Source organism: Pyrgilauda ruficollis, unplaced genomic scaffold, assembly GCF_017590135.1.
Source record: "Pyrgilauda ruficollis isolate IOZ18807 unplaced genomic scaffold, ASM1759013v1 scaffold16, whole genome shotgun sequence".
Lineage (NCBI taxonomy): Eukaryota > Metazoa > Chordata > Aves > Passeriformes > Passeridae > Pyrgilauda > Pyrgilauda ruficollis.
The window spans coordinates 13,926,648-13,995,641 of NW_024514764.1; the positions used below are offsets into that span (position 1 = coordinate 13,926,648).

At 51.0% G+C, this 68,994-nt stretch overlaps 3 protein-coding genes across 6 annotated transcripts in view; 1 reads left to right on the top strand and 2 right to left on the bottom strand.

Annotated features, from left to right (window-relative positions):
* Positions 1 to 15,416, bottom strand: part of ABCA3 (ATP binding cassette subfamily A member 3) — a 31,981-nt gene extending 16,565 nt beyond the window's left edge. Inside the window, exons 1-10 of the mRNA XM_041462255.1 lie at positions 15,362 to 15,416; positions 10,384 to 10,482; positions 7,276 to 7,540; positions 6,532 to 6,659; positions 6,273 to 6,438; positions 4,064 to 4,323; positions 3,271 to 3,387; positions 2,630 to 2,750; positions 1,604 to 1,777; positions 818 to 999 (exon numbers count right to left, since the gene is read on the bottom strand). Of these exons, the coding sequence (XP_041318189.1) occupies positions 818 to 999; positions 1,604 to 1,777; positions 2,630 to 2,750; positions 3,271 to 3,387; positions 4,064 to 4,323; positions 6,273 to 6,438; positions 6,532 to 6,659; positions 7,276 to 7,540; positions 10,384 to 10,437 (1,467 nt within the window). The 5' untranslated portion in view covers positions 10,438 to 10,482; positions 15,362 to 15,416. The remainder of the gene's footprint in view (positions 1 to 817; positions 1,000 to 1,603; positions 1,778 to 2,629; positions 2,751 to 3,270; positions 3,388 to 4,063; positions 4,324 to 6,272; positions 6,439 to 6,531; positions 6,660 to 7,275; positions 7,541 to 10,383; positions 10,483 to 15,361) is intronic.
* Positions 15,417 to 22,979: 7,563 nt separating this feature from the next.
* On the top strand, positions 22,980 to 31,663 carry VRK3 (VRK serine/threonine kinase 3). 3 transcript variants are annotated; one of them, XM_041462437.1, is made up of 12 exons: positions 22,980 to 23,110; positions 23,185 to 23,528; positions 24,952 to 25,024; positions 26,636 to 26,747; positions 27,465 to 27,544; positions 28,007 to 28,109; positions 28,453 to 28,545; positions 28,734 to 28,866; positions 29,619 to 29,739; positions 30,034 to 30,092; positions 30,658 to 30,807; positions 31,360 to 31,663. In XM_041462437.1, the coding sequence occupies exons 1-11, from the start codon at positions 23,010 to 23,012 to the stop codon at positions 30,804 to 30,806; spliced, it is 1,368 nt and encodes a 455-aa protein (XP_041318371.1). In that variant the 5' UTR covers positions 22,980 to 23,009; the 3' UTR covers position 30,807; positions 31,360 to 31,663. The 3 variants fall into 3 exon arrangements, with proteins under 3 accessions (XP_041318371.1, XP_041318372.1, XP_041318373.1); XM_041462438.1 differs by having other exon boundaries at positions 26,681 to 26,747; XM_041462439.1 differs by having other exon boundaries at positions 24,952 to 25,004; positions 26,681 to 26,747; positions 27,460 to 27,544.
* Positions 31,664 to 31,897: 234 nt separating this feature from the next.
* CCNF (cyclin F) lies at positions 31,898 to 44,205 on the bottom strand. Of its 2 annotated transcripts, XM_041462436.1 has the most exons (18): positions 44,013 to 44,205; positions 42,428 to 42,582; positions 41,903 to 42,009; positions 41,118 to 41,185; positions 40,466 to 40,659; positions 40,068 to 40,121; positions 39,425 to 39,529; positions 38,795 to 38,872; positions 38,254 to 38,405; positions 37,345 to 37,509; positions 36,358 to 36,481; positions 35,831 to 36,011; positions 34,829 to 34,916; positions 34,389 to 34,488; positions 33,975 to 34,105; positions 33,622 to 33,791; positions 33,456 to 33,543; positions 32,851 to 33,076 (listed from the first exon to the last, which is right to left on the bottom strand). In XM_041462436.1, the coding sequence occupies exons 1-18, from the start codon at positions 44,023 to 44,025 to the stop codon at positions 32,998 to 33,000; spliced, it is 2,052 nt and encodes a 683-aa protein (XP_041318370.1). In that variant the 5' UTR covers positions 44,026 to 44,205; the 3' UTR covers positions 32,851 to 32,997. The 2 variants fall into 2 exon arrangements, with proteins under 2 accessions (XP_041318369.1, XP_041318370.1); XM_041462435.1 differs by lacking the exon at positions 33,456 to 33,543 and having other exon boundaries at positions 31,898 to 33,076.
* Positions 44,206 to 68,994: the final 24,789 nt, after the last annotated feature.

Genomic DNA, 68,994 nt, shown 5'->3' on the forward strand with positions numbered 1-68,994 from the left:
ATGATCACCCCCTCCAAAACCCCTGAGAAACACTAAATACAGCCTGGGGTCCAGCTGCTGCAGTTACAGCCCCTTTGACATGGCTCTCTAGGAATGAAACTGAATGTTTGGGACCTTAAATCCCAGGGGGACTCCCAGGACTCAATAACTCCTGGATGCAAAATCAGCTTTTGTCAATTGCTGCATCTCTGTTTCCTTGGTCTGACTGCAAGAGGGAGTGAGATGCTGGAGTGAAACCACTCTGGGATGAGGAATTTGGAAGGGAGAAGGAAAAGCCTCTCTATCAAATAACAAAGGATCCATCTCCAGTATCCAAACACAACATATTCTCTCTGCAGCCATGTAGCCGCAGTGCCCTCAGCAGCTGCAGCTGCTGAGGGTGACGCCAAGTGTTTGGCTTGGCAGAGTGAGGGTGGCTCAGCTGATGCGGCAACAGTTGTCACCCATCCCTGGCACACGGTGGCTGGCAGCGGGACACAGGTCACCCATGCCCACCTGCATGGCAGTGCTCAGGGGTGTCAAATAGCTGGATCTGGTTGCTCCCACCTGGGGCTTCTCTCCAATACCTTTGCTTGGGCCTGGAGACATTTAGGAACACCCTGCATGCCAGGAAGTGCTGGGAGAGAGCTTTAAAGCCAAGACAACCTTCATCTACAGGTGCATCAGCCTTTAGTGAGGACATGCTGCAGGCCCTGTGATTTTGGAGGCCAGATGGTGCCACCCTCGTCCATCAGACTGGCCTACTGCACAGCACAGAAGTGGTGACTGTCCCAGGTGATGCACCTCAAGCCCAGGGAGGGGTGTAAGCAGTGCTCACCGTGAGGAAGAAGTACCAGGGCTGTGGCACACCGTACTCCCCGGGGAACACGGCCTCCACGTACCAGGCCACCACGCCATACAGCACCGAGTCCAGGAGCAGCATCCCCAGCACCTGGGCCAAGGTGAAGTTGTCATCCACGCTGACAGGCTTCATGAGGTCCCTCCACTGGATGCCAGTCCCTGCAAGGCACACGGGACACTGCTACCTCTGCATCCCCAGAAGGACCATCTTCTCTAGGACTGGCAGAGAGCAGCCCCTCTGCCAGCTCACTGCTCTCTAACCAGGAGCACCTGCACAGCTCTATGAATCCTCTGCAGATGGAGGGAAAAGAGGCACTTACCCCTCGAGGCTCCCCACCCCACCATGTTCCTTCCATGGCATTCTCTGCCACTGGCTGGGAAGAAACGATCCATTCTCCAGCATCACCCCTCCAATCACTACAGCCACTGAGCTACTGCCATGCCTAGTAAATGCATGGCTCTGCATGGAAGCAACAACAGACTCTTTTAAATTAAAGATATATATTGTGAAGGAGGAAATGCAATGGTTCCCATCCATTAGAACAGAATTCCTCTGGCAATTAAAGTGAGGATGGCACTTTGCACAGCCCAGGGGCACAGGCACAACTTCGGAGAGTCCTGGTACAGGAGCAAGCAGCTGTATTAAGAAGGAAATTGCTTCTTCTCTCCAATGTCTCCCCACCAAGCCAGTCCCACCCCACAACAAAATCAGGCTGACAGGAAGGGAATGCTCCTCTCCCCAGGAGCAGATGGCCCTGCTCACCTTTCCCTTCAAACATGCCGATGAGTTGCGCCCCCATGGCCATGGCCACGTTGGAGATGAGGCAGGATGCCAGCTTCTGGCTGTGGGACATCAGGTCATAGCGGGGCGAGATGAAGAAGTAGGGGATGTAGGAGAAGAAGTAGAGGAAGCCTCCAGCAGCAGCTGCGACGTTTGCTGCCAGCACAGGGAAAAACGAGAGGGGAAAAAGTCAGGGTGATGCCACCCAGCACTCCTCACCAGCTTCCCATCCAGGGATGTTCCAGATTTGTGGACAAAGCATGATTATATGGGGGCAGGACAAGGACATGCCCACATCCCACAGCAAGGCAGGAACCTGACCCCAACCCCAACCCCATAGTGGGCAGCTGCAGAAGCCTTCTGCCTACCCCAGAGCAGAATCTGGGGTCAAGCCAGCCAGATGAGGCCCTAAGACAGGAGCTGGTCATAGTACCAGGGAATGGTCTGGGTTGGAAGGGACATTAAAGACCACCCTGTCCCACCCCCTGCCATGGGAAGGACACCTTCCACTATTCCAGTTTGCTCCAAACCCCATCCAACCTGGCCTGGAACACTGCCAGGGATCCAGGGGCAGCCACAGCTGCTCTGGGCACCCTGTGCCAGGGCCTCCCCACCCTCACAGGGAACAATTCCTTCCCAATATCCCATCCAGCCCTGCCCTCTGGCAGTAGGAAGCCATTCCCTGTGTCCTGTCCCTCCATCCCTTGTCCCTGTGTCCTGTCCCTCCATGCCTTGTCCCCAGTCCCTCTCCAGCTCTCCTGCAGCCCCTTTAAGCCGTGGAAGAGGCTCTGAGGTGTCCCTGGAGCCTTCAACTCTCCAGGTGAGCACCCCCAGCTATGCCAGCCTGGCTCCAGAGCAGAGGGGCTCCAGCCCTCGGACCTGCTCTGGTTTGGGAAGCAAAAGTACCCACATCCCTTTCCACACACTGTGTTGAAAATGCAGCCAAAGGGAAGAATTGCACAAGTCAAAGTGGTCAGTAACAAAAGGAGGCAGCACAGGGAGACTCACCTCGTGAGAAGAAGGTGCTCACCATGAAGTTGAAGGAGATGGAGGAGATGGAGAAGATGGCGAGGAAGGTGAACACCAGGGTGGGGTCACTGTTGGTGAGCACCGCTCCCTGTTCGCTCACCTGCCAAGAAAATCTTGTGAAGCCCAGAGCTGCTGGAGCCAGCTGCAGCTTTAGCAGAACAGACCTGATGTTCTCCAAGTGCTGGAGACAAACTCAGATGGGTGAGGACACCCAGAAACTCTAAGACCACTCCAGAGGGAGGAAATACAGATTGCCCTTGTGCGATGCAGGGTCTAAGGGCCAGGGGACACCCTGGCCAACACCCAGACAGCCCCCTCCTGCTTCCCCTGCTGTGGACACATGTGGAGGGGAGAGCTCAAGGCCCTCCAGCTGCTGGGGGAGCAGGGTGGTCCTGCTCTGCATGCAGTGTCCCTGGAGCTCCAATCCCCACCTCCCTCTGCAGGGAGTCACCCCTGTCATGGATGCAACTGTGGGGCAGCACTGCCCACTTCAGCCTGGGAAACCCAGACTCCAGTCTTTGGAGGAGCCCTGGGACACCAGGACAGTCCCATGGCAGAGTGGCCCTGCTATCCCTCTCCCTTGCCAGCACAGAGTTCGTGGCCTAGGGACAGACGCTCACCTTGACACAGAAGAGCACGGTGACGAAGAACACAGACACCAGGAGGAAGAGGAAGAACATGAGGAACCAGGCGCTCCAGTGCAACCAGTTGCTGAGGCCCATCATGTGCATGTACTCCTGTGGGAGTTCATGGTGTGACCCACAGCTGCACCCACACTCCCTGGGCATAGCCAGGGCAAGGCACAGCTGGCTTTGCCTTGTGGCACAAGCAAAGAGGTGGCAGCCCCGGTACCACCAGAGTGGTCCTGCACAGCCACCAGCATAGCATGGCTCCACCTCCCCAAACAAGGGCTGCCACCACTGCAGGAGTTCCCAGAGAGCTGAGCTGAGCCCAAACCCAGAGCAGAGTGCCAGTGGTGCTACCGGGGCCACCCAGCACAGGGCACGACAGCCAACGCCTGGAGGAAGCCAAGCCCTGCTGTTGTAACCATGTGGCCGAGCTCCAGCCGCCCCCACAGCACACAAACAATGGGTTTCTACATGCAAAAGGCAAAAACCTTCCTTCAAACAGGCTGAACTCTTGAATCCACAAACTCTGGAACCCAGACATGTTGCCCTCTCTCCCAGCTCAGGAGAAACACCATCCCTGTGGTCCAGCACCCTGGGTTGCACTGCAAGCAGAGCCCAGCCTCCCCATGGCAGCAGGATTAGCAACATTCTTCCCTGGGGCTTGCTAATCCGCTGCCATCCCCCCCTCACTGGCTCTACACCCAGCAGGGATTTTGTTCCTAATCTAAAGACATCATCCATTGGGAAAAGCTGCAGAGGGAGGGGAGCACATCCCATCTCTCACCTTCAGCTTCTTCTCCTTCTCGTGAACAACGGCACGGACGATGTTGAGTGAGGTGTAGGTGAAGCTGAGCATGAGCAGCAGGGGCAGCTGGTTCTGGATGGCCAGGAGGAAGAGGTCGTTGACGTAGGCCGGGAAGGGGAAGCGCTGCACCACCACGGTGATGTTCTCCAGCAGGCTGGCAGAGCTGGCACCGGCGTGGTACTGCATGATGGCCCTGTCCACTGCATGCTGCACCGCCAGGAATCCTTCCCGGAGATAACCTGCACAGCAAGAACCACACTGGGAATAGAGGGGGCTGGAGTTTGGAGGGAAGGATTGCATGGGAAGAGGAACAGGAACTAAAACTGGAGTGCAGAGGAAAAGCAATATAACCATCACTGTGACACAGGGGACTGGGGAAGGATCGATACCACAGCAAATTCATGGAATCGCTGGTTTGGCTCAGAAGGGACCTTAAAGCTTATCTTGCTCCACATCTTGCCATGGTCAGAGTAACCTTCCACTAGACCAAACCAGGATCTTGCATAACCATCATTTGGAAGGAGCTGCCAGGAAAACTCTGTTCATGGTTCCTGTCTTGCAGTATGGCTGTGACTTTGTAATGGGGAGATTCTCTGTCATCATCAACCACCACAAGTCACTGAGCTTGTGTTTCTCCCCTTTTTCTTTGTAAACCAGAAGAATAAACAATACTACACAGGTTGCAGTGAGAAAAAGTATATCCTGTGACTCACACGTCTGGCTTAAACTTTTGTGCATTAGAAAACTGCAAATATTTTAATTTCCCAACAGCATCTCCCAAGTGGGAAGGGACCCACAAGGATCATGAGTCCAACTCCTGGCCCTGCACAGACACCCCAACAATCCCACCCTGGGCATCCCTGGCAGCGCTGTCCAAGCACTCCTGGAGCTCTGGCAGCCTCGGGGCTGTGCCCATTCCCTGGGGAGCCTGGGCAGTGCCAGCACCCTCTGGGGGAAGAGCTTTTTCCTAATATCCAATCTAAACCTCTCTTGACACAGCTTTAGATAACAAAATAAACTTAAAATAGTTTCTTTTTAAGTAGAATTGCTGCCAAATGTTACCTGAACAGGAACTTAAATTCTCTTACAAAACCCCAAATGAACATTTTGAAAGTCAGTCAGTTAAAATGATCCACAGAGAGAGAAGATAACAGAGGAATTATGAGATTGGGAACTTTGTTTGATATTAACTTATGTACTGAGCAAACACTCTGGGGCTCTGCTTCATTTACACATTCTGAGCAAAACCTGTTTGCCCACTTCCTTGCCCTCACTCTCCCTGGACACTGCAATCGAATACACAGGGAGAAATCCCAATGAGGGAAATATTCCCTTTGCCACCGGAGGAGGAGCTCCCAAAAATCCAGTCCTAAGCCAGCACCAGCTCCAACAATGGCCCTGCTGGCTCATGCTCTGCCAGTGGTTTGGCTGCCCTTAAACACCGCAAACCATAGAACTGCTCTATTTACTTTTCAAGTACTTAAGCAGTACAATAAACACGGGGCAGTTTGGATAGCGATATAAAGTTTCCATTAAACATTGAAATGGGAAAAAAATTAAATTTTAAAATGATTCATGCACATTAAAATTTATTCTTATCCAACCCTGCTCAGCCGAGTTGCCCACAGGATAAAATTTAAATAAAGGATTGCTATAACGAATATAACAAAATTGCAAATATAGTTTAATTAAATCTAAGTAATAAATAATAATTCGACAAAATAAAGACATATTAAGATACAAATAAGAATTGACTATCTATAATTAATATATTAACAAATATTAAGAAGCTCTATATTAAATAATTAATATTTTAATATTAATTTTTAAATGTGTCATTTTTTTTTGAATTGTTTATATACGCACAAAACTGAATATAAACATCTATAGAAAAGCATAACCATTTAACTATTTATATATTCATAAAGATTTATATGTAAATTTTAACATTTTAATATATATATTTAATTGCTTGTATTTATATAAAATAAATATATGCTTATAACAAACAAATATTTAATTGTTCGCCTTATACAGATATAAATTTAATGCTGATATAAATAAAAACCAATACTTCATTATAATTAACTGAATTTAATAATTTCTTTTAAATGAACCTATTTCTTAAAGAGCTGAGAGCCTGCCAGGTGCTGTAGGAAGGTGACCCCACATCCTGGGCCGTGCTCACCTGGTGTGCCCCCATCAGCAAACTTGGCCTCGCGGGGCCCGGGCAGCTGGAAGAGCGGGAAGAGGTAACTGGTGTGCCAGTCCCGGTCCAGGTTGGGGTTCAGCCCCGTCTGCTCGCTCCGCGGGGCATTCCTCGGGCTGTACTTGAAGCGCAGCTCATACTCCACCTGCAGGGAAGTTCAGAGGTGGGTGGGACAGATGGCGGTGACACCAGGGTGACACCTGGGTGGGGGATGCTGTCCCACCTTCCCCGGGCTCACCTGGAGGGGCAGCGGGGCCGAGCTGTGCGGGAAGCGGTGCCGGAACACGACGGCGGCCAGGACGCTGCCCGAGCGGTTGTCCAGCCTGACGTACTCCTCGAAGTCCCGCTCCGAGGGGAAGCCCTGGGCTGTGGAGGAGAAACAGGGAGATGCAGGAATAGGGCACAGCAGGCACTGCTGCTCGGCCATCCCCAGGAGCATCGCTGGGCCCAGGACAGGAGGGATGTGCTGTGCCTGCTGTCAGACACGGGGGAATTACACAGGATGCTGCCCCGTATCCTGGGCATGCAGACATTCCTCCTCCTTGAGAGCAGGAGTCAGCTTTCCCACAGAAAATCCTAACAGCTTGGAACACCAAGTGCTAAAATTTTCTGTGCCAAAAGATTTCCAAAAATACTCTTTCACAGGGAAGCGCTGCCACCTTCTTTAACTGTTTTAGGGTGATATTTTTCTAGATGGAAACTGCAATAAAAAGAGACCAAAAAGCAATCCCATATCCTGTCATTTTACTGAAAAAACCCAAAACCCATCAAACTGTAGCCTTGAAGTTCAGAAAAAAATGGTGTTCCAGGAGCATGAGGATTCAGAATCAGTCGCAGAATGGCTTGGGCTGGAAGGGACATGAAAGACCATCCAGTTCCAAGACCCTGCCATGGTCAGGGACACCTTCCACTGGACTAGGCTGCCCAGAGTAAAGATCCCACCCGTTTCTGGGGTGGAAGGGGTAGCCCCAGCCCTGCTCACCTCTGATGTTGATGGGCAGAGCTCTCTCCACCGCCTCGGCGATGCTCCGGACAGCGCTGCTGTTGGAGGGGACATAGGCCAGCTCCCAGGGGTTGCTGGCATGCTGGGAGGAGAAGAAGCTGGGCAGGTCATCCACAGACTGGGTGGGGTACAGGGTGGCGTTGGGGTGGCTGACGGAGTGCACGTGGTGCCGCAGCGCGATCAGAATGGCGGCGAAGAGCAGCGGCAGGCACACCTCGATCAGCGTCACCAGGATCTGCCGCTTCTGCAGGCCAGGGGGACAATTACAAACAGGGGGTAAGGATATAAAATATATTATGTACCTATATATTGCACAGACATCTAGATATCTACCAGAGGTATGTACCTATACACAGATACTTACCCATATATAGTACACTCTCTCATGAGATAAAAAAGAAGATGCAAACACTGAAGGTAGATGAGCACAGTCACAAGGTTCAGGGCATGAGAACACCAAGGAGCAATAGCATTCTTGCATTCCACAAGGTTTCACAACCTGGGTTTTTCCAGAGGCCAGGAATGACACTGTGCTGGTTCCCACATCCTTCAGGACGCCCCAGCCAAGGAGTCCCCTATCCTAAGCACTGCTCCAGCTCAAACCAGCCTCCACCAGAGCCTTCCTCACCACCTGCGTTGAATGACCGTGGCTTGTGGTTTGCTCCTTCCCTGTGCCCTGGTGGATCCAGGCTTGTGATTTGTTCCTTCCCTGTGCCCTGGGGCTCTGCCACGTGCAGCAACACTGCCTGAACCAGCAACTTTTCCTCCTGGAGCCGAGTTGCTTCAGGCAGCTGGACATGGGACCTGCATCCCAGGACGGGGCCCAGCAGAGCCTCTGGCTACAGGACTACAGCATGGCAAGCACACCCATGGGCATACCCAAGCCACTACTGCACTACACACAGTGGCTCTTTCTTTTTTTTAATTGAGATTCAAGAAGCTGGAGTATGAACTCAAGCCCTGCACTCTGGACCTTCATCCATCAATTCCCCCAGGGCTATCTCTCCTGCACAATGCCTCCTAGCTAGTAACACCCCCATCAACACAGGTTCATTAGCATCCAACCCAGATCAATCAGCATTTCAAACTGGTGTCCCAGGGGAACTGTGGTCATCTGAGCAACCTGGTCTAGTGGAAGATGTCTCTGCCCATGGCAGGGCAGTGGGATGGATGGTCCCTTTCTATCCAAACCATTTTGGAATTCTATGATTTTCTCCTACAAACCGAGCTGCCTTCACCCCAGGCCAGGCTCAAGAGCAACAGAGCACACTCAGCCTCAGCCACAGCAGTGACAGCTCAGAGATGTCCCTGGCCACAGGGGTTCATGGCTGCTCAGAGCATGTGCCTGGAGCAGAAGCAGCAGAATTAACCTTTTCTGAGGCCTCTGGCTAATTTGGGCTTCACAAGACATGGGGATTTTGCACCCTCTCCCTTTGCCAGGCTGGAAAGAGGAGCACCAAGTGCTTAAGTCTCACAACTTTGCTGTCTTAGCAACTGCTGTCTTAGCAACTGCAACTGCAAAGGTTCAGGTGGGCAGAGTCTCCAGTGGGGCAGGTAGGGAGCCCTGAGCGCAGCCTGGACATCCTGGGAAGAGAGAAGCCCTGCAGGAGCCAGGGTGAATGGGATCTGGGACAGTTTGTAAGGGGACTACCATTACCTTGGCTCTCAGCGCCCACTGTCAAAGCCCAAAACACCTCTTGGGGCTTCCCCTGGGAGGAACAGTCTGCTCCAGCCACAACCAGCCCCAGCAGCATAGGCAGGAGGCAGAAGCTTTGGGCAGGCAGGGAAAAAGGAGCTTTCCCAATGCCACGCTCATAAAAGTGAACGCTGCAGATGTCTGATGGATTTATAATGCAGCCCTGGCAGCCCAGCTGCCTCCCACTGATTTACTATCACACTAAAGCTCTCCCTGTCTCCTGGGCTGCCTTCAGAACAGCTCTGCCTCCCTGAACTCACAGGCTCACACACATTCACCAGCTCTGCAGCAGAAGTCATTCAAGCACTGTATTCCAGAGGTGACAGGGATAACTCATCCACAATCACCACCTCTGCCTGGCCCAAGCAGCTCTGGAGAGCCACATGTGCCAGCATCTGTCCTCTCAGCGGGCTGGGGGTGACTTGGGAGCTCTGTTTCTTTATCAGGAACAGGACTTCTGGCTGTATCCCGGCACAGTAGACCTGAGTCAGCTTGTGGCCTTGGAAAACACACTGGGATGTGTCCCCAGCCTGGAGCACACCCAGAAAACAACGCTCTTCCCCTGCAGAAGGGAGGGGGGATGCTCCTGGCTGCAAATCAGCCCTGCTGCCAGTCCCTTTAGTCCCCTCGAGCCCAGTTCCCTGTTCTGTGCCTGCAGGAAGGCCGGGTGCAGCCAGCACTTCCCTCTTCCTTTGGTTTATTTTTACAGCAACACTGTGCTGAGCTGCAGGCGGGTAACTGAAAGCGTAAAGCCAGGCTGCAGCCATCCCTACTCCCTCCTCTTCCCCCACACTCTGCCAGGGCTGGCTCCAGGTCCCAGCAGAGCCACAGAATCCACCCAGGAACACTTAAAGGGGCTGTGGTCTGGGCCAGCACCAGGTGGGACCTGCTGGCCCTGAGGTCCCCAAATCCCTCAGTACCATCCAGCTGCCATGATGGGAGGTGGGCTGGCAGTGGTTTAATATTTTTAAGACCCCTAAAAGCTGCTCCTGAGAGTGGTAGAAAACAATGGAGGAAAAGAACCCCAGGGCTCCAGTGGGTTGTGAAGGCACCAGGACTTCCAGAGGAGACTATGCAATGAGACAGCTCAAAAACCCCCACTGTCACAGGATGGGGTGTGGGTTACCCGGTCCCAGGAGGAGAGAGCTGAGCTCATTGCCAGAGGGCAGGCAGGAGAGGCTGGGGACAAAGAAACTGAGTACAGAGCACAGCCCATAAGGTCACACAGTGCAGCACAAAAGACACCATGTGCACAAATAACCCAGTTTTCCTTCTAGAGATGCCCTGTGTCCACGAGGGAGCTTTCCTGAAGAAGCCAGAGGCTGGGCAAGCTCTGATGTACCCCCATTTAGCGGTGCCAGAAGCAATCCCCGGGTGCAGTGCCAGCCTACCTGCAGGATGTAGTTCTTCCAGAGCAGCAGCCTAAACTGCCTGAGCACAACCATCCTCCCATCAGAAGGGGCCCAACACCACCAATGCTCCACAGGACCCTGGAGGAGAGAGAGGAGAGAGCCGTGAGTGCCAGCTGGTGGAGGCGGGCAGCAGGAGGGGAGCATCCCACAGGCCACACAGCCCAGGGCAGCTCTCTGCTCCCAGCCTAGAGCCACAGCAGCTGGCTTGACCCCAAAAATAACCATTGTGCTCCCTCTCCTAAGAGTAAGAGCCCCTGATTCCCGGCATGGCTGTTCCCAGAGATGGAAGCTGCTGTTTCAGTACCCGGGTCCTTCCCAGCAGCAGGCAGCAACAGCTTTCCTCAAGCTGCAGGAGCACAGGGTTACAGAACCACAAACACCCGCCCCAGGAAGGCTGTCAAACTCCTGGCAACCTATTATTTTGGGATGGGTGGAGATTCTAAGTTGTGCCTCCACCTCCTGCCGTGTGAAGGGTTGGTTCTGCAACACTGGGTGCTTTCCCAGCAGAAACTCTGCTGGGAGAGGCAAGGATGAGAAAAGGGCAAGGGAAGCACAAGGGAAGGTCGGTGCTTGAGAATGATCCCCCGCTGCCTCCTCCCCCTCTCGGGAAGCATCCGCCATCCCTTCACGTTGTTTGTGTCTCCATTTGCAGTGGCATTTCCTGATGAAGCACTGCTATCCCACCAGGACACTGGCTGGGATTTTGGGCTTGCAGAGCAGCACAGAGAAGGAAGGGACAGCCCTGGCACCAGCAGAGGTTTCTGCCCGCACTGCCGGTCTCTGGGCAGACCCCACCAAGCAGTGCCAGCCTCCGAGCATGGCAAATCCTGACAGGATCACAGTGGGCAGCTGCAGGGGTCAGCTCCAAACCTGTGCTCCAAAGCCTGGCAGCACTGAAAGCTGCCACGGGGACACGGATGGACACATAACCCATGAGCAATGCCCCGGCAGATGCTCCACAGCACGTTCTCCAGCCCTGGTTGGGATGGTATCAGCTCTGTGGACGCAGCTGGCACCCAGCAAGCTCAGCAGGGGTTTCAGGGTGCCCCAGTGAGAGGAGGGGAGGTTGCTGACCCAGCCTGCCAACCTCGGCTCCCGGGCTGGTGAATGCACACAGCGAACACAGCTCCAGTGGCAACAGAGCTGCAGCAACAGCAACCTGAGACACACGCAGGGCATAGCAACAACACCCACCTGCCTCACCTGCTCTCTGCCACCAGCTCCTCGAGCTCTCCAGGAGCCTTGGCACACACCTTACAGCCCCAACCCTAAACCCAGGAGCCTTCTCCTGCCCTGGCACACACCTTCCAGCCCCAACCCTAAACCCAGGAGCCTTCTCCTGCCCTGGCACACACCTTTCCAGGCTCAACCCTAAACCAGGAGCCTTCTCCTGGCTTTGCAAACACCTTCCCAACCCCAATGCTAAACTCAGATGTGTTCTCAGAGCACAAAAAACCCACCAGCTCTTTGCCACTTCATGCACAGAAGACAGATTCCCACAACAGCAGGGACACCTGTGTTCAAGGATCTTTCTCCAGGCAGGAAAAACCAGAAGAGATCTTATGCTTCAGCCCCAAAAAGTCCATCAGAGCCCCCGTCCAGAGCAAGCAGGAAAGGAATAGCAATGGGGACTTGGCAAAGGCACCTTCAAGCGCCTCACCAAGTGCCATGTCTCCAGCTGACGTCTGGTCCACATGTGGCCAAGCAGAACAGTCCAGGCTGTGCCACAGGATCGCTCAGCAGGCCCCCGGGCCCACACACACACCACACAGCAGCATCTGAAGCGCCCCCAAATAAGCCCCCCACTCCCAAGCAGAAACCTTTGCCATGCGCCCCCTTGAACAAATGTAGAGCAAACCAAGGGAATCAAAGTTGAGGCTCACTTTGAAGAGGATGAATGCTGCAGGTCAGGCAGGAGCAGCTGCTGCCCTCACAGAGATCCCAAATCCCGCTCGCCCTGCCGCACCCTCGAACTCAAGCTGCCCCCCCGACCGCCCTCACGGTCTTACAGCTGCTGCTGGGAAAATGTCAAGCAGCTCTTGGGTAACACAAACACTATATAAAGACTGAAAACTCCATTATTGCCAAGAAATATTTTCCAAGTTTTTAAGTGTTCCAAGAAAACTCGTTCTGGACCTTTCGCTTGCTGGAGATGAGAGGAGGAAGAAGCTAAGTTACAAAAGTTCTTAGTGGATTTGAGAGCAAAAATGGTTTTCCAGGCTCTGGTATCCAAAGCACGATTTTCTTTCCAACCCAAGAGAGAAAAGCTGTTTTGGGAGGTTCTCCCTGGATCAGCCCTGAGATGTCCATGATCAGAGGCATCTCAGGCAGGGCCCAGGTCCATGTCTGGGCTCATCTTTGGCAGTAAGGGAGGGCTGAGTGCCACAGGTGGATGATCACCTTGGAGGCAACAAGGTGCCTTGCTGGGCAGCACATTGGGTTGTCCCCTCCAGAGACGCGCTTCCACCTGACCTCAAGCACTACAAGATAAGACTGAATTTCCCACCAAGAGGCAGGGCCAAAGATCTGGGAGGAGAGAGAGGTGACCACCATTAGCTTCTGGGAGAGCAACCCAGTTCCTCTCCCTGCTCTCTGCATCTGACCACAGCAGGAGGAAGGGTCTCCTGAATCCGTGAGTGTGGACACACCCTGGCCATCCTCAGGGAGGTCAGTGAGGTCAGGGAGGTCAGTGAGGAAGGAGACACTCCTGCCTGCCAACAGCCTGCATGAGTGGATATGAGACTGGTCCTCACCACCTGGTCCCCACCAGCCCCCGTCGCAGTCAAGCTGTGCCAGATAACGTGGTGGCACCAGCTGCCAGCCTGGACCAGAGCTGTTCTGCCAGTGGATTTAGATGAGGACAGGCTGCGGATCGGCAGGGATCAAGGCCACAGCATCCCACTTCCTGACCCACTTCCACACGGCCTCGTCGCCGGGAGGTGGCTGTGCCCGGCCACTGCCTCAGCGGAAAGGGCCGAGCAAAGGCCACGTGCTCCCGGGAGCTTGCAGTTATTTTAGAGCACACAGCGCATTTCTGCTCTTCTGATGTCCCGTTCCCATAGAAACCAGCCCTGCAAATGGCAGACGTTGCCTTTTTTAATATAAATCCGGCGTTTCTTCCTGCTGGTTGACAGAGACACCGTGTCACCCCTACAAGATGAGCTGCCAGGTGCCTGCACCTCCGCAGCTGTGCCGGGGTGGTGGCATCACACACCTGGCAAGGGCTGTCAGTTGCTGGGTACTTTCCACACTGTCAGTGAGCAGGAAATTCCTCTCTGCTCCCCACAGTGTCTGTGCTGGAAATTAATCAGCCATAGCAGGGCAAGGAATTTTATGGCCACTGTTTACAGGAAGAGCGAGTGATTTCCGAGGCGGGTGCGTCCAGAAAGCCCCAGGTCCTGCAAAGGGCAACCAGGGCCAGCAGCCACCAGACCAGCCATGAGTGTTCAGTGACACACAGCTCTCGTTGCTGGGGTGTTCTCACCTTCTCAGTGTTCACAGAGATCTGAGAGTCACAATAGAGCGAGACCATAAAAACCTCACCTTGGTTGTGCAAACAGTAATAAAACTTTCTAAGAGGCTGTAAGGCTGGTGGGGTGCTGGGTGCTGCAGGGACCAGTGACCTCACAGCCCTCTACAAACCCAACACCCAGTCTCTGACAGATATGTGAGTATGGGTTTGACCCAGACAGGAACTTCAGGCCTTGAAATAAAGAAGAAATCTGAGGCTGGATCCTGTTTGCAGAATGAGGGGTTGGCTTGTGCCCAGCTGCTACCCTGCAGTGGGAGTGGGTTGGTGGGCATAGGGAATCTGACGGGCTCCATGGTTGCATCTGTAACTGCCTTTGTGCTGGGGCAGCAGCAGGAGAGGGGGGATAAAACTGCTGCAAGAGCTGGTCAACCCCTTTGTCTTAAAAACATCACTGGTTTGCCATTGCTCATAAAATGACAAACTCTGCAAACTCACTGGCCTCATGAATTTAGCAAGAACAAGGTCTGGAGCCCAACACATGGGTTTCTCATAGACCCTGCTCCTGCCCTACAGTTCTCAGTGGCAGGGCAGGATAGGCCACCCAGGCAGCTGCGAGCAGAGGACAGGGAGATCCCTTCTGCTTCTACTTGGTTATAAATATTTCCAGGGATAGGGATGCCACCATCATCCTGGGCAGCCTGTTCCAGTGTCTGACCACTCTTTCCATGGAGAAATTTTCCCAATATCTAACCTAAACTTGCCATGGCACAACCTGAAGCTGTTTTCTCTTGTTCCATCACTTGTTCCCATGGAGCAGAGTCCGACCCCCACCCGGCTGCACCCTCCTGCCAGGGAGTTGTGGACTAAGAAGATCTCTCCTGAGCCTCCTTTTCTTCAGGCTGAGCCCCCCAAGCTGCTCCTCATTAGACTTGTGCTCCAAACCCTTCCCCAGATCCGTTCCTTTCCCTCGACACGCTCCAGATCAAGATCTGTCTTGGCGTAAGAGACTTTCTCATACCGAGCCAGGGCCACGGGGCGGAGAGGGGCCGGCAGATGCCCCCTCGGTCCCCGCAGCGCCGTGTGCGTTCCCCGGCAGGGAGGGGTGGCCGGAGCTCCCCCGGGATGCCGGCGGTTCCCAGCCAGGCGCAGCCCCCCGAGCGCGGCCGAGCATCCCCGGCGGAGCCCGCGCGGCGCCGCCTCCATCCGCCGCAGCCTACGGGGGACGCGACCCGCGCAGGAGCCACCGCCGGCAACGAGCCCGAGCCGCGCCGGAGCGCGGAGGCGGCAGCGGAAGGAGCCGGCCAAGGGCCCCGGCGCTGCCGCAGCTCCGGGCGGGGCCGCCCCGCCGAGTGGACATGAGGCCGCGGCTCCACGCATCCCCCGTCCGGCCCGACGCCCCGCTACTGCTACCATCACCCCCCGATGCTCGTCACCCACGCCATGCTGGCGCCGGTTCCGACACCCATCGCCCCCGCGCTCACTCACCGGGCCGGGCGGCTCCGGCTGCGGCTCCGGTTCCGTCCGGCCCCGCCCGCGCCCACCGCGGGACCGCGGCAGCGCGCACGCGCCAGAGGCGGGACCGGAGGGGGGCGGGACCGGAGAAGGTGAGGAAGGGAGAGTGTGTGTACGTACACACGCGCACACACACGTGTGCCACTGTTTGCGGTCATTTATGTGTGTGCCATCCTGTGTGTGCGTGGCACGTGTGTAGTACTGGGAACCTGTGAGGTGTGTGTGTGCCCACATCCCTCTGGGTGTGAACTCTCAGTGTGTGCCCACACCCCGCTGGGCATTACATGCACCGGTGTGTGTGTGCGCAGGGCGTTGTGCACCTGTGCGTGCCCCAGGCATTGCACGCGTGCCAGGTGGGTGTGACTGTGGCTGTGTGTGCACCCATGCCAGTGTGAGTGCACACCTGGGTGTTCCACAGCTGTGTGCACATGCACTGGGCGTTGCACGTGTGCCAGGTGTGGGACACAACACAAATTCACATTGCCCACTTGGACGCCCGAGTGTCCAAGCGGCCATGTGTATAGGGCTGTGTGTGTGTATGTGTGTAGGGGCTCTGTGTGCGTGTGTAGGGGCTCTGTGTGTGTGTATTTGTGTGTGTAGGGTGCTGTGGGAGGGGGGGGGAATCTCTGTGTGTGTGCAAGGGGTCCCGTGTGTACGTGATAGGAGCTCACAGGCACTCTGTGGGGGGCAGTGGCTGTGAGCAGCCGTGGTGGTTCCCGGTGCGGGGTCAGTCCGTCCCTGCATGGGCATGGTCAGTCTGCCGTGTCCGTCTGTCCGTCCACCCCGCTCCCGAACAGCAGCACTCCACACCGGGCCCTGCCCTGGTTTTTGGAAGCAGGTGCCAGCTCCCGTGCGTGGGAATGCGGCACTCCCGGGCCACTCCAGGGGTCAGGTGGAATGCTCCAGATAAGGATGAAAGTGCCGGCGGTGGTCACATTTGCTGGTGTCTCTCTGCCCTGCCCGTCCTGCCCCCTGGCTGCCAAGTTGGCAGGAGAAGGTGCTGCTGCTGAGAACACCAAAGCGGGGAAAGTTTGCACAGTGTGGGCAGAGGGAGGAGGAAGAGAAGGGTGGGGAAAGGGGACTGCGGTAGGGACAAAGGACAGTCATGGCTTGAGGCAGCTCTACTGAACAAGGGACACGGGGTAGCTTGGGTGCTGTGACTGCTGGGGCGGATTTGGGGTGCCCCAGTGAACCCAACCCGCCCCAGGCTATCACAGGCAGGAAGCAGGGCAGCCCCCAGCCACTGCCTTTTTCCACATGATAAAGAGAAGGAATTCAGCTATCAGAACAGGCTGCTGAGAGAAGTGTGGAGTCCCTGGAAGTGTTCAAAAATCATGTAGATGTGGCACTTGGGGACATGTTTTAGTGGTGGCCTTGGCAGTGCTGGAGGAACAGGTGGACTTGATCTTAAAGAGCTTTTTCAACCTAAATGATTCTGTAATTCTATGATTCTATAATTTTTGGTGTCTCCATGTAGCTGAATGCTACAGTGATGGCTTTGACTATGACTGCTTTGGAAACTGTGCTCTGATCTTGGGGATTTGTAGCCACTTTCTGGACCCTGGCTGGCCTTGGGAGAGGAGGAAATTAACTGAGAACCAGGGCAAGGGTGAAGGTGTCTGGGTATGGGAGCAGGAATCAGCAGCATTGGTGTTAAGATGAGGCCAAACAGAGAGTGGCACTCGTGACTGCACTGCTGGGACCCCCTGAGCTGGGAGACCCCACTCTCCACCTTGGTTCCTTTGATCCTGGTGATGGCCAAAGCTGAATTTTGGCTCCCCAAGGCACCTGGAGCAAGTTACAGCTGTGGTCTGGCCACAGATGGGGTGCTTACAGTTGAAGTTCTGACTGTCTGGCGTGTGCCCAGATCCCATCTCCTGCTGGGCTGCACTGGGAGAGGCCTGGACCCAGCGCCCATCTTCAGAGCTGCAGCTGGGAGCCCTGGTCCTGCCCTCCCCCAGCTGGTTCCACAGACACCAGAGGAACTGAAGCTGTCTCCATGGGTGACTGAGCAGCCACCAGACCACAGCAAAGCTTCCCTGCTCACACTCACGTCCTTAGCAGCACACAGCAAAGCTCATTACAGTGCCCAGAGGCAGGAAGGAGCTGCCTGGCTCAGAGTTGTTATCCCTCAGCAGGGCCACACGGGTGTTTTGAGATGATGCAGGCTGGCCAGGCATGGGGATGGTATGTGCCTTCCCTCCAAGCATGGCCTGCCTGAGGACTCGTCCTCTCCCTGTTTGCTTTCCCCCATTGTGTGTCACCCTTCTGCATGGCATCCTGCTGTGGCCACCTCAGGAATGGTGTGGTCTTGCCCAGCATCTTCATCATTACGGGGCCACTGGCCCTGTCTCAGGTGATGCCAGCAGCCAGCTGAGTAGTCACAGGTAACTGTGGGCCTGGGGAGGATCTGGGACAGTCATTGCCTGCAGTGACACGCCAGAGCCTAATGCCAGCCTGGGCTGAGCCACCTGTCCACACCCCTACTCAAGCCTGGGTTTGATCCTCCCCAATTACAGCTGCCTCAGTTCTCCCCGTGACCTTCTCTGTTGCCTCACGCAGTGCCTCTCCGTGCCTGCCTTTGAAGGAAGCGGAGCCATTAGATCAAAACAAAAATCTTGCCAAAGAAAGTATTTACAGGCTCCTCATGGCGCCTAGAACAGAAGACAGGAGATGTTGCAATAAGGTGCAGTGGCATTGCAGTGACTCAGCTCACACCCAGGGCTGGGAGTGTGCAGGAGACTCAGCAGGAACATGGGAGAAACCCAGAAAAAGACAGGATCAGGCAGCAGGGACAGCAGGGATTAGGCAGTGGGGAAGCACTTGCCTGGGGGATGTCCCTGTCTGACCTCTCACATGAGCCCTTGGAAGGAAGAACCAGCCCCTGTGCCAAACTTGTCAACCCTGCTCCTACTGCTGGCACCTGTGACCCTGAGATCACAGCTCAAGGTGTTCTCCGCCACCTTTCCTTGTTGGCTGTTGTCACCCCCATTTCCCATGGTGTTATTCCCAAGGGGCAGCCAGAGGGGCCATCCTGTCAGCAGCAGTGGGGAGGTCCATCCTGCTGTTTCAGACCATCTGGGTTCAGAAAACCCCAGCCCTGCTCACCCCATACATGGTTTCAGGGCTTAACTTGTGTTAAAAGCGCTGGCTGGCTTATGAAATCATTTTATCTCTGTCCATCAAGGACCTTCCCTTCCCTGTCCAAACAACACCCAAAATGCAGGACAGGTTGGGGGGAGGGTGTGTGTCAGTGAGTGCCCAGGGCAGCCATGCCAGCGTGGGCCTGGCACAGGGTGCTCTGGCTCCTCATCTCTCAGCCAGCAGCCAAATGCTGATGTTGGGAAGAAGAACTTGGTTAAGTAATTCCTCTTTCAGTTCCTCTGCTATCCTCATGGCCCTGCCACCCTGGGCAGTATCCAGGCAGGGATTCACTGCCACTGTCCTTGTGTGACCACATCTGCATTGCTCCTTGCCCTCCATCCCAGCATCCTGCTGCTCCCTGTGTGGGAGGAAGGAGCGTGAGCAGGGCACACACCCCATGATGCCCAGTGACACCTTCCTCCAGAGCAGCTGGTGGCTCAGGGACATGCAGCAAGGGCTTCCCTGGACACATCCCAGGAGTTGTGGTGCAAGGAAAGACACACCGACTTCTGTTGAGAGCGTTTTCCATCTTGTCCTCATTTCTTCCCATCCTTAACTTTGCTGCAGTGCTGCATGGTGCAGCCCTGAGACTGGCACTTTTACCCTGGAGTGTCATTGCCCAGGAGTAAAATGCCAGGATGGTGGTTCCGATTAAAGAGGATGAGTGGATCCAACACTTTCTCTTGGTGCCCCCAGACTTGCCAAGGACCAGATGTCTTGGGCTTCTTTTCCCCAAGGGTGGGGCCCCTATTCCCTTTCACCCCAAGGCATGCCAGCTTGCAGCCCCCCAGTCTTGGCTGCCAGGTTGGAGTCTCTTGGTGTATCGCTTTGCCCTTTAAGTGCTGAGAAGATGCACAGCAAAACAGACTCCCCTCGGAGTGCTCAGACACAGGAAAATCTCCATGGGCTGGGAAGGATGACACAGGAGGAGGCTTTCCAGAATGCCTGCTGCTCTTCCCAATCCCTCTTCTCCTCAAGTGTGATTTCCCTGGCAGTTCTCTGCAGGGAGCTGGCACAGTCTCTATCCACACCAGTCTCCAGCAAAATGTCCCCAGGGTGTCCCTGTGTCCCTGCTGGGGGTTACAGAGCTCCAGGCCCTTGACAGACCCCGGAGCACCACCAGCATGGAGGAGACATGGCTGGGAATTTCAGCAACCATTGCTCCTCTGTGCCTGGGTGAGCCTCCCGCTGTGGTGGGAGCTGAAGAGGCAGCATGGAGAGGCCATGGACACATGGGCATCTGCCTGCACTGCCCTAAGGCAGCCTGGTTGTCCCTTCAGCCCAGAGAGGCAGCTGCTGTCCCCAGGGCCAATTCCCATGGGTGTGCCAACAGCCAAGACCTCTTAAAGCTGCTGGATTGGACCTGACAATTTGGAGCTGAAAGGGTTCCAAGGCCTTTCCCAGGACTCTAGCATGGCTTCTCAAGAGGCATCACTTCAGGATCCAAGAGGTGTGTAAATGAAAAGGAACAGCCTCATTTCATTAAGAGGTTGAAGAACTGGCAGCTTTGGGCATGCTGTCAAGCTCAAAGATCTCTGCCAGCACCTAAATCCGATAAGTCATGTGTTTGGGCTGCTGGCAGTGTGCTGGGAAGCCAAGGGTGAGATAAGGGAGATATAACTGAGCTGGCACAAAGGAAACTCCTGCAGGGGGGAGACAAGGATCTTTCTGTTGCCACCCCAGCTGTCTGCACTTTCCCAGAGGGCACAGCAGCACAGACTTGCAGTTGGACTCAATGATCCTTGTGGGTCCCTTTCAACTCAGATATTCTGTGACTCTGTCAGACCATCCTCAACACGCAAAGGCCACAGGAAGACAGGTTTTTTCCTAAAAATGTATACTTTTCCCTCTTCCGAGAACAAGGGAGAGTTAAAAATTCACCTAACCCACTGCTTTCGAGGAAGCTGGAATAGGGCAGGCAATGCTGTAGGTTGCTGAGTATGGGGGTAAATTTCAGCTTACAAGAGAAATTTCAGTTTTCAAGAGAAACTTGGGGGATAGAGGGAGCATCTCCATGACAGATGAGCTCTGGTTAAAGGAGAACAAAACTGGGGTGCAAACCCTTGGAATGAAACCCTGGGAGGGGTTTTAAATAACGGCTAATGGGTGAGATGGGCGGGCAGTGCAACAGGGAATTATCCAGAGGTAAATCCTTCCCTGTAAGGGTGGTGAGGCCCTGGCACCTCACCCAAGGACTTGAGAGCTGGAAAATTCAAAGAACCGAAGGTGACCTCGAGATCTGCTCTGTCCTGCTCTCCAGAGGCTCTCCAGGAGCCAGAGCCCTCTGCAGCCCAAAATCCAGATTGGTTTTCAATGCTGGAGGTAGGAAAGAGAGAGCAAATTCCTGCTGAGACCAGGCAAAAGGTGCAGTGCTGCAGACACAATCCCCTATGGAGTGACTGCAGGCACCCACATTGCCCTGTTGATGCCAATTATCAGTTATGAAATGGAGAAATTTGTTAATTATTTCCCTTTTCACCTATTTATTATGGGTTTCTTTTTTATTGCTAATTATTACTTTCAATACCGCACTAAGTAGGATAGAAGTTTCTCTGATGCTGGCTTGGTGGCTCTTGAAATATATCTTAAAGAATTGCCTTTTCCCACTATTTTCTGTCTGCCTTTCCCTATCACTCTGTTTTCTGTTTTTCTTGTGTTTTTGGGGTCTGACTTTTTAAAGCACCCTGTATTTCTGTTTACTGCATGGATTCTTCTCTCCCCAAATTGAATGTAATCAGGTCGTGATCACTGTTCCCTAGGCAACCACCAATGAAATGATAGAGCAATGACCAAGAATTAACAGCTTAAGTTTAAAAAAATTAAAATGGTAATTGGAAGACTTCATAAATGTGCTGAACTAAGGCATTCCTGGCTGAGCCACTGGTTACTATGGAGGGCTTGGGGACAATGATCTTGGTTCAGGAATTAGGGGAAGCTAAACACCACCCACCAGCCTGTTAAGGTAAATTCAAGCAAATCTGGTAAAGGGCTGCTTATTTTCTGTCAAAATTCTGAGGGTATGCTTTGGTTAACAAAGGAATTGAGGGTGTACCTGGATAGGATATGGACAGAGCTGGAACTGAAGTGGTTGTGCAGGGGGCTGGCAGTGAGATGAGGCAATTCAATGTTCTGCTGCTGCCTGTAATGCCAGGGGAAATAACAGAGTGATTGTGGAGTGCAGTGTCCTGATGGCCATGGTGGGCAGGAATGGAAGAAACGCTCCAGCCTGCCCTGTCGTTCCTGACAGTGTCCAGGTGCTTCAAAAAAATCTCAGCAACCAGCCGCAGAAACCAATACAAGCGCATGCCAAGCTTCCCAGAGTCATTTGGCAGAGTTCTGGCTTTGCTGGGACTTTTTGTGTGCTTAGTGAATATCAGGAACACGTCCTGGCGTTTGGAGCAATTGAGAAAGGGCGACCAGCCCGTGGCAGACTGAGGTCTGTGCAGGACACCCTGAGATGCTTCTTCCAAGTCCTGCTGCCCCATGATGGGCTCAGTCAGCGGGTTCATACCCCAGGGGTTATTTCATGCTGCCTTCCACCACTGCTCCACCTTCCACCATTGGCACACAGAGCTCACTCCTACTTCACGCTAAGCTTTTGTGGGAGCAGCTGCTCCACTCAGCTCTTCGTGAAATGAGCAGTTGCCTTCCAGGTCTGCTTTGCTCCTGCTCGTGCCCAGTGGCTGGTGTTCCATGGCTCACTGGGATGGACTCTGAAAAACATCTTTACATGTGAGATGTTCTGTGGGACAAGAACCAGGTCCCTACTGCCCCCACCTCACCCGCTACCCCTTGCTGTGGGGGCTCAGGGGCCAGGCACCTTCTCCAGGCAAACCCTGGCCTCAGCCCACCTGATGGGAAAGGTTGAAGTCCACCTACACCTCTTTTATGGAAACGGTGCCTGCTTGAGGTGTAGGATGTACACAAGGGATGGGATACACAGGTGCATACACTGAATACACAGCCCTGTGCCACACATTAACTCCTGCACTCGTTAACCTGTGAGCGCCTGTTCCGCAGTCCCAGGGTCCTTTCTGAGCAGTTCTCTGGTGTCTTTTACGAAGTAATGTGAAAACACTCGGTCCCAGAAGCGCTGGGAGCACAGCCTGAGGGGATCCCGAGGCTCGCCGGCCCACCGGGGCGGCCTCACCACCCGTGTCCCTGCCCGGCCGGGCCACGGGAGCCCACGGGCTGCGGGATCGTCGTGAGCCCCGGTGCCCCCTCACATCCCCGGTATTCCCTCACAAGTGCGGTGTTCCCTCAGAAGCCCGCGTGTCCCCTCAGAAGTCCCCGTGTCCCCTCAGATCCCCGGTGTTCGCTCCCAGTCCCCGTATCCCTTCAGATGCCAATGTCCCCTGAGGCCCCCGATCGTCTACGGCAGCTCCGCTGTCCCGCCCGGCCGAGGCGCGGCCCGGCGGGCGCCTGCGCCGTGGCGGTGGTGGCGCGGCGGGCGGGCCCGGGCTGCTGCGGCGGGGCCATGTCGGGCAGGAGGGTGCGCGGGCGGCGCGGGACGGGGGCAGGGACACGGACACAGACACCGGACCGGCCACGGGCGGAGCTGTCCGGCGGCTCCCCTAGGTGCTGGGGGCGGCGGGAGCGGGGCGGTGGTAGCGGCGCGGCGGACGGGCTCTGACGCTGTCCGTGTCCCGCAGGCCCGACCGGTTCTGCCCTCAGTGCGGGCTCGCCGTGGAGCCCGCGTTCCGCTTCTGCCCGGCTTGCGGCGGGAGGCTGCCCGCGCCGCCCGAGGAGCACACCGAGCTCGCAGCGCGGGCCCCCAGCCCGCCGCCGGCCCCGAGCCCGCCGCCGGCCCCCAGCCCCGCCACCTCCCCCTCCCTACGGGCGGCCGCGGCCCGGCTGGGGCCCCGCTCGCCCCGCAAGCCCCGGCCCGGCCCGGCCGCGCCGCTCCCGGCGGACACGGTGCTGACGGACCAGGGCGGGCGGCAGTGGAGGCTGGTGCGGCTGCTGGAACAGGGCGGCTGCGGGCTGGTGTACGAAGGTACTGTGGGGCCCGCGGCGGGCAGAGGGAACCGGGGAGAGAGGGGCGGGGGTCCCCGGCTCTGGCTTCGGTGACAGCTGTCGGGACATCCCGAAACCCCCAGAGGCCGCGGAGTGGGTGACACTGCGGTGTCGCCGGGCTGGCGGTGACCCGCAGGCTTGCAGGATCCGTCATTCATACAATATTCTGAGCTGGAAGAGATCCACAAGTACTCGGGAGTCCAGCTCCTGGCCCTGCACAGACACCCCAACAATCCCACCCTGGGCATCCCTGGCAGCGCTGTCCAAACACTCCTGGAGCTCTGGCAGCCTCGGGGCTGTGCCCATTCCCTGGGGAGCCTGGGCAGTGCTCAGGAACCTTTTCCTGATATCCAGCCTAAACCTGCCCTGGCACAGCTCCAGCTGTTCCTCACTGGGCATCTGCTTGTCAGCCACTCTGCCACCAGCATAATACCAAGCAGAGGCCACGCTGCTCTGTTATTATGGAATGTCCGTTGGGGCCACACTTCCTCTTTCTGTTCTTTTAGGTCCAAAAACTATTTGCTGGCACGGTACAGGAGTTCTTGTGCTGTAGTTGGTGTCAGTACCCACTAAATGTCAATTCTCAGCGTGTTTTGGGGCCAAAGAAAGCAACCACACCACACAGGCTGCTTCTCAGCCATTTAGTAAATGCTGATCTTTTCAGTCTAGTTGTAAACTTCCAAAGGGGAGTTTTTGATCTTCTCTCATTAATTTGGAAACTGTTCAGGAGGAATTTTTTCCGTTACTGAGTTTGCCTGATTTGGTTTTACTTTCTTTTTTATTATTCAAGCTGTTGCATAACAAAGTATGAGCATCCATCTATGTTTAAAAAAAAATGTGATAAAAAGGAAAACCAATAGTGGAGAGTGCTTTCATAGATGTCAGTTTTAGGTGATGAGCAACAGGTGACCTGTGGATAGCACTTGCTCTAAGAGCATGAGAAGAGGAACTGCCCTGAGCCAAGTCATGGGTGCAAATCCTTTTGGAGAAGGGAAACCACATACAACATCCATACAGAGCAGAGGGACTTGGCGTCCCTTACAGATTTATCAAACCATGGAGTGAGCTGGAGGGAGTGCTCAGCAAATGAATTTGGGGATGCCTTTGAGATTCTACTAATGATCTATTCTTTACATACCCCTCAAAGCCCCCCCATACTGTAGCCCTGCCCAGATGCTTCTGTGACTTAAGCAGAACTGCACTGCATGTCAGGGTGCTGAGCTCCTGGAGCAAGGTAAGAATTATTTTGTAGTGATCTGGGAAGGCGCTGTCACAGAGGATGCTTTGCAAAGCTCAAGGGAAAGAAGCAGAGGATGAGTTAATCCAGCTGCACAGGCTGCCTTTAATGATGCACAACCTCTTTTCCATGCTCCTGTAACCACATCTGTTCCATCCTTCCACAGCGCAGTCAGCATCTGGAACCTCTCCTCAAAAGCAAAGCTACTCCCTCAAACTTGTGAGTTTTGATCTGTTTGGGTAAGGAATAGTGCATAGAGTACTGTGTCCTGACCTGTTTGGCTGAGAGTATATGAGGAATTGGGAGAGAGCTGTCAGAGAGGCCCCTGCTAACTTAGGAGATGGATCTAACCTCCTGAGGGTGTTGTGCTGGGATTTCAGTTGGCTTTTCTGCTAAAGGTATGAAGAAAATGGATATGAGAATTAAAAAACCCCCAAAGCCTTAATCATAGAAGGCTGCTGCTTTGATTGACCAGGCTCAGGAACCTGCAGAACCGAACTTGGTGGTATGAGGTAGAGATCTTGATTTGGGAATGTCAGACCAACTTTTCTCCTCTGTGGCAGGCGTGCACACACCCTGCTGAAGTCTGGGGAAACTGGAGAGGTTGGAATTTGGTGCTGTGCTGAGGCAGTGTGAGAGCCAGCATGGAGACACTATGTAAAGCCAGAGCGCACTTTGAATTCAAATAGGAATTATAGTTGGAGTTCCAAGCCAGCTTTCCAGGTGCTTGTCAATATCTTGGGTTCTCCAGAAATGTGTTATTTCCAGTAACGGCTGTTCTGTCGTGGAAATTCAGTCGATTGATGTTCAGTGGCTCACGAACCAGAGCTGAAAGACTGTGTTCTTGTCTACTGTGGCTCTTGGGGATTGCTGGTCTGTAGGAGGGCCAGTGCTGACTGATGGCTTTGTGGGGCTCTTGCATGCACTTGGGTAATCCCTCTGCCTTTGTCAGAGGAGACATGTAAGAGGATGGAGAAGGAATACAGTGTGGATGAGAAAAATCTGCTAAGTGCCACAAAACTAGAACCAGTTGGTGGGAAACTGTAATCACTTCTGTAGGCAACACTCCCAACTTCTCTGGTTTTCTTTTGGCTGCTTGGTGGTCTGCTCAGCACTGTGGAGTGTGATATGGCACATGAGAACATTTTGGCTTTGGGGTCTGATGACCCACATGGGCTCACAGGCAAGATGCAGAGTGAAATACCCTCTGGGACACAGTCTGTTGTCTGCAGCCTGGTGTTCCTCCAGCTATCTTTGATACCAGTTTTGTATCAAACCAGGTAGAATAACACTACTGCTTTCTCCCATGCAGGACAGCAACTGTCCTGAGTTAGTGTTGAATAGCTAGTGTGTGTAGGCAAACACAGACATTCTGAGTGGGAACTGTGTGCAGTTGAGGTCACTTGATGACAGCAATACCTCACATGTTACTAATACAGACTTTCCTGTCTCACTTTCTGACAGCTGGAATAAATGTTACAGCTCTCTGTAGAGACTTGTGTGTTTGTAGAAATGCCCTCATCCCTGCTGTGGCTAAGAAGGTCACCCTTGGCTCCCATTAACGTAACAGCTGTGGGACCAGAGCTGTCTTCATGGTGTGCCTGGGCTGCACTGCCTGACTATTGTTAACCCTCAGGCAGCTGTAAATGGGCTGCTGGAAAGTCCCAACCTGAGATGGCCCCTCTCCTATTCTGTGCTGATAGTCAGAGTTGATGTGGTTGTTAGGGGCAGCATTAAATAGGGAACCAGGACACCTGAGCTCTGCTCTCAGCTCTGTTAGTTGATCTTTGCTTTCTTTAAAGTGAGTAGTTAAGGTCTTATAGCAATCTTACCCAAGTTTCCCTTTCCAGCAGGATGTGTGTGGCTGAAGTAACGCTCCTCCCTGTTCCCTTTAGGATGCCAAAGATGGGAGGATCTACAATGAACAGAATTTCTTCCAGCGAGCTGCAAAAGCAGGCACAGGTTGGTGCTTCTTATGAGGGCAAGGACTGAGGATAACTGGCATTTCCCTCTCATCAGTTATGTGAATCTCTTGGAAGGCCAAGCTAGGATAAATTAATCCCCTGCTTGGTTAGTGCCAGAGTGCTGAGGAGTTCGGTCATTGCCAGTTCTCCCAGCAGTCTGTGTGCTGTAGGACAGTACAGTGTGAGCACAGCTTTCTTGTGCTCCTCACTGTGTCTGGGAGCTGTCCAGCCCTGCAGCCTGTCTCACCTTGGCTCACTCTCCTGTCCCTCTTCCATGGATGGTTCTATCAGCAGCTCTCTGGTATCAACTCCATTGATCTCACAACTTGAGCAAGAACAAAGCTGCCCAGAGAATGTAGGCAGGAGGGATGGAAGAATTTATGTCAAATCTACACTTCTGGGAGAAGTGTAAAAATCCCTCACCCTCTCTCTCTCTCCCCTCTACTTGTTTTACCCAGCCCTGTAGAAATCCCATGCCATAGCCTGCTCTGATATTCCCAGAGTCTTCCCTGCTCCATTCTTGCTCTACAGTGCTATATTCATTGACATGCCAATGCACACATCAGACTGGAATTTTGGGGACAGAGTCAGGATGAGAGGCCACTGTCAGCTCTCCAGGGCAGAGCAGACCTTCAGAGGAGGAGCATCCCTAACTCCTTCCTCCTGGAGCTCCTCAGCAGCCTCTGCTGCACTGTCCTCTTCTCTTGTAGTGCAGAAGTGGAAGAAGTGGCATTCCGTGCCGCTGCTGGGCATCCCCAACTGTGTTGGCTTTGGACTGCATGCAGACAGCTACAGGTGAGGTGACTGAGCTCTTGGGCTGTCTGAGCATCTCTGGCTTTCCCTCTCCTCTGCCTGCTGTCCACTAGTCCTTTTGTCTTTGCTCCCTGGGCTCCTGACCTTATGCACTGCTCCTATCATGTCTTAAATGGTTTGCCTCTCATTACTTTGTTTCCTTCAGTCCTTATGTTGCTGGTGAAGTTACTGCTTTTGCTGCTGCTGCCCTTCAGGCTGGGGACACCTTATTTTGGTCCTTGACACAACACAGAGGGGAGGGAGATTCAGGCTGTGTGTCTGCAACACATGATGAGCACACCTGTCTCCTTTATAAGAAGTTTTCTCTCATCAAAAATCAAGGAAGTGTTTGCCCAGGTCAGCTTGGAGTTGAAGTGGGGTCCAGTGGATCACTTGGCAAGTGTCTGTTTCAGGGTCTCCAAACCAGGTAGGTACTGCCATGTGCAAAGCCCTTTTCTCCTGCAGGTTTTTGGTGTTCTCTGATTTGGGGCGATCTCTTCAGTCTGTCCTGAGCGATGGCCTGCACCTGCTGAGGGAGAAGGCAGCTTTTCAGATTGCAATTCGTGTGGTATGTGGAGAACCAATCCTTCCCAAGGGACTTTTTCAGAAAAGACTTCTAACTTCCTTCTGGATCTCCCAGAAGTGTTTTAAAGCTGCTCCAGGGGCTTGGGTGGGGTCTCCAAACTTGCTGTAAACTTCAGTAGCATCTTTTGAGCACTGTGTCACTTTGAAGGAATTTGGGATAAGAAGAATGAGAAAAACTTGACCTTTGAACTTGAAGGCTGTGAGATAGTGTGTTTTTAGTGCTCATCCACATGGCTGCAGGGAGCTGGGGAAGGTCCAGCTCAGTGATAGCCAGGGTGCTGCAGGAGCCTGCATGGATCTGATATGCTCCCCCTGTTTATTCCCAGCTAGACTGCCTGGAGTACATTCATGAGAATGAGTATGTGCATGGGGACATCACTGCTGAGAACATCTATTTGAACCCAGCAGACCTCACACAGGTAGGGAGCAGGAGCAGTGCTGCCAGGGAAGGGCACTGAAGGTGGGATTGTGACTTGGGATAAGGCAGCCTCCAGGTCCCTGCCTTAGGCAGGGCAGCAGAGCAGGCTGGACAGTGCTCAAGCAGGAGCTGTGGGGCAGCCCTGGGGGCTGCTCTGCACTCAGGTGGGTGCTGTGTGCTGCCCTGCAGGTGACCCTCGCTGGCTACGGCTTCGCGTTCCGCTACTGCCCCGGGGGAAAGCACGTGGCTCGGCGCGAGGGCAGCAGAACCCCTCACGAGGGCACCGTGGAATTCATCAGCCTGGACAGCCACAAGGGCACAGGTTTGTGGGTTTGACACATGATGGGGCTGCTCCTGTGGTGGTGCTCCCTGGAGCTCAGGCTCTGTGCTGGCATTGCTGGCACTGCTGCTTTCCAGGCATTCACATGCACTAGGAACCAGGTTCCTCTTTGGGCTGTTCACTCCTGCCTCCTGATGGCTGCTGTGTTGGGACTTGCCAGGTCATTCAGTGATTGCAGCAGGGATGTTCCTGCTCCATCTGGAGCCTTGGCTGCTGCAGGCGTGTGGGGAATAGAAAACAGAGCCCTTCGTGCTGGCTTAGCAGGGATCTGTTTCAAGCCAGACTGGATCCCTGCCCAAAACAGACTTGCAGCAGGCTCTGCTCTGACCTTGAAGCAATGAGAGCTGGAAAGGCATAGAATCATAGAAGCACTTTTGTTGGAAAAGACCTTTAAGATCATTGAGTCCAGCTGTAAACCCAGCACTGCCAAGGTCACCACTAACCCAAGTTTCCAAGTGCCACATCTACATGGCTTCTAAATCCCTCCAGGGATGGAGACTCCACACTATCCTGGGCAGCCTGTATCAAATTCTGTCCTTCTCCTGGTTGGGATGTGACTGCTCTTTCACAGTGTTCAGGAAATCTTCCTTGAGATGCTGGGAGGTGATTCCTGAACTATGTTAGCAAGCTCCCAGGAGTATTGATACCCCAGAGCACACCCTCATGAAGCTCCTGAATTTCTTTACTTCTGCCCCTTCATGAGTGACGTGTGAATGTCTCGTGTTTCCCATCAGGACCATCTCGACGGAGTGACTTGGAATCTCTGGGCTACTGTCTTCTGAAATGGCTCTGTGGCATTTTGCCTTGGTCTGATGAGCTGGACAAAATAAAAGCTGTGGTGGAACAGAAAGAAAGGTAGGAGAAATCATCTATTCTTCTGGGAAATGCTCAGCAGAAAGCAGTGATGGGGGTTTGTGACTGAAATCCTCAGGTCACAATACACTGTTGGGATGTGGTAAATCCCACAGCCAAGTCTAAGCCTGGTCACAGGGTGTTTGGTGAACCCCAAGGTCTGCTTCATCCAGAACACAGCCAGCTGAATTCAGACTTTTGGGGATTTTTTTTTTGTCCCTGTTGTCACAGCCAGGTGCTCAGGTGCCTGGCTCCATTGCTTCTCCTTCTGACAGGATTCTGTGCTGACTATTCCAGGTACAGAAAGGATGTGAGATGCCTTCTCCAACTATGCTTCAGGCAGAGATCCATTCCAGGTATGGGCTTGCTCTCAGTGGCAATGAGACTCAGGGATGGAGGATTGATTGTACTTGAAGCCAGAACTTCCTCTGTGCTGGAGTGCTGGTCCAGAATGGCTTCCAGTGGTGATGTTGACCAAGCATTGCATGAACTGCCTGGCAGGCTGGGAACAAATCCCTTGTTTTCTGTACAGAAGAATGAGGGCTGCTTTCCATGATCTGCCTTCATGAACCTTGCTGAAGAGTCAGCTGTGCTGGTGGGTTTAGAAATGAAATATCTGGGGCTAGAAGACACTTCCCATCCCATTTTGTTGCCCAGAGAAGCTGTGGCTGTCCCATGCCTGAAAAGTGTTCAGGGGGTGGAAGAAGATGGGCTTCAAGGTCCCTTCCAACCCAAACCACTTGGTGATTCTATTTTATTGTATAATTCAGTCATTCTTTGAGCTTTGTATTAGCCTTGGTTTTCCTCTCTGCAGCTGCCTGGGGCGGGGTGGGTGAGCTGGCTGCAGGACAAGCAGCCTGAAATGGCCATTTGGCAGCTGGAGTTTGTGTGCTGCTCCAATACGAGTCCCTTTCCTTGCAGATGCCCTGGAGAACTACCTGGAGCAGGTGATGGCACTGGAGTATGAGGAGAAGCCTGACTACACAGCCCTGCGGCAGCTCTTTGGGAAGCCACTGGAAAAGATGAAAGCTTCAGCTTACGACTCCGTGGATGTCCGAGTGGTGCCCTGAGGTGAGTGCTGGCACCTCCTGTGTGTGCTCTGTGCTGCCACAGGCAGGTGAGGACAGAGCAGGCTGGGCTGTGACATCTCAGCAGCTGAAACCAACCTGCTCCTCCTGACATGTCACTGCCTATTGAAACCAGTCCAGTGCTACACAAAGCCAGGCTTAGCCTGTGTTTCCTCAAGTTTTTCTGGAGATACTTGTCTATGAAGGGATACGAGGGTTAATAAAGCAAATGCTGAATGGGCTGTGGGGTTGCAGACTCAAGCCATCTGGTAATTTTATCTTTTTTTAAGTCTGAAGTGCTAGCTTGTAGTTTTTGCTTTTCTCTCTCAGAAAGCAGCCTGTAGTTCTGGTTTTAGTGCCCAGGTGCTATTTTAGTCATGAGGCACCTCAAAGAGTGAGGCTTCATACAGAGCCAGATCTCATTTTAGTGCAGGGCTGCATCAGCCAAGGCTCTGCATCCAGCAACAGCAGCACAAAGTCAGCTCTTCAGCTAATTTCCTCCTCCTGGGAAGGAATTAAACTAATTCATCTTCCCCTTTTCTGCTTTTTTTTTCAGATCAAGGAAGAGTTCAGAGCTTTCTGCAGTGAGGCCTTTCCCAGATATATTTTCACTTTTACCAGTTTTAGAATGACAGGTTTTTATAAGAGTTTTCTTCCCACGTTAATGTGACCCAGTGCTGAAGTTTGAGCTGCTGCTGTACCAAATTAATGTGAAAAGACTCCTGCATGGGAGATCAGGGGAAGCAGTAGCTGGAGAACTGGAGTGGAGCCACTGTGAGCCAGGAAAACTAAATCAGGGATTTTCTCTTTTGAATGAGAGTGGCAGTACATGGTTTTGTAATAAACTTTGTGGACAAGTACCCAAGGCTGCTGTTCTTTATTTGGCAGATTCAAGGCCTTTCTGGAGCTGCTGTAGGGTTGTGAGGGTGATTTGAGCCCTGAGCTCCTTGTGAGATTTGTGTAAATAGCCTTCAGGCAGCGCCACTGCAACCTAACCATCAGAAAACTCAGCTCAGAGCTAAACCCTGACCTCATCCCAGCAGTTCTCCAGGCCTCAGGCCAGGGAATGAGGGAAAGGAAAACCAGGATCCATCTCTACTAACAAAACAATTTTATAAAAAAAACAGTCAATAAACACTCACTACACTGTGTGTAGCTGAACAGTTGCCAATGCCACAATAAATTCTAAACAGTCCTGGAGTCCAGTTCCAGTGTTAGCTTCAGTGACATCTTTTTGAAGTGTTGTACCTTGGTATTCCAATTCCTATGTGTTAAGGCACAGAAGGATTTTTCAGGTAAGGAAAACATGGCAACAAGAGAAGAGACAAATGGAGTTTAAACCATGTGAGAGGTAGGTGAGAGAGCAGCTCAGACCTGCAGTGAGCCTTCATTTACCTCTGGGGTTTTTAATAAAAACCTTGTGTCAGTGCAGCAAATGCCATAGACAAGAAGAGGGGAGCTGAGAGAGACCTGGACAGAGTAAAAAGGCAGCACAACCTCAAAATAGGTCTTTCAAGTGGAAGATTCAAGCATAGTGTTACATTCAGAAACTTGAGAACCAATGTAAATTCATTTCATTCATAGTGCCAGGCCTCAGAGAAAGCAAGGGACAGGACAGTTCTATTTTCACTAATAGGGATGATAAAACTGGGCTATGAATTTCACAGAGAGAGCAGAACCTTAGCAGAGAATCAGTCAATAGGGGATACATAAAAAGGCAGCTGTGAATGGAGGAAATAGCCCAGCTGTACAAGATAAACAAGGTTCAAGAGAAGGTATTTTGGAGGTATTTACAATTATTCACTATCATCCCTGTATGACTGCAACAGAAATACAGTTTCTAGAAATCCTGGTAAAGTTAAAAGCATTAAGAAATCAGAGGCTTAAGAAGGCCAAGTTCAGCCTTTCTTCAGTGTGTTCTGCCATGTTTTTTCTTTTGACTTGCCTCCTGTGCAGGTAATGGGGCTGGCAGGGCTCCCCGTTCACGGAATTGCCGTGGGGCAGTGCTGAGGTAGGTTTGGGAGGAGCTCCAGGGCTGCCTTCAACAGAAGATGTAGGACTGGCAGTGTTGACAGAAGAGTAGCCTGAGCTCCCCTCTGGGTTGGGATTCCTTGGGGTGAGATATGCCCCTGGCAGCTCCCCCTCCCTGTGGAGTGCCCCAGAGCCATCCCACTCCCCAGGCAGACTGTCCTCATCACTGGAGTCCTGGCCACAGTGCTCCGCAGGGTCCAGGTACAGCACCGTCACATCCAGGATCCCACTGGGGCTGGTCACTGCAGGATGGGAAAAGAGAAACCTTAGTTTGTCCCCATCCAGAACCAAGCAGGCACTCAGCACAGAGTAAAATAGTAAAAAGCCAAGCAAGAGTCAGCCTTCTGTCTGCTTACACCTGGAAGGCAGGGCACTGAGTTCACCCTCTATTCACACAGCATCTTTTCTTCCCTCAGACTATTTGAACAGGTACTAAGAGCTGTTAGCAAATGAGCAGCCACGCCCAGGGTCAGCAAAACCCAACAGCTAATAAGTGTTTCTAAGACAGTGGCTTATTCATCACATTTGGTGCACTGAAAACAGCCTGACTTTCAATCACTGAGCAAACACAAAACCCCTCATCATGTTCTGAAGCAGTGCAGAGAAAGAACAGATAGATACCTCTGAGAGAGTTTAACAATTATAACCACAGGGGGAGGGGAAGAGTTTTTCCACCTGGTCTTCAGCTGAAAGTTTAGGCATCTGGTGCCTGAGAAACAGTTTTAAGCAAAAATGAAAATAGAGGTTTAATCTTCTTGGCTGCTTTTTATAAGAATAAACTGCTCACCATCTCCCTCTCGCTCGCCTTCGCTTTCCTGATCACCTTCATAACCAGAGCAGGAATCTAAACTCCAGTCAAGGAAGTTGTCCAGCAGACTTTCTTCCTGGGAGGACAACTCTGCTGTGGGTGTAGTCACAAAGCTGCCTCTGTCATCCTGAATGCTGTCTTCCCTCCTCCTGTAGCAAAACACCCCCAGAAATCACATGTTAAAAACCAAGTCTTTTCCAGCTCTTTTAGTAGGTGTGTCAGGTGGTGACAGGAAAATGGATTGTATTTAGGAGTGAAAACTTGGGGTACCAGAGAGGAGGAAAGGCTCTGGCTGATCTTCAGAGCTGCTGACAGCCATGAGTTATACTCACCTTTTAGCTCTCTTTCCAGAGGGAGAGCTGAGGAAAGTCTGAATTTCCACTACGTTCCTGTGCAAGGGACTCGGCTCTGGGTCCTTCTGTTTCACACCCAACAATGAGCAGAGCTGGCTGTAACTCATAACCTAAAATATTAAATAAATAAATAAATGAATGAATAGGTTTAAAAAAATCAAAGCACCTGTAAGAATTAGACCATGAGATTCTTATGAGAACTAAATAGCCAGTGGGACACTACTTTCTAGGAGAAATCTGTCCCAGTGAGTTCTTCCCACAGGCACTCAAACATCAGTTAAGAGTCCCTGCAATTCAATTTTTAAACTCTCACTTTATTCACACAGCCTGCCATGGGACAGCAGCTCTGCTCTGGGTGTCAGCCAGCAGCAGATGCAGCCACAGCTCACCCACCTGTTCTTTGCCGATTTCCTCATAGCGCTCATCTTCAAAACGCTGTTTTACTGCCATGAGGGACACCTGCCTGTAATCCTTTGGGACATCATCATGGAAGCTGGAAAGAAAGATTGATTCTATGAAACAGTATTAAGAAAACCTGCCAAGTCAGGTAATTTTCCCCTGTTGCTCAGCGCTGTGCTAAGGAAGCTGGTGTTTCAGCGACTTCACTGGGACACCTGGTGGCTTCTAAGCACGTGAGCATCTAATTCTTTTTCTGTCCCTGTTTTCTGTGACCCAGGGCCAGACCAGCTGGCAGAAACAACAGTTGTCCTTGAACTGGACCTTAGTGCCTTGTGGCAGGAGAGCAAGGCAGCTAACCAAAGGCCCTTACTTCACTGGGAAGGGCTGCAATCTAAGTACTCATGTGTCCCCTCAAAGAGTCCCAAAACCATTACCACTTTTGGTGGAGGATCAGCACACAGGGCAAGAGGTCTTCTTGAGAGAAACCAGTGCACTCAGACAGCTGGCTGGTCCAGGGGTGTGCTGGAGAAGAGAGTACATATTAATATATTGAATTACATATTCATGAAGTGTAGTAGTTCTGTAGTGAGTCAGCTTTTTTTTTTTTTTTTTTTTTTAAATAAGATAAGGATCATGATATTTGCAAGCTTATATGTGTCCACAGTTCGTTCAAGTTCACAGCTGGCTTTAAGGATAGGTTTATCTACCAAACTAATGTTAAGCCTAACAGTAGAAATCTTCAGTCTCATTTAAATCCAAAGCTTGCATAGTCTGATGCTAATGCTCTAGTTCATCACTGCTATTAAGAGGTAAAATAGAATCACAGAATCATGGAATGGTTTTGGGTTGGAAGGGACTTCAAAGCCCATTTCATCCCACACCCTGCCTTGGACAGGGACACTGTCCACTATCCCAGCTTGCTCCAAACCTTATCCAACCTGGCTGTGGACACCTTCAGGGATCCAGAGGCAACCACAGCTTCTCTGGGCACCCTGTGCCAGGGCCTGCCCACTCTCACAAGAAAAAAATTCCATCCCAATATCCCATCTAACCCTGTCCTCTGGCAGTGGGAAGCCATTTCCTGTCTCTCTAGGCCCTGGTAAATAAACTCTGTCCATGTCCCTTGTCAGCTCCATTCAGGTACTGGAAGGCCACAGTTAGGTCACCCTGAAGCTTTTCTTCTCCAGGCTGAACAATCCCAATTCTCCCAGCCTCTCCTCATCTGGGTTGTCGAATACAACCAAATAGACTGAACTCAGCTCTTCATTCTGACTTCTTATACCTGTCCCCCTCTTCTCCACCCTTCTCTCCACCTCCCCCAGCCAAGTGATTGGGACATCTTGCCTAAAGACAAACTAGCACCCAAAAACCCCCAAAAAGTCTCCCTAGAAAGAGAAGGCAGACTAGCAGTCTGTGCTTGAGGTAAGATGGGTTACCTTGCCCATGCAGGATCTTGGCCAGCAGCAGTGCAGCAGCAGCCAGCCGGGCTGGGGAATACATGCTGAGGCTCGTGTTCAGGAGGGACAGCTCACAGATGAAGCTGTAAAGGTGAAGAGTTCTTCTCTCCAGCGAGACAATGCTTGACAGAACTTCTTTGTAGTCCAAAATGGTGGGTATCTAATGCAGAAAGGAGAACAGAGGTTGGAAATACAAGACCAGCACAAAGTGTTTAGAACAGCTGTTTCCAGGTGCTGGGTTTTATTTGTCTGGGGCTTTTTTGTTTAATTACTACACTGACATTGATGCATTCTCCAGTGATAGAATAAATGGCCTCTTAAAACTGAAGTTTTAATCTCAACAGAAGGCAGAGGGTTCTGTATCTGCATGCTCTGAGACATGCACAGGCTCCACAGTTGATTGAGAACACTGACCTAAACCCCCAACTCATTAGATAGGAACTGCTACAGCCTGACTTGAGCAGCAGCCCAAGGGGGGGAATATTCCATCCACTTTCCAAACTCACCCTTATCTTTCCTTCTAAGGCAGAAATGATCTCGCCCATCATTCTGACCAACTCTTCATATTTGTAGGAGTTGTCTGTCAGCCACACAGCTTCCCGAATCGTCAGCATCTCTTTGCTGATGAAACTGTAATGTTAAATAAGTTAGCCCCAGCAGAAAGGGAATTTGTGCACTTAGAGCAGATAACTGCACCCACAGTGACCAGAGTCAAACAACTTCCCAAGGTATTTCCCAGGTAGACCAGCAAAGAAAGAATTGCAGCTGTTTATTTCACCTGGAAGATGGAACCACCTACTACAACATTCCTAATTTGGAATGTTCCTACTAATACAGAAGAAATTCTTGGCTGTGTGAGTGGTGAGGCCCTGGCACAGATTGCCCAGAGACACTGTGGCTGCCACTGGATCCCTGGAAGTGTCCAAGGCCAGGTTAGAGGGGCTTGGAAGCATCCTGGGATAGTGGAAGGTGTCCCTGCCCATGGCAGGGGGTGGAATGACACAATCTTTAAGGTCCCTTCTAACCCAATCCAATCTGTGATTCTCTGATCCTAATTCTTCATCTATGAAGCCTCTCCTTGGTTAAGATGCAAGATATTAAGGCAATTAACAGAGAAGGATAATGTTCCACCACACCATGCAGTTCATCTGAGTGTACAAAGCTCAACTATGGAACACTGCTGCTCTTCTTCCTTTCCAGCTTTCTCATGGTGTCAAAGACTCCAGTTGCTGATGGAATGCATTTATAGCAATCCACAACCATGATCATGTGTTTAAAAAAGAAAAAAGCCTTTAAGGAATTACCTTTTTTGCCTCATTTACAGAGTCTGTGTTTGTATGTAAACACAGTAAAACAGCAGTCAAAGTAGAGGAAATTCAAAGAGCCTTTCCAGTATTACAAGCAAGGGACAGGGTTTGGGAAGAAGTTTGAGCTGCAGGAAAGAATTTGGAAGATCATAATGACCACCTCTGCTCACCAGCCAGAATCCTCACCGTGTGCAAATGACCATGCAGGCTATTCCCAAAAGCTGGAGCCGAGCACGAGGTACAGGTCTCAGCGTCAAGTAACGGTCCACACATCCCACTGTCATGTGAAGGCACAGGCTAGAAAAGTCCTTCATGGTAGCCACTTCCACCAGCCAATCCACCAGGATATACCTGGAACAGGAAGAGAGACTTAAGAACTTGGAAAGTGGTGTCCCACACCATGACATCCAACTGGAGAATGAGCCAGGCCAAGCAGAGCAGTGACAAGTGTTCCTGAGATGCCTCCCAAGAGAAGAGCCAACTCTCACGTGGGGTTGTGGCTTCGGTGGATCCTCCTGCAGCCCTCCTGGAAAACCTGCCTGCTCCATCCCCTCCCTGCACACCAACACACCTCGGGAATAAACAGGAGGAGTTGGAGATGTGTGTGTGGTCACAGGACCATGATCCCATTGCCATTACAGAGCCACACTGGGACACCCATGTGGCTGGAATGCTGCCATGGATGGTAATGCACTTTTTTAGGAAAGCAATACCAGCAAGGGGAAGTGGTGGAGCTGCCCTACATGTGAGAGAGCAACTGGAATGTATTGAGGTCTGCATAGGGAAGGATACAGAACTCATCCATAAGGATTAAGAGGTAGCTTAATACAGGTGACACTGCTGCAAGTGTTTATTCAGGAAAAGGGAGTCAATAGGGACTTTGGACAAGGCCTGAAGTGACAGGACAAGGGAGAATGGCTTCACACTGACAGATGGCAGGGCTAGATGGGATATTGGGAAGAAATTCTTCCCTGTGAGGGTCATGAGGCCCTGGCACAGGTGGCCTAGAGAAATTGTAGAAGGATTGTAGAGATGTACTGGGAAATAGGGAACAGTTTCTGCTGTGGGGCCTCACTCCTGGATCCAAGTTCCTACCTCATTATTTCATTCATTCCTTTCTGCACAGTGAAGATGCTTTGCTTGCTGATAGGAAGGGAAGCTTGAAAGATTTGAGAAACCATTTCCCTGGAAGATTTTGCTTCTAGTCCTAGTTGGTTTCCATTCCCACAAGCTTTGGCTAAAGCTATCTGTAGTAGAGAGAACACAAAAGAAAGTATGCTTATTTTACCAAATGCAAACTAAGGCAGCAGAGGATAGTCCTCTATTTTTCCTGCTGAAAACACTGAACATAGCAAACTACTTGAAGCAGTAGTTCTTAGTTTGGTTTAAATGTTGAGCACACAGATTATTTGGGGCCAGTCCTTTAAGTCCATCAAAAGATGCATCTTTACTCCATTCTGCCACTGGTGTGCTGCAATTTCCCAAAGAAGAGAGTCTGCAGAGTAGATACAGACGTGCACATAAAAACATTACTCAGCAATGCTGATCCTGCCTTTAAAAAGAGAAATTTAAACCTACAATGGCAGCACAGAAAGGACCAAATAAAGACTGCAATACTGGGAAAGCTCAGTCTTACCTGTGCTTCCCAGCAGCCCTTAGCTGCGTAGTCTCGTAGCTTCCTGAGACTTTGAAGGTATCTGCCAGGATCTGACATCTAGAGAGGAACACAAACAGATGTAAAAACCCACAGCCTTTACACAACAAACAGAAGAATTGTAGCACCAGTATCTAGAGAAAAACACTGCCTGGAGGTACATCTATTATTTCAGCAACAAGTCTGTTTCTTGTCATAACAGAACTGTTTTTAAGAACCTTTTTTCAGTTCTTGCCCAAGGTCTCACAGGAAATGAGAGCATTCGCTCATGATTCCACAGGGACAGGTTTGGCAGATTTATTAATGACAAGGCAGAAGCCTCCTGCTCCTGCTCCCCAGAACCCTGGGATCACTGGCCAGCAGTGCCCAGGCCTTCAGCAGAGTTGGAGTAAATCAACTTCTATGGCACCTTGGCTACAACTGCTCCTAGCCTCATTTCAAACACCCAGGCAGGCACCAGAGCTCATTTCAGAGAGTTCTTAGCACCCTCCTTGTTTATGAAGAAGGTAAGCTCTGAGGAACAGCAATTGCTTTCTGAGGACATTCCTTGCACATAACAGAGATCCAGAAGTTAGTGTAAAAGTTGTCTGGAGACAAAAAATGACTACTTACAGCAGCTTTTCTGTCGTTTTCCCAAAGGAGGTAGGAGCTGATTAAACAACCCTGTTTTGATGATTCTTCAAGCATTTCAAGGGATTCTTTCTTTTTTCCTTCATCCTAAAAACCAAAGGCATATATTGGTATTCCTTCTGTCCAGACAAGTGGATGCCCCAACACTTCAGAAGCTACAGAACACTGTGCTAAAGCTACAGAGCAGAATCCATCCCTTGGGAATGCCCTTCAGCCTCTGAGGAAAGCTTCCCCATCCACTCAGTGCTGCCATTTGCAGATGCAGCCTCTGAGAGCAGTTAGTGCTTTTTCTCAGCCAGACAAATGCTTTTTGGCTTGCTTGCCACTGAAGGCTTTTTATTTTTTGTTTTGCTAGGCATTACAACTGGAAGGCTTCCTTTGAGACCTGAACATACTTCAAGCCCGTGATTCAGCCAAAATTAATTTCACCATTTGTACAATTCAATAAAGTAAGTTAATAATGTTCCTTTAAACAACCAGTAAATTAAACTCATGAGAACAGAAACTCCTGGGACCCTTGAGGAGTAAAAGAGCATCTGGCTGATTTATGTTTTTAATCAAGGTAAACAGCATTAGCATCACCAGAAAAAAACCCAAATCCAAACCTATCAGAAATACTGCTCACCTCAAAGAAATTCAAAACCTTAGCCAAGCTGTGGAGAATAGATCCTTTCTGAGCCTGAAGAAAGCATCAAAATAAAGCATTGTTAAACCACAGCAATTCTTGCTAGTAATTTCAGACTACAGTTTTGGTTTATCTTTCAATCATTCTTCCCCCTTGCTTTTCTCTATGTTTTGTTATCCCTAAGTTAGCACTGAACCTCTCTGAAGAGACAGTACAGGCCTCCAGCACCCATGATCTATCATGTGCAGTTTTGCAATAAAGTCAGTAAATGACTGAGCCACAGTCATTGAAGCTGCAAAAGCACAGGAGGCTCCTTGGGGAAACAAAAGTATTCTTTCCAAAATAATGAGACGCAGTTACTGACATAGGGTAAAGCCAAGGGCAGAAAGAAACCCGACCTTGTCAAGCTGGCACTCTGCCTTGAGACTCTCATAGACCACAGCTTTACAGCAGCTTCCAGAGAAGGACCAGGGAGGACGGATGAACAGCCAGATAAAGGGGACTGCACACACATTCAGGTGCTCTGCCAAGCTGAAGTAGTGAGATGCCTTTATTCCATTCACTTCTGCACGCCCGTGGCCCGTGATGGACACTGAACCAGAGAGAAAGCCAGGAATCAAGTGGAGTTTGTTCACAATGCCTGCCTGGCATTCAGTCAGGCCAAGACAGACAAGACTAAACCATCAGAAAAAGGCTGAACTGCCTCTGTAATTTAGAGCCTTAGAAATCAAGAAGGTTGCTAAAGAAGAAAAGTCTTACTACAGTCAGGCTTTAGGAACACATAACCTAAGCTGGGGGGTTCATTCTGAAATACCAACTGCCTTGCCAGGACCTTGTGTCAGGAGGCTCCTCCTGTCACTTGTCAGGCCCTTTTGATACATTTATCACAAGTTTGCAGAGGATAACTCCTAACCCTGAATTCCCAGGCTGTATCCTGCACCATCACTGAACACGTGGCAGCTTTGTGGCCAGTGCCTAAGCAGAGCAATGTAAAACTTCCTTGTGCTATGCCACGTTCCCCAAAATCCCAGGACAAGCTCCCACACTTACAGCCTTCGTTGTACAGGTACGCCAAGCTCAGCTTCACAGCAGCTTCAAAGTTACCACTTTCAGCAGCCCTGAAGGGCAAACAGACAAGGCACTGGGGGTTAAAATCCTTCCTAGCACCAGAATCCACAGTTTGGTCCTTGTGCCCTCAAGGACATGCATCAAAACATCAAGCCCTTGTGTTCCTCCCTCCCAAACTGATGTGCACATACTGGTCTGCCTTAAAAAGAAGTGACACTATTATTAGAAACTATTATCATGGCATTTAAAAGTGTTAAAGAAATCTCTGACACCAGTGGATCCCCTTCAAATCAGATGGATAAAAAGATGTTCACCATCATTTTGAAGCAGATTTATTCTTACCTTTTCAAACTTTGTTACTGAAATTCACCTGTTTTTCAATACACTGGTTTGCACAAGAAGTGACCAAGCCAACTTAGACTTAGAAACAGGATTATTCTCTGGAGCCCCTGACCTCACTTTTTCATTCACATGGGAGCACCAGAAAGAGGTTTTAGGGAATGTGTTAAGTTCCAATCTGGAACACTAATGCCTGTGAAAAGAAATAACTTTGGTATATGCAATAGGGCCTGCTTTGGTTAAAGAGACAGCAGTGACCAGCAGCAGCTTAGACCTGAAATCAACCCTTTTTTCATTGCCAAAGCAAGTATTTCCCCTCTTTGTACAACTCAGATCCCCCAATTACACTGAGGACTGATTAGAACAGTTAATCTTCCTTCAAACATCCTCTTCTAAAAGGCCAGACAAATTTGATGTTTAAAACTTACCTTTCAAACATCCTCAGATGGTTTGGAGATGGCCACAGGTCTTGAAAACTTGCATGTGCCCAAACACTGGAATGATTATCCACAAGGTATTTAAGATGTGAGTGCACCTGTATGGAGGGAACCCAAAACAATGATTACCAAAATAAAAGGACCAACAGAAAAACAGGTCTTTGCAATCTTATTTTAGAGAAGTAACTAATTAATCCCAAATTATGTTTAACTTGGTGCCTGCCTGATAAGCAGTAAGGCAAGAGATGCTAAACCAAACCCATTTGTTCAGCCACAGTAATCTGGCAGGACAATTTCCACAGAAAAGATACAGAAAGCAGTCAAATATTGCTGCTACTCTTAACTTGAGCAGTAAGAAGTGAAATTGTCCCTGGGATAGCAAAAATCTCAACCCTGCAGGCACTCTTTGGGTTTCTTCAGGCTCTGTGACATGAGAAGCCTGTTCTGTGTGCAGTCCATGCTCCTGGAGGCAGAGCTGAGCACTGAGCCCGGCAGAGGGGAAGCTGCAGCACTTACAGCTCTGACTGAGAGGATGTCTGCAGCAGGGAGGCCCTTCAGGATGTGAAACAGAACATCCTCGGGGAGGTTCAAGAACGTCAGGACTCGAGGCCGTTTTATTATCCTTCGCTTTGAAGGGAAAGAAAAGCATCTGGAACATCTACAGTGAACCACTGGAAAAGAAAAACACAGGACACCTCAATTAGTGACAAAACAGAGTAAGGAAAAAAGGTACTACATAGTAGTACACATGTACACAGGTGTTCACTTGCACCTCTTCACTGCAGCACAGGACACTGCAAACACATTAATCAGGAATATACAGCTCATGCTTTATAATGCCACAAGACTAAAGCACAGAACAGAAAGGACTTGCTCAAATTGGTTAATGAAGCCAGGAGAGTCAGAAGGAGTGGCTCAAGCTTAAGTGCTCTTCACCAAGAGCCCCTCTGAGCCCTGACTCCTGTGACCATGCTTAGTAGTGACAAACAGTTCAGCTGTCCCTGTTCAGTAGTAACAAATAGTTTAACTGTCACTACTGTCACTTCATCTACCTCCCCCATGCCCCAGCTTTTCCTTCTCAACTGACAGCAGTCCCTGGAACACAACCAGAGATATTAAGAAGACAACCAAACCTACTCAAGCCTATCTTCCCAAGCAGTTGCTGCCAGGGGTGCTAATGGAAGATCCATTGCCTATATCTTCTGGAGTATTATTTCAATGCAATATTTTTATATATGCACACACACATACATACATGTTTATGTATACAAAATGTACTATCCTCAGCAGTATTACTGCCATGAAAATGAAATGGACACCCAAACTGGGATGCCAGTTCAGCCTATATGAGCAGCCAAATAGGGACCAGGGGGTACATGAGCAACTCAGTGAAAACTCCATTTCTACAGACAGGAAGTGGCACAGGTTCATTTGCAATGCGTTGCTTCACAAAACCAGAGCGGTTTAGGCTGCAAGAGAACTCTGGGGGTCACCCAGTTCAACCGTCCGGCCAAGTGGGGCAGGACCACATCCAGGTGGGTTTGAGCAACTCCAAGGATGTGGATCCCACAATCGCTCTGGACAATCAAGTACCATCGTTCAGCCACCCTTACAGTAAGAAACACCTTCTCTTACTCTTGAATGGGGTTTCCTGCACAGTCCTGCGCACCTTGCAAACTCACAGACGCCCCAGATGTTATCCCACGCGCAATACACATCTTGACCCCTTGGCTTTGAGGCCAGGCGCGCTCAGGCACAGCCACCAGCCACGGGCCCCGTGGTCACAGAAGGGCTGAGGCACGGCCCCGGCGGGGAGCAGCGCACGGACAGAGCCGGTCCCGAGCCCCCGCCGGGCCGGGCCGGGCCGCACCGCCCCCGCCGCGTTTGAATTTGGGCGCGCAGCCGTCGGCCCGGCCCCCCCCCACCGGCTGTCGGCCCCGGCGATCCCTCAGCCCTGGCTCGGGATATCCCGTTAACCCCCGCCCTCAGACCTCCTCAGGAGGCGCCCGGCAGGCAGAGCCCGCTCTGGAGCCGCCCCTCAGCGCAGGAGGACCCGGCAAACAGCAGCACCCGCGGAGCCCACGGGCACATCCGCACTCACCGCCCGTCTTCATCGCGGCGCGCCCGCGGGAACTGCGCGGACGGACACAGCGCCCTGCCCGGCTCCGAGAGAGCGGCACGGCCGTAGGAGGGACCGGAGCGCGGGGGCGGGCGGGGACCACGGGGCTGACACGACACGACACGCCCCGCTCGCAGCGCGGGCGCGCCCAGTGGGCGCCGGGAGCAGCGGGAGCCCCGCCCTCCAGGCCCGCCCTCCGCGCCACTGCCCCGCCCACCGCCCGCGCGCACTTGTTTTAAACACAGCAGGCTCGGCCATTGGCCAGGAGGCCGATGAGGGTGTTGTCGTACCCGCCCCGCGTGCTGTCATTGGTCGGCGAGGATGCGAATTCGAATTGAGGCAGTTGGCGGTTCAAACCTGTGGCGCAGCAGCGCATGCGCGGTCGGCACGGCTCCCCCTGCCGTGTGGGGCGGTACAGTGAAGGGAGGGCGCAGCGCTTTCCCTCACGGTGCAGCCGCCATGTTCCTGCGGTCTCGTTATCCCGGGGCGGCGGGTGTGGGGTACAGCGGCGTCCCGGCTCCCCCGGGGGCCGGGAGTGTCTTCTCCTCTCTCGGCCCCAGCCGGCAGCAGCCGTCCTTGCTAGTGCTTTGTCGCTCACAGTCACCTATGCTTAGCTGAGGCTGCCTGGCCGAGGGTGCTGTTGAGGGAAGCAGTGGGGGCTTATTGCTGCCTGATGATTTCTGCCTTGAACATTCAGCGCCTGAGGGTGTCCGTGCTGGAGTTAAAGCATCGTGGGGGTCATCGCGTGTCCCAGCCTGGGCTGGGGGTGACCTCCTGGACAGCAGCTCTGCAGAGAAGGCTCTGGGGGTCACAACTGTCCTTGACCAGCCCTGTGTCCTGGGGCCAAGGTGGGGGATCCTGGGGTGGGAAGGGCATTGCCAGCAGGTCAGGGACAGCCTTCTGCCCATCTCTTCAGCTCTGGTGAGGCTCATCTGGAATGCTGTTCTGGCCTCCTCAGGACAGGATGGACGTGAAGCTCCTGGAGTGGGTATAGAATCATAGAATGAAAGGGACCTGAAGGACCATCTGGTTCCACTCCCTGCCATGGGTAGGGACGGTTTCCACTATCCCAGGTTCTTCCAATCCAGCCCTGTCCAACCTGCACTTGAACACTTTCAGAGGTGGGGCAGACACAGCTGTTCTGGGCAACCTGTGCCAGACAAGCCAAGCCAATAACCTCCCTGACAACCAAGATACTAATACGCTAACCCTATCAGTGTGAAGCCGTCCTCTCTTTCCAGGCCTGTGTCCCAAGTTCCTCTCCAGTTCTCTTAAAGCCCCTTTAAATACTAGAAGGGGCTTCTATGGTCTCCCTGGAGCCTTCTCTTCAGGCTGAACACTCCCAGCTCTCTTAGCCTGGCTCCAGAGCAGGAGGGTTCCAGCTCTTGCAGGATCTCCACTGCTTCCTCTGGACCTGCTGGAGCAGGTCCACAGAGGGAAGGTGATGAAGGGACTGGAGCATCTCCCTGATGAGGAAAGGCTGAGGGAGCTGGGGCTGTTCAGCCTTGAGAGGACACAGAGCTGAGAGTGTCTGCAGGGAGAGGTCAGAGCATAAGACCAGGATCTGCTCCGTGGGGCCCAGCACAAGAGGCTACAGGCAAAAAGTAAAATACAGGATATTCCACCTGAACACGAGAAAGAACTTTTCTGTGAATGTGACTGAGCACTGAAGAGACTTCCCAGAGAGGGGGTGGACTCCCCCTCAGTGGAGATAATCAAAACCCACCTGGACACAATCCTGTGTCCTGTGACCCTGCTTGAGGGAGGTGGGACAATTTGATCCGCTGTGGTCTTTTCCAGCCCAAACCATGCTGTGATTCCTGCTGGGGGAAGGAGCCAGGGGCTGCCTGGACAGAGTCTGTTTCTGATGTCCTGAGCTGCAACCTTGCCCCATCCCTCCCCAGCACACCCCTGTTCCTGGCCTTGTGTGGGGGCAAGGGGAAATTAGGCAAACAATTGGGAGTCAAAGTTCAAGCCTGAATACAGGATTCAGAGGAAAGCCCTAAACCTCACAAGGCAAAGGGCAGAGCAGGATAAGGAGGTGTATTGAAAAGGCTGGCAGGCAAGCAAAGCAATGTAAGGAAAAGCAGATATTGAATTCGCTCAGCTGAAGACTTTTGTGAATCCTAAGACTCACAAGACTAAAAGCAGTGAGAAGAGGAGCTCTTGTTTTGTAGGACACGAAATGATTGCACCCCAATTACTGGTGGCTGGAAAGTTTCCCAGTGTTGTACTGTGACTAAACACCATCAATCCCAGCAGAGCTGAGGTTTCTTCCTGCTAGCATGTATGAGATTCGTTTGAGGGTTTTACAAGCGCTTCTCATTGTTAGAACATGAACTTCTGGATGCTCCTCTGCACCCGCACCCTTCCACCTGCAAAGGGTTGGAATAGCTTCAAAATCTCACTAGAGATCTCATTTTATGGTTGGGGAGGCTGAGCTTGAGTAGCCTGATAGCTTCTCTGAGCCTACTCCACAGTGCTGGCCATGCTGGGCATTTCACCTCATGTGTTGTCCCCCAGTCCCGTGAGGTGACCCCAGAGGGAGGAGCAGCTGTGGACAGTCCTTTTCCTGTGCAGCCCCACCTCCGCTTCCATCTGCAAAACTGTGTCATGTTCCTGTGAGCAGAGCAGCTGCCAACATGGAAAAGTGGCACCAGGAGCATAGGGAATATTTAGATTCTTTTAATTGAGAAGCAATTTGAGTTAAAAAGTTAATCATGCTGTCAGCTTCTGTTCCTCATTTTTCTCCCCCTCACAGCTGTTTCTGTCAACTAAAAATAAATTGAGCCAGCAAACAAAACATGAATAATCAGCTCCCTACAGAGAGCTCAGATCCCAGCAAGAGATGCTCCTTGGGTGATCTGCAGTGCAGAGTCCCCTCAGGTAGATCCCATCCTTCCCAAATGTGGCAGCAGAAGAGGAAGACAGGGCATGGAGAGGGTTATATTTGAGGGACAGGTGTAACCAAAACCTGGGTGGGCATTGGGAGGTGGGAGGTGAGATTCTCAGCAGCAGTACACCTTGGCCTGCTTTGTTCTTTCCCAAATAGGATGGCAGGACATCCAGGTGTTTTTATCGCTGACAGACACACCACAGCAGAGGCTGACTGGTGTGAAGTGGGACTTGTGTTACCTGAACACAGCCATCTGACTTTGCTGAGCCTGTGGTTTGTAACCCCTGCCCAGAGGTGGTAGGCAGGACAGGAGTGGGACCTGCACCTTCACCAACAGGCAGCTGGATGCTGGGTGGAATACACCATCCTAAACACACCTGCACCAGTTAGGATGCCACTACACATCGAAGAGTCAGTCACTACAGAGGAGAAGGCGGATTTGTGCATGTTTTATTCTGTATTGCCAAGTCTTGAGCTGGATTTCAGAACAGTTTAGAGAGGGACTTTTCATAACGGGGAATGGCCTTAAGCCATTCTTAAGCCTTGTCCTATCACTGTCCTTATCACATCGCTGCCTGTGATGGTGCTAAGGCCCTGGCCCAGGTTGCCCAGAGCAGCTGTGGCTGCCCCATCCCTGGAAGTGTTTCAGACCAGGTTGGAGAGATCTTGGAGCCACCTGGGATAGCGAAAGGTGTCCCTGCCCATGGAATGGGATGAGCTTTAAGGTCCCTTCAACCCAAACCATTCTGGGATTCTATGATTTCCCATATATGCCTTTTCCTCCACTGAAGAGCCTGCAGAGGGTTGTGTTTCTCCTCAATCCAAATGGCTCCTCATTTCCTTCTCTTCTGCTGGCTCTGGAAATGAAGGTGAATACAACAAAGGCATTTTGTTTGCTTTGATTGCTGTGATTTAAGCAAAACTCAACACAGATGTAACACTTGTGGTTCTGCCAAACCTGGGATTCTCTGGGAACAAGAGTTGTTGTTACCAGCTCCGGTTTCACTCAAGGTGTTGATCCCTCTTCTGAAGAGATCCAAGGGGCTGAGACCATGGCATCTAAGCAAGACATTCAACAGCAGCATTCTCCTAGGAAAACTGAAAATTTGCTGAAAATATCTCTTAGCCAGGAAATATCAGCTCCCACTTTCACAAGTCCACGTGGAAAAGAGGTTCATTGCTACACAGAACATTGCTCACTTGCTGCCTCTGCCACTTCAGCCTTTAAAGCCTCTTCAGATGGGTATGTGTGAAAATCTCTCCTATTTTTCCACTCAATTTGTATACTGCGATCAGATTCAAATGTGCAGATTTTAAGGAAAGAGCAAAAATGAAGAATTTCAGTCAAATAGGTTTTTGAGAGTGATATAAACAAAGATCAATGTAATAGCCCCTCTAAACTCTTCAGATAGTGAACAGCTTAACAAACAGCTGTATTTAGACATTTGGAGGGTTCAGTCTGGTGAAAAAGATGCAGAAAAGTACCTGAACACTGGAGATTGTGTTACACACCATTGCAAAAGTAATTTCATTTATATAGACAGTGAAATGACATCTGTCTCACTGCATGACAGAGCTGCAGATTTGCAGAGGTTTTTCCCCCGGATTAACACTGTCCAAGATAGTTCCAGAATTGAAACCAAAATGCCTGTGCTATTACAGGGCTACATAGAAGTTAATCAGCCAAGCTGAAACCTAACAGTAATTAGCTCAGCTGTAGCCATGTCCCAACTATGCCACCTTCAGGATCCAGCATTTCTGCAGGGCCTGACATGATGCTGTCATGGCCTGAGGGTGTCTGAGGTTTGGGGAAAAAGCAAGGAACAGGGAGTCATTTCACTACAATTTGTACGTGGTCTGTGATTATTCAATCAATGAACATGAGAGTTTTATATTAGAACAGCCGAAGAATGTGTTCTGGCAGTTGTAAATTGGTGTCTTTCCTGCAGATCAGAGGGCAAACAAAAGCAATCTGGGCCATTTGCTGCATGAAAGGCTCAAAAGCTCCGTGAATGCACCTGGCAAATCACTCTCTGCTAGAGTGGTGAGAGGGGAGGAGGAACAATTTTCTTGTGAAAGAGCCAATTCTCGGTTGAAATATTTGTACCAGTCCTAGTAATTTCTGTTCTCCTTTTTGAAGGGTGAGATAATTCAGCTCTTTATTACACCCTTAGCACAATGTAATGACAACTGGGCTGGAGAGGGAAGTTGCTCTTCAAGGGAGGAAAGAGCTCCTCCAAATTTGAAAATCTAATTGTGAATTCAGTAGAAGTGTTTGTTTTAGGTCCCAGGATGATGAGGCAATTATGGCTAAAGTTTCATGTCAGGACATCTCAGCATATTCTGTGATGGCCACATCCATATCCTTATAGAAAAATGTGCAATCCCTCTGTTTTACAATCTTATAACATTTATTAACAGTGCTGTGGAACTGCAAATCAGCAGTGAAGAGGTGGACATCTGTCTGTCTTCATCCTTTCTCCAAACCGTTTCTCTGTCAGAAGGAAGCTGCTTGGGAAACATCCCACGAGTGAAACCTTTGCCTTGCAATGCCACGAGGTGGCATTAAACCCATGTGATGGGACATCAACTTTGAGTTTTGGGGCATTTTTCCAGTTTCAGGACATCTCAGGGCAGGTCTCCTAATCCAAAAGCGCTGAACTGATATTTTAGGAGAAGCTCTAGTTTCACGAGTCTTCATGCTTAGTACTGCTGTGTGTAATTTGACTTCCTTCCTTGAGTAGTGCATGAACAGGGATCAGGCAATCTACATGAAGTAGGTTAATGCAGTGCTTTCCAAAATCCAGGGCTGGCCCCACCAAGGAAGAGGCAGGGTGAACATGGCTTTTAGGAACAATTGATTTAGCAGAAGTGTCATGCAGCAAGTTTCTTTTTCCCGAAAAGAGGGCTCTGGGTTCTGCTGGGGCTCTCTGCCACTTGACACTGAAGGCTCAGCCCAGAAGGTGGAATCAGCACCGAGCCAGCTCACAGATGTGTGCTTGACCCGTGTGAAATCCTCATCCTGGCAGGGTGTGTGACAGGGTAGAGCCCCGGCCCCGTGTCGGAGGTGGTGGATCACCCAGGAGGACTGCTGGGGGTACTGCAGGACCCAGCGTCACACCGCACAATGCACCCTCAGCCATGAGCAGCAAGGCGCCACTGGGGGTGGGGAAGTGCAGTGGTGCTGCAGGAAACCCATGGGAAAGAGAGTGTGAGGAGTAATGCTAATGGCCCACAGGACCTGACAGATTTGTGGCTGTGATGGCGTGGGTGAAACCAGTGCCTTGGCTCAGCTGAGGTCCAGTGCCAACCCACCAGCTGTGATGGCCAGACACAGTTTGGGCAGCCCCAGGAAAAGCTGTGGAGCAGTGACTGATCTCCAGAGGTTCTGAGGTGAATCCCAAAGGTTCTGAAGTAGGTTCTGGAGGTTCAGTGACTTCACTGTCAGCCCAGACCTTTCCCATCCCCTAGCTGGTTCCGTGTCTTCACTTTGGGAGTCTCTCAACAGGGCAGCTTTTACTTTCACTCCATTCAAGTGGAAGCTTATCCCCTCCTCAGCCAGAATTTGGCCAACTTCTAAACAATATGGGATTCTCTTTAAACCCTTGCACTTTAAACACTTGAGAAGTACTACTTCCTAAATACACCACACTTCTGTGGGAGTAAGGCACCTGGAGCAGAGCCAGGGAGCTGTAATTGGGAAACAGGATTCCAGGAGGCAGGGATATATCTGATAGACAAGCACTGGCTGTCATAGCACAGAGCCAATGGCTCTCACTGTCACCAGACTTTCTCCTCCCAAGCTCTTGCTGATATAAGACATTCAGTTTATAACTTTTTATTTATTATTTGTTTTTATTTATTTATCTTTTTGTGCCATGTTTACTTGAGGCAGATCCTCAGCACCCTAGAGCCTGAGGTGTCAGGAAGGAGCTGTTGGGCCCATGATAGCCAAAGCCACTGACACTACTGGGTAAGGTGAGCAATAAGTTGGCTCTTGTCTGTGTGAACACTTCTTTCCTACCTAAAGACCTAGAGGTCTTTAAATGCCTCTAAAAAGGACTGGCCTCACAACTCTAGAAGTCTTCAGAATTAAAAGGCCCTGGCTACCTCTACAGCACTTTTACACATTATCCGATTGTGGGCTGGGTCTTCCTTATCTTTCAAGGCTGAAAGCACAACTTCCCTTCTTGTATAAACCCATACCTTGAGGACTTCTCACCTCCTTCCTTCCTTGGAAACTTTGTCCCTCCACCAAAGTGAGTGTCCTCATTTTGTCCCTCCACCACAGGAGTTAGAGGCACCCCATCTTTCTATTTCCCCCTCATCCTCCAAAGGACTTATTTTCTTTTTGCTGTCTTTCCTCACAGTTAGGGAAGCACAACCCTAGTTCCTGTTGGGATGGTGTGGGAACACGGGATAAGGGGGACAGCTGGATAACTGAGCTCAGCTTCCAATGTAGACAGCACCCATATACTAGGTTTGCTTCAGGAGAGACTCTGCAGCTTCTTCACTGCACATCCTGAGACACTATGGCAATGAAAAAGTCTTCAGGACATTACTGTATGTTTTATAGGTACAGGTAGAAAATGAAAACTTAGAAAGTAAAAAACAGTTACTTAACTCCTGTATGCACAGGGGGCTTACAAGAGAGCTGGACAAGGTCTTTGAACCAGGGCATGGATGGACAGGACAAGAGGGGAATGGCTTCCCACTGCCAGATGGCAGGGTTAGATGGGATATTGGGAAAGAATTCCTGGCTGTGAGGGTGGGGAGGCCCTGGCACAGGGTGCCCAGAGAAGCTGTGGCTGCTTCTGGAAGTGTTTCAGGCCCGGTTGGACAGGGCTTGGAGTAACCTGGGATAGTGGAAGGTGTCCCTGCCCACGGCAGGGAGTGGGGTGGGATGGGATGGGATTAATTTTAAGGTCCCTTCCAACCCAAACCATTCCATGAGTCTGTGCCTCATGTTTGCAGGCCACACCACAGCTCAGTGCTTGCCAGCAGCTCTGGGTCCTTGGGAAGCCCATGTGAAATCTTGGAATCAAATAATGAATAACGTCATTACAGCTGAAGCCGTTTGCCATGATGGGCTCCACACAGTGACTGAAGGAGCCGCTGGGCTCCAGCTCTCGGTGTGCACCGCTCCTCAAGCTCAGCCCTCTTGTGCTGCTGGCCCCTTACAGCCAAGCACTAATTCATGGCAGACTGTGGCATCTGTGTCTCTCCAAGTTTTGGGACATTTCAAGGAATACTGTCCCAGTTCCATAGTTCCATGCTAATTACACTGCCTCAGCCACTTAATACTGGGTATAGGGTTGTTTTTTATTTCCTGTAAAGAACAGAATGTTTGGCAAAAGAGGAAAGTGAGAATGACAACTGTGTAAACATTTCACATTTTTCTAGTATTATTTCTCCTCCAGAGAAGAACAGAAGTGTTATTAATAATTACCTTGCCATGTTTCTGAATTGATATTTTGAAATGAGCTGTGTATATAATTTAGGAACCACAGGCGAGGGAGAAAATGTGCTTTAAATTGAATTTGAAATGGGTGGAGAGTTGGTGATGCAGTGAGATAAATGTTGGCGATTCTGGAGGGCTAAACCTGAGTGAAGAAAGCTGTAAAGCAGACATTTTGTAGATTTTGTGAAGTCAGAGGCATCTCAAGGATTTGGGAAGTGAAAGAAGGTGCAGGTGGGGGAGAGAGGCAGAATCCATGCAGGTGAAATCCTTAATCTGGAATGGAAAAGGCATTTATGTGGGGCTGAGCATGATGAGGTTGTGTCTCTGCACAAGCCAGACACAAGAGCTGGGGGCTGAGAGGTTTCAGGTGGGAAAGAGGGAAGGAGGCTGCAGTGGTAAAGATGCTTGGCAAGCCTGTTGTTGCTTAGGTAGAAGCAGAGCTTTTAAGGTGCTGCAAGGAGTAAGCCTTTGGAAATGTGCATTCAGGATGTGAAGGATGTGAGGTGAATTTTGGGGTAGTAATGGTACTGGGCAACTTTGTCAGTGTTCCCTCTCTTGTCATCTCTGACCTCCTACAGAACTAAGCTCCTGTTTGAAAACAGAGGAAAAGAACAAACTGTTGAGACATTACAATAACAGCCTCTCCAGCCATGACTCAGTGTTGCAATGTCTGCGTGAGCCTCCCTCCACTCAACCCGAAAAAAGGTCTCTGAAGGAGAAATTGTGTGGGGTTACTGCTTGCTCTCTGTAACTCCAGGAACATTAAATCTCTTTCCTGCAGCAGACAAAATCCCTTTAAAGCCCTGCCCATGGCTACCCTTACACCAGAGATTTCTCTTCTTGCCTGTGTTCCAGCACAGACTGCTCAGTAGCAGGACTGGTATTCATTTATCACAGCAAACCCATCTCTGCCTGCCTTAGACCCAGTGCTGCAAATGTTCTTGAGTGTTTCCTGCCTCCTGGCTACCAACAGGCCCCTCGTCAAAGGACAGGCAACGAATGGGTGACAGAAACTCCTGGGTGTGCACCACAACCACTGGCAAGCTGCAGTCATAGAAAAGCTTAATTGTCATAGAGCAACCATTTAATAAAGACCAAATGCCACACATTAGGAAATGTGATGTTTCCAGCCAGCAGACTCCCAGCCCTGGGGACCCCATGATCCCTCAGAGACCCCCATGGCTGCCCGAGCCTGAGTGGCCTGTGTGTGAATTGCACAGGTCTCTGGAGCTGCCCGTGGTGCCTTCCCTCCTGGGCTGCACCCATGGCTTTCATAACACATGGATCATTTTCCAGGATGTGGTCTCCAAAAAGAGCTGCCTCTGGTGTGGTGTGCATATCCTAAATCTGGGACTGGGATGCTGTGAGGGCAGGGCAGTGAGAAGCCTTGTGGGGTCTCCAGAGCTGCCTTTAAGTTCAGGCTCCTGTCCTCAGGGACACTGCACGAGCCACGTCCCAGCCATGGCCTCACTCCAGTGTGTCTCTCTGGTTTGGTCCCTGGCCTCTGACGGGTTCTTGCCTTGACCTTGGGCCAGGTCTGACTGCATGAAGAGGTGCTGTGCTCTCCCGTCTCCAACAGGCAGGGTTTTCTCTGCAGTAGCATGTATCAGCATGGAGTCTGGACAGTGATGAGAAGACTGGAGCACAATCTCCTGTGACCTGACTCGGATTAAACACAGCCCCACCAGGCTGAGCCCTGTAAACAAGGTAGCTTCCAAGGAATTCCCAGTGGTGCATCTGCACTTCTTGTGAAATCTAAGCCTCAAAACCCTGCGCGCACACTCGGCATGAAAACGTCAGTCACTTCCCAGGCTCATCTTCAGCAAAGAACAAATTTATGCAGAGCTACAATGGAAATTCATTTCCCTGAGTTTTGCAGTGCCAGAATTTCATGGTGTCTCCTGTTACAGTTCAGTGGCAATTTTACAAAGTAGATCTTTAGAGACTTGGATTCTTAATATGAAAGAGAAGTGGAATATGAAAGGTTGAAAAATATCTTCTAAGCTCCCTGCGCACTGAAAGAAGCTGCTTTCTCTTATGTCATTTGTCTCTTGCAAATAGCTAATGCATTAAATACAGGTCCAGATCCTCAAATGTATTTTCCCAAATGCCATCGATTTTCTTTATGAAACCATGACTGGTTTCTTTGTACTGTGCTCCCCTACACAGCAAACTTTGCAGAAGTGTAGTAAAGACTCTGGCTGCTGAATCTAATTGCATGAGAATGAATCATTAGCACATTTCTAAACAGTTTAACTAGAACAGAAAACAGAATCAAGCTGTAAGACCATTATCTGCTTAATTAGAAGGGCAAGGTTCAAGATTTAGGCTGGAAAAAGTTTCCCATATGAATTCTTTTGCAATGGAAAGTTAACAATTGTGAAGCAAAATCAAATTGGGCAAGCTCTGACAAAATTATTTTCGATTACTTGGGTTTTGTTTTGTTGGTCTTTTTTTCAACTTGGGACAAATTATCTGGTTTGTTCTTTTGAATATACTACTTTTAAGACATAGCTGTAAGGGGGTGGGGGGGAGAAATTGCAACTCCTCCCATATTCCACAAGGTAGGAAAAAGTCTGTGCCACTGTGGGACACTGTCAGTTTCTTTGCTGTCCGTTAATTACAACATAAAACATTGGAATTAATACAAAACCTTTCTCTCTCGATCTCAATTGCCTTTGTTTCAGTTTGCTTCCCAAATTGTCTCTGAGTAGGTACTGAGCAAAATGTCTGTGTCCTGCATGGAGAGGCACCACTGACTCTGTACCAGATGCAGCTGGGACTGGAATCTAGGACAGAACAGAAGAACTGATTCTGTGTTCAGTGGATATTTCTTAGTCTTCTCTAACGTATCATGTGGAGCTTCCCACATGTGGATTCAAAACACAAAGTGTGTACACCTGGGCAGCCTTTGGTGAGGATGGGGGATCCCACTAGGTGAAGGGATGGGTGCAAGGTGATGTTCTTCTGCCTTTGAGGCTTTTTAGCTTTTAAACAGCTGACCTGCATGCTGTAAAGACACCTCCTACATTCCATTGGCTTGGAGCTTCTGTGCTCACAGAGGAAACTATGGATTTGCCCTGCCTGGGTTGATGAAGCAGAGCAAGCCTCAGCCCGCAGCAGAGAGCATTGGCAGCTCCTGCCTGGCACAGCCTCTCTGAGACACAAGTAGCCCCAGGGCTGGTGGGTGTGTGCTGGGGGCTCCTGCTTCCAGTGACACTTCCCGAGAGCCGGCCTTTGTCACTCCCCGGCACAAACAGGTGGGAAGGCAGAGCTCCAAGGAGGAAAAACTTCTTAGCAATTCTTTCTTCAACAACTGTGATCTTTAGGAGTGGATGAACACTCATCTGTGAAGGAAAACACAACCAGCAGAGGCGGTTGATGCTTGTCAGTCACCCAAGTCAGCTTTGGGTTTTCCAGCCCGTTCTTGTTCATGGGATTAGCTCATGGTTGTGGTGGTGCAGTCAGTACCTGAGCCACTCAGCTGTGCAGCTGAGGTGTCACTCACAAACCTGACAAAATCCCATGAGGTAGTAAAGATGCTCAAGTTAGATAGCAGGAGCCATTGCATCTCCTTTCTGCCACAAAAAAAGCCGTGGAGGCCACCACAGACAATGCACAGACAATGTACGGAGGGCTGAGCAGAAGTCCCTAAACTGCCTGGCTGTTTGAAAACCAGGCTTGTAAAACTGCATGCTCCCTGCACAGCCTCACAAATCTGGGAAAGGGGCATAGCAAGGGGAAAGGTGGGCACTGACTGCATGAGCCTGAGCCCTGCAGCAGACTCAGGGTCAGCAGACTCAGCAGACCTGTGGGTCAGGTACTTCCACTGAAAGATGTGGATTTTCTAAACAAGAAATGTGTCATCCTGCTTGTTTGTACTCAGGAAAGTAGGCTTTGGGTGTATTTTCTGTGCATATGTCCCATCATACTGAGGAATTTACCTGACTGATCCTCACTTTCCCTCCAGCAGATCAAGCCACGCCAAGTCCCATCTGTTCAGATGCCACAAAGGCTCAGGAGGAGGCAAATTACCACCTTCCAAATCCCCACTGAGTAGGTGAGTGAAATTTTCACTTTGTTTTGTGATGACCATGACCAGAATGAAGAACTAACACTCATCCAGCCTACATTCAGACCTTAATTAAATCACCTAACCTGAGTCTTGGTGCCCACTTGTCCTGGTAGAGCCAGCAATGAAGGGTCAGAGCCAGGGCTTCTCTGGCATGTGGATCACACACTGTGTGGGTGTATCATCAAGACAGACCCCATTTTTTAGGCTCCAAATGTATAAAGTGGGGTGAATTCAGGCAAAAGGGACATCCTTGATGTTGGAACTAAGATCTGGAGTAGGCAACCACAGGCTGGTAACTGAGTTGTGGAACTGCAAGTTTCCTCTTGCTCTGGTATAAGTTAAATTTAAAGTTAAATTTTTGCTCCTGCAAAATCACACCCCTTCTCTATTTCTGTTGTTGGCATTACAGTAGCCCTGAGTGGTCATTGCTGTGTGTGAGGCCCCTCATGTTTCAGGCTCTGCACAAGCTGTGAATTGGCTCCTGCTAGAAGCATGTGCTCACTTGGCACTGCATGGCAATGTAATAAATAAAAAAAAAATGTGTCCAGGTAGTCATAGACACCAAGTTTGAAGATAACGTTTTCCAGTTTCTGCTGTAAATCAAGATATTTTTTAACATCCTGTGAAATAAAACATTTGCAAAGGAGCCTTGGTGTGAGAAAAGGAAGTGATATGCTTATTATTGCATTTCTGGCTTTATGAGCTACAAAATTACCAGTGATTTCCGTAAGTGGGCTGAGGGTGTAACAGAAGAAGCTTGAACAATCGGAAGAGACCAGCATGGGACTGTGTTCAAAGAGCTGCTGCGGGCTCAGCCTGGGTAATGTGTCACTGACAGCTGGCCAGGAATACACCAAGCACAGTACAAGGGCCAGGCTCTGTCCCAGGAATCTGCAACCCAACACTAGTAAACTCGGAGCCAGGACATCAGCAAGGAGGAAGGGGAGTGTGTCTGCAACAGGAAGGAAGAGAAGAGCAAGAAACACAGTTGCAGAAGCAAAATGGTTGGTGGAAGACATTGGAAAACAGGGAGTGAAAGGACAAGAGAGGACAGGATGGAGAAGAGGCAGCCTGCAGGACAGCAAGAGGAGACAGGAACAGACAGTGAGAAGGAAAATAAGCTCTAACTCAATTTTTAGTACTATTCATTGTGAATTGGGGCACGTACCCACTGTGTCGAGGCCTACAAGACTCAGCCCACGCTGGGTGTGACACACCAGGACAGCTCTGTACTGCTTCCAGCCGGCACAGCAGCACCTCTCTGTGATCCTGAACCCTTCCTGGTAGCACCAGGAGGGTGAAGAGTCAGGCCAAAACCTCTGAATGTGCCTTCCTGGCATTGCCCCAATGTTCCAGCAGGTCCACAGTAAAACTATTACCCTCTGCTGGTATCTGTCCTCAGTAATTACAAAATTTCATTTTCGTTGTGGTAATGCTGTAACTGAGTGAGCTGGAAACATTCCCAGAGAGAGAAGTAAACTGTATTCTGAAGACATTTGTTTTAATTGTTTTATGAGGCACCCGTAGAAAATGACACTAAGTTCTCTCTGAAGAGGCAGAGTTAAAGCATGGGAGTTTCTCCTGCCAAAGAGGCACCTCATGCTGAGTCTCTGACAGGTCCACTTTGCCTCTAATGGGCTTCTTCGTGCTGCTGTATGCTCTTTGTGGATGATTGATGGTTTGATTTTCTGCTCTTCATCTCTGATGATGGTTAGTCAGCTTGACTTGGACTTCTCCAAACTGAGATAAGAGCAAAGTTGCCAGGAATCCAGGTGATCTCAGAGAAGGTCTCCAAGGGATAAAGCTTTCCTGATGGGCTTTCAAGACGTCAACCTGAAACTATTTCCAAGAAGAAAATTGCAGAGAAAAAAAAAAAAAAAACAAGAAAGAATAAAAAGTTAAGAAGGAAAGCTTCAAATGCTCTGGAGTGAGCACTGGACTGGCAGGACACCCATAAGGCAGTGGCAGTAGAACTCCTGGATGGTAATTACAAACTAAATATGGCTTTTCAGGGCAGTCTTAGGTCCACGCTAGGTGGAGAAACCAGAGAATAAATTTCTGGAAACTTTGGTTTGCCAGTGACCAAGTTGAGTGAAGAAGCTGTGGCCTCTTTCAGTGCTCTCGGCTGTGCTGGGGAACCATAAGTGACCCCACCCCAGGCTGTGGGAGGACCCAGAAGTCATCAGTCTCCCAGGAGCCTTCCCTTGAGCATGACACAGACCCAACCAACCAAACCTCACATCCAGTGCTTCAGAGTCTGGCCTAAATATTCACAGGGAGCAGTAACTTTGTGAACCAGCTTTCCTTCACTGAACAGTCTTTCCATATCCACAGCCAGTACAGATTAAGTTCAAAAAAATGTGTTAAAGTCATCAGCTGAAGATTGGGTGAGGAAGCTATCCAGTCCCTCGTGATTATCCATCAAAGCCCAGCACTGCACTCCATTAGCCTTTATGAAACACGCAGGGTGTGTGTATGCAGAGAAGATGGTAATTGCTTTAATTATAATTCTTTTAACTATCAATTTTTTATTCACTGTCAAGAAGGTTGCCTGCTCCTGCATTTGTGGAGAACAGTTTTTATCTCCTCCTTCCCAGGAACATGTTTAGCATGAGCAACAACTGCTTGGATCTCTACAGCTTCTCTCTACACCAGAGCACAAGGTGTTCGTGTGTGTGTGTGTGCTTGCATGAGGAGAACCATCAGATTTTGGTGTTCCCAGGCTCTCTGCACCACTCTGCACCTTCAGATGCACAGCACAGCTGTTTCAGGAGCCAGCAGGCACCTGCTTTCCTCCTGCCTCACCTGACCTCAGATGTGTTAGTTGATGTCACTGCTGTCTTGCACTTCAGCACTTGCTTTGTTCAAATCTTGCAGTCCCAGAGGTGAGGTGAGCTGGCCCTGACTGGCAGCCAGGTGCCAACAAAGCCATCAATCCCCTCCTCAGATGGACAGGGGAGAGGAAATATAATGACAGGCTGGTGGGTTGAGATAAGGGCAGGGAGAGATCACCCAGCAATTACTGTCACAGGCAAAACAGACCTAACTTTTCAAATTAGTTTAATATATTACCAATTAAATCAGAGTAGGATAATGAGAAATAAAACTAAATCTTAAAACCTTTCCCAGTCCCTCATCCTCCCACCTTGTTCCTAGGCTCAACTTCTCTCTGAATTTTCTTCCTTTTTGCCATGCAAACCCAGTAGAAAAGGAGACTGTTTTGATTGCAGAGCAAACTTGTATTTCCAGAGCTCAGAACTGATAGGAAAGATCATTTGAAGGCATGGAATTAGGACAGAGGTTGGGATAATGCTAAGCAGCATCTTGGAAGACTGCAGGACCTGTATGGAAGAAGACTGGCAAAGCCATGGATGACATTGAGGTGAAGGGAACAGATTTGATCACATCACAGAACTTCCTTGCATGTGCTGCTCCAACTCCATCTTAAAACTTGAGGCTCTGCTTACTGAAAAGCTCTTCCAGAACCCTGTACTTCTGACAGTCACAAATCATATTCTATTTTCCAGCCTCAATTTTTCTTCTAGGGAATTTCTTTACATTTATTATTGTACACACTGTCTGTTACATGATATAGTTCTTTCCCGGCTTGAGGCTCTGCTTACTGAAAAGCTCTTCCAGAACCCTGTACTTCTGACAGTCACAAATCATATTCTATTTTCCAGCCTCAATTTTTCTTCTAGGGAATTTCTTTACATTTATTATTGTACACAGTCTGTTACATGATATAGTTCTTTCCTGAACTGATGCTTTCTTCTGTAATATAAATATAGAAATAGTAAGGAAAGCAGCAACTTTCAATGGTCTAACAGTTAAGCAGCACTCATTGGCACAGTCTCTTCTCCTGCCTACAGGGGAGTGCCCAACGAGTCAGTGCCAGACTGCTCAGAGATGTGCAAGGACAAGAGCACAGATGCAAAAAAGGATTCTAAGCTTTGCCAAGACACATTTGGGGTCAAGATAAGAAAAAATTCCTTCCCAGAAAGGGTGACCAGGTATTGGAACGGGCTGCCCAGGTGGATGGTAGAGTGCCTGTAGAAGGAGGTATTGAAGAAAAGTCTGGGTGTGGCACTCAGGGCTCTGGTCTGGTTGCCACGGAGCTGGGTCCCAGGTTGGACTCATTGATCTGAGTGGGCTCTTCAATGGAATTGATTCCGTGATTCTGTGACATCACAGCCTTTGGGGACAGCGCGGTGGCTGATGAGTGTCCCCAGCCCATCGCCGGTGCCCGAGCCCAGGCAGAAGTGGGCTGGGAAGGACGGGCAGAGCCTGTTGAGGGCGGCAGCTCGGCCTTCACAGCACCATGGGCAGCCAGGGGCTCTCCCGGCTGCTGCAGCTCTCGGTGCTGCTGCTCTTGGTGCAGCCCCTGGAGCCTTCCAGCCCCGCTGCCGGGACACGGGACCTGGGAAGCGCTTCCCGAGCTCCTGCAAGAGCAGGACGTGGCGCCAGTGAGGGACACTGCTGGTCCTGGAGGCGCTGCCGTGGATGTGCCAGCCCTGGCCCTGCTTCTCAAGGGCCTTCACCTGCGCTGGCTCCCGGGCAAAGGGCTCGGGAGCTGCTGGGGAGAGGTGAGGGAGGGCCTGGGGCAGCCGGGCCGGGGGCCGCCAAGGCCTTGGGCCAGGAGGGTGCGGGACAGGGCTGAGAGCCCCCGGGGCAGCAGAGCTGGGGGGCCCGAGGGCGCTGGGCTCCGGGGCAGCCCCTTGGCCGAGGCGCGGAGGCAGAGCGGGGCTGAGCCCGGGCCCGGGCAGGAACGGGGCCCGGCTGAGCCCCAGGGAGCCCCGGCAGGGGCGGCCGGAGCTCTGCTCGCTGCAGCCTCTGCCCGGGGCAGCCCGGCCGGGCCCGAGGCTCTCTGTGCAGGAGAGGCCAAAGGCTCGGCCCCTGCGGCCGCTGTGGCCCTTCCACGGCTCCCTGGGCTGCGGTGCGGGAGAAGAGCCAGAGCCCTCGGCCCCTGCCCGGCCGTGCCGAGGAGCTGCTGCCGCCGAGCCGGGCCCTGAGGAGGCGCCGCCGCTCCCGGCAGAGGCCGGTGCCCGCAGGGAAGAGGCGAAGGCAGCCTGGCCCTCAGGAGAGGAGGAGACTCCACTTCTCGCCTCTCCTCTGGCTCTCCAGCCCAGCTCAGCTCTGGGCTTGCTGGACATGGCAGGGAATGTATGATCAGTGCTGAGCCCGGGCACTGGGACATTCCCTCCCATAGGTGTTAGGAACCCCTTTGCTGTTAGTCATAGATTTCCTCAGAATCTTCCCAGCCTCAAGTCTGTAGAAACTTTCAGGTTTGAAAAGAATAGATGGCTTTAGGCATAGGTTTTCCCATAAGGTTTTCTCCCCAGTAGCTGAACCTCTTAACAATATTAAGGTTCATTGAAGTTCATGTCTTCTGTACATTGCTGTGTTATTGTACTGTTAACCTATGAGTGCAGGGACTTCAGTTGATGGTTTTGCAGATGGGCTGCAGACCAGCAGTAAAGTTAAGCCTGTGTCACAGCAGGATTTAGAGAGTATTGGGATCAGCTGGAAGTCACACCATGAGCAATATTGTCTTGCCTCCATCTTCCAAAGAAGCTTTTCTTTGATTCCTGTCTGCACTGGGCCAGGGGGCCCCCAAAAGCCCAGGAGGTGTCTGGGTGGCCCCAGAAGGCTCTTGCAGGCCCCTGGGACAGCAAGGAAGGAGCAGGAGCATCCCTGGGGTGCTGCCAGAGACAGCCAGAGGGGCCATCCCTGGGGCCCAGGCAAGGGCTGCTGCCTTCAGCAGCCAAATGCATGCTGGGGCTGCCTGGGTGTCTGGCAAGGCCTGAGGGGAGCCCTGGGGCAGCCCAGAAACAGAGCAGAACCTGTGGGCTGGTCCAGGGCCAAGGTGGGACCCCAGCTCACCCAAGACCCTGGGACAAGGCGCCTGTCCCTGGCCATGGCTCACGCAGGCTCTCTCAGGGCTGGCTTCAGAAGCGGCTGGTGGCCGGGCCCAGGCAGGGCTGGGCACTGGGGCTGCAGCCAGCACGTGTCTGGCACTGCTGGTGTCCCTGGGGTCGGTGCAGCGGGGCCCACGTGTTGTAGATGGATAACGAGATGATTGGCTCTCGCAATTAAGGGATAACTACTGTGTGAATATTAAGAAAAGCTTTAGTGATGTATAATTATGTTAATGTAGTTTAGATGTCCTCTGTTCTCTGCATAGTTCCCTTTTCCCCCCTGTATTGTTGCCATCAGACAGCCGGGCTTGTCTAGGACAGGTGAAAGAAGGTGTGCACATATGCCCCTTGCACGGGGCAGTTTGGAATGGAAAAGCTTGTTGCTTAGGGGGTGCAGCTTCGCAACATCTGATCTCCAAACAAGTTACAAGAAAAGAGTCTCCACCAATAAATGGCAAAGAAGAGCTGACTGACAGACTTCGGGAGGGGCCAGGGCTGGCTGATGCAACCCCCAGGGATAAAAAGACTGAGCATCCATCTTGAAGACTCACTGGTCACATGGTAGGCACGCGAACAGTTCCCAGCGCTGTAACTTTTTCCTTACGTAGTCCTTTGTTGTATTTTTGTTAAGGTTTAATAAACCTTTTTAAATTTTCAAAGTGAGCAGTTGTTTCTCACACACACATGTTCAGTATCTGTCTGGAGGAGGGCTTTGAGTGTTCCAGGAGCAAATGGGTGAGGACATGGAATGGGGTGGGAGTGGGGGGTCCCGGAGGGTGGAAAGGCTCTGCAGAGGGCCCCAGCCAGACTGGCTGGGCTGAGGACAGCAGCTGGAGGTTCCAGGGCCCAAGTGCCTGCTGGTGCTGCCCTTTGGCCACAAGAAGCCCCTGCAGCTCCCAGCTGGAGTAGAGTGTGTGGAAAGGCTCCCAGCAGTAAAGGTCCTGGGGATTCTGGTGGACAGCAGCTGAAGCAGAGCCAGGTGTGCCCAGGTGGCAAGCAGGCCAATGGCCCCTGGGTTGTGTCAGCCATGGCATCGCTGGCAGGAGCAGGGCAGGGCTTGTGGCCCTGAGCTGGGCACTGGGGGTGCCACAGTTCCAGTGCTGTGTCCAGCTGTGGGCCTCTCAGTTGTGGGGGGACATTGAGGGGCTGGAGCAGGTGCAGGGAAGGAAGATGGGGAAGGGTGTGGAGCTCATGTCCTGTCTGGAGGGGCTGAGGGAGCTGGGAAAGGGGCTCAGCCTGGAGAAGAGGAGGCTCAGGTGGGACCTTCTGGCTCTGCACAACTCCTGACAGAAGGGCAGCCAGGTGTGGGTTTGGCTCTGCTCCCATGGAACAAGGGAAGGAAGGGACCCACAAGGATCACTGAAGTCCAACTCATGGCCCTGCTCAGGACAGCCCCAAGAATCCCACTGTGAGCCTGAGGTGTTGTGCAAACACTCCTTGACCTCTGTCAGGCTGAGTGCTGTGACCAGTTCCCTAGAGATGCTCAACCACCGTCTAGGGAAAGAACTCTTTTCTAATATCCAACCTAAACCTCCCCTGACACAACTTCAGGCCATTCCCTCAGGTCCTGTCATTGGTCACTGGCAAGGAGAAGAGATGAGTGCCTGCCCTTCCTCTTCCCCTCATGAGGAAGTTGCAGACTACAAGGAGGTCTCCCCACAGTCTTCCCCAGCTGAATAGACCACGTGCCCTCAGCCAGTCCTCTGATGGGTTCTGCTTAAGGCCCTTCACCATCTTCATAGCTCTGCCTTGGACACTCTCCAATCATTTTATATCTTTCTTCTATTTTGGTATCCAAAACTGCACATACATCACTTAGGTATGGGGCCACCACCATACTTTGAGTGCACCTGTGCATGCACCACCACAAGGCTGATGGTTAGCAGTTTCTCTTTGCTCAAAGTCACCTGGGGACATTTTGCTGACATCTGGCTGGAAGGTGTTGTGTCTTCATGGAGGGCTCCAAGGCTACAGAGAGAGTCAGATACCTAAAATCTGTGAGACTAAAAATCTGGTTATTGAAGAAAAAAGCCAGGGCATTGCCAGGGATGGACACTGGGAACAAGGCACGTAGGACTGCCAAGGCAGAAGGCGTCTGTGACACTGCATTTACAAAACACATATAAAATATCAAAAAATATAGGAACCCCTGCTGCAGCCAAGTAACAGTATCAGAACAACCTGCGTAGGCAGAGTGTTCCTGTGTTGATTGAAATCAAGCCAGGTCAATGGGATTAACAGGCTCCTCCTGGGAATGTACCAAGGGAACTCTGCATGACTGTGGGCAGGCTGAGCCTCCTCTCTGTTCAGCTCCATCAGTGGGAGACAGCCTTGGGCACAACCTCGGCCAGCAGAGACAGGGTCATCCTGTGTCGGGACTGGAGCACTGCCAGTGCAGTTCTCTGATCCCCCAGAGATCTCTCATCTAATCTTGGGCCAAAATTTGTGCTGTTTCAGCTTAAGATCTGGCAGAGGTAGCACCCAATTCAGGCAAGTGTTAGCACCCCAGTAAAAGCATACACCTGAGCCATCCAGCTGGGAACTCCAGATCCAGCACCAGCACGTGTGACCTGGGCAGGGGCAAGGCCTTGGGCACTCCCTGGAGAACTCGATATATTCTGTGTTTCAGGAGGGATTGCTTATGGGTGCTGTGCTGCCTGATCACCCTGAGTTTGCTACCACCACAAAGCAATTTGTGGTGAGAAACATCAGGCACGAAGCTGCAGTTTGTGCCTCTGCTGCTGGGGTTTGCTCTCATCAATAGCACTGCTCTGCAGCTCAGCACTCCATGAACATTAAAGTGATGGCACAATACTCAACAAACATTCTCAAGGCTGCATTAAATACCAACTTGACATCTTCTTGTCAAGCAAAAGTGACAAACAAAAACAAATACTGAGAGTGTGGGCATCAAGATGAAGATGAATAACATACAACAGTGATATGCAGTGGGCTTATACTATAATATTTTTTGAACACAATTGAAGTTTCCTCAGGTGCCATTTGAGGGGGTAAAACAGCCATTCCCAGCTCACCCACCTTGCCTTTCTTCCATGCTTTGACCAGCAGAGGCTTGGATAAACAGATGGGCACTGGGATCAGTCACTCGTCCCAGCATCTGCATTTGCTCTGCTTAGTCAGGAACTGTGAGGCACATCAACTGTCCAGTCTGGAGACAGATACTGATGGATCTATTTACACTCTATTCCACATTTAGAGCTTTTCTTTCTCTACAGCCTGAAGAATTGGAGATTAAGTGGTTTAATTTGGGTGTAAGGCTGGAGCTTCATGGAGGAAGGCAGCCTCCAGAGCAGCAGGACAGGCTGAACTGCTACAAGCCTACCCTGGAGAGGAGCATGTGAGCAGTCCCATCCCTCCCTTCTCCCAGATGGAGCTGTCTCCAGCTCTGCCAGACTTCAGGCAAAGTTAGGGCCCACAGATTAAAAGTCTGCTGATACTGAACTTCTCTGAAGTTTGGGGGAGCCAGCAAGACACACTTAGGAGAGAAACATTCAGCTGCCCTTACATAACAGGGAAGAGTGAGACAGGAGCAATGGGAAGCTTTTAGAGAGCTATTTTCAGCCTTTCCCAGCCAATTGAAAAGCTTTACAAATTGCAAGTGAGGATTGTGCCACAAAAGCCTCCTGGTGTCAGTCCTGTCTCCCAGGAGAGCACAGGTTGGAGAGGTGCATTTCAAAGGGCAGCAGCTGTGCCAGCTGCCAAACAGAGATGGCTTCCATTTAGGATGAATCATCACCAGACCTTATCACAGCATCCAAGGGCTGCATATTAAATCATCATCTTCTGACACAAGGCACTGCAGCCCTGGCCTAGTGCTCAGAGGTTCAGCAGGGGATGTCAAATAAAAAGCAAAGGCTTCGGGTAAGTCACATGTGGGATCTACAGCACAAATGGGAACCAGTTCCAGATGTCCAGTTCTAAAAGCAAAGCCTCTGCTTTAAAGCCATCTTTTGTCTCCAGCAGGAAAGTTCCTTACATTTACTGCCTTATCATCATGGAGAAATTGAACCCAACACCAGCTGCTAGCAACCAGCAGCAGAGTTTCTTAGAGAGCAAAACTTCCATGTTAGATCTTCAGATCTCTCTCCCATAGCCAAGGGCTGTTTTCCATCTGGGTATTGCACAATGCTAAAACAAGACGATGGGAAGATTCCTGTTCTCAGCGAGAAACCAAGTGAAATGTCAAGAGGAATATGCCTGCATGTTTAGCATTAAATGTAAATATGCATGGAACCCCAAGGCTGAGTTCATTCCTCTGAGATGTTAATAAAACTTTACCCTTCAGCTCACAAGCCTGAAAACAGATGAATAACAGCCACATCCTGGTAAGCTCCAAAAAATTTCATAACAGAAACAAAAGAACCTTCTGGGCACTCTTTCATTAAAACATGAAGAAAAAAGTAGTGTTTTTTTAATAAGACTAGGAATGTCCTCCTTCCATGGGTCTGGCTGCTCTTGCTCTGTGCTCTGTGGAGAGCTGCTCCCTCATGCTCTGGGACAGCTGCTCCCTCCTCCTGCACCGGAGCCAGGACAGCTCTGTGGCAAAGAGGAATTTCTCCAGTTGCAGCTCACAGTTCTGAGGTCAGTGGCTGCCTCCTGGAAGGCTGGTGTTATCCCCGGGGGAACATGTGTGTCTGACAGTCCAGGGCTCTTGCAGGTGAGATTTGTACCTGCAGAAGGCAGAAGCTTTCCTCTCCTTGCTGGGGCTGCCTGTGTGTGCCCAGGGGATAACAAGTGTTGGTGCTCCCTGCTCCTGAGGAGCTGCGTGGCTGCATGTGCTGAGAGCCAAATCTTAGTTCACTTGTGCTTGGTTTCAATGTATTGCAACATCTCTAGAAGACCCTGAGTTCTTCAGCACAGGGACATGTCTCATCTGAAATTAAATTTCACCTTAGGTGTTATTTTAATAAAGAATAAGACCAATTATTTCTATGAATCTCTAGTGAAATTACTGAAAACTCTTCAACGTGTGAAGCTACAGACCAGCACACCTATTGAGTTCCCATTCCTCATGGCAGAATTCACTGAATTCACACAGCCCTTTGTTTTTACTAAATTAATCTGGGATCCTTTGAGGGGGTTGGCTGTTAACACATTCTCCCTCCTGCAGAAATTGCACATTAGCATTTCTCCATCTCAGTGAATTCCAAAGAAACAAAGGCATAAAACACAGACCTCCACCTACATTAAGCTGGTGTTGAAGAGAAATGAAATGCATTTGTGAGTGGAAGGAGAGGACAGGAGTTCATGAGTAGCTTCTGGAGCCAAAAATCCTATTTGTCCAGCAAATACTAGGAAGCAACACGTCTGACCCAGAGCCTGACTGTGCTGGAAACGAGGGCAGCTGTCAAGGATGCAGAGGGAAGCAGCAGTTCTGCAGGGATGAGGGCTGGGGAACTGCTCAGAAATAGAAATGGTCCATGTGTAAGGGACAAACTCCAGTAGCTTGTTGTGAGATTGGAGGAAAAAACTCTTTCCCATGGTCACAGCTGAGGCATCTGTTAGCACTTCAGACTGGGGCCACTGCATTGCTGCACAGGTATTTGGGGCTTTCCTTTAAAAAGAGGAGGGAAACTGTTCCCTTTAGGGGTGGGAAGCGACTCTTAGGGAACTGCACAGTTGTGGCAAGTGACAATGCCCTCCTTGACTCACATCTTGCATGGCTCTGTGCTTGCTCAGCCCTTTGTGGGGACTGTGCACCCCAGACCTGCTGGCAGGGCCAGAGGGGACAGACAGGCTCAGGACAGGGCCCAGCACAGGGCTCAGGCCCAGGCTCATGTCAGGGTCAGGTCAAGGCTCAGGTCAGGCTCAGGACAGGGCTCAGGTCAGAGTGTTGTGCAGGCCAGGGGAGGCTCTGGCTGCACATCCCCTTGGACTCTGCTCCCCGTCCTCCCAGGTCTGGTGCTGCACTGGAAGCCTGTGATGCACCAGCTGCCTTTTCTGGGGCCTCTCTCTGACTGCCTACAGGGAAATGAGTCAGAGTAATGAATGGGGGAGAAAAAAGAAGTAATAAGTGAGTAAAGGTACTTCCCTGAAACTCTCTGTGAGCCTGAAGGGAGAAATGTAATGAATTTATCTGGGACTGAGTCCCTTCCTTCCCCTGAACCTTCCTGCGCCCAGGGCTGGCATGGCTGGGGTGACAGTGGTGGTGGATGCATGGCTGGCACTGTCAATAGGCATGAGGCAGCCCTGGCCAGCCTGCACCAGGAGAGAGTGGAAAACTACAGAACAATCTGAAGAGCTTTCTATAGCCCCAAGGAGGCCAACGAGGCAATCTTTAAAGCCGTGTTACTATAGCAGCCCTGATGGTAATTTACCAGTCCATCTCCTTTTCTCTTCTTCACACCCTTTTCACAACAAAAAAAATGAGATTAGGCTCATCTTCCCCAATCACCTTGCCATGTTCCCTCGCAGCCCTCAGCTAACAGCTTTCCAGAAAAAGCCCCACAACATCTCTGCGCAGCCCAGGGCCCCTGTTGTTCTCCCCCAGAGCTGTGAGGAAAACAGCCTGTACCAGGAATATCCTGTGGGGACAAGGAGGCACAGGAGAAGGCATTGGGCACTTGCACCACGGGCTCCCACACGGTGCCTCT

Coding starts and splice junctions, on each gene's coding strand:
- VRK3 (XM_041462437.1), top strand. CDS start 23,010: ATGTCGGGCAGGAGGGTGCGCGGGCGGCGCGGGACGGGGGCAGGGACA. Junction 23,111..23,184: donor CTGTCCGGCGGCTCCCCTAG/GTGCTGGGGGCG, acceptor CGTGTCCCGCAG/GCCCGACCGGTTCTGCCCTC. Junction 25,025..26,635: donor GTGAGTTTTGATCTGTTTGG/GTAAGGAATAGT, acceptor TTCCCTTTCCAG/CAGGATGTGTGTGGCTGAAG.
- CCNF (XM_041462435.1), bottom strand. Junction 34,489..34,828: donor CTGATCCTCCACCAAAAGTG/GTAATGGTTTTG, acceptor CTTTCTTTCCAG/CTTCCATGATGATGTCCCAA. Junction 33,077..33,621: donor AGGCGAGCGAGAGGGAGATG/GTGAGCAGTTTA, acceptor CCCATCCTGCAG/TGACCAGCCCCAGTGGGATC.